This window comes from Perognathus longimembris, chromosome 2 (genome assembly GCF_023159225.1).
Source record: "Perognathus longimembris pacificus isolate PPM17 chromosome 2, ASM2315922v1, whole genome shotgun sequence".
NCBI classification, from domain to species: Eukaryota; Metazoa; Chordata; class Mammalia; order Rodentia; family Heteromyidae; genus Perognathus; species Perognathus longimembris.
In genome coordinates this window covers 10,588,372-10,658,604 of record NC_063162.1, presented here as the reverse complement: position 1 = coordinate 10,658,604, position 70,233 = coordinate 10,588,372, and the positions used below count along the sequence as shown (strand labels likewise).

Sequence of the window (70,233 nt, the reverse complement as noted above, 5' to 3'; positions counted from 1 at the left end):
GAGGAATCCAACCCAAGGCTTCATGTATACAAGGCCACTGGGCCCTATACGCAGCCCACCCCAGGCTTTCTTATTTCTCCTCTTCTTTTTCTTGTCCCTCTTCCCCTTCTTAGAATCTCTCTACTTCTTCACGATAAGAAGGAGAAACTGCTCTGCTGTTTGCTGACAGATTCGGCATTTGTTGTCTGAGAAAGCATGCTTTTATTTTCACTGGAGTGGCTGTTAGGGCAAGTTATACTGCCGCGTTTTATCACCTTTTGCTACTGCCTGGTGGGGACCGGCCCAGGTCCTGGCAGGCATCTCCTGGCACCCAAGGGGCAAGCGCCATCCTTGGCCTTCCGGCTCATCCCGCCTCCCTCCTCCGCACCTTGCCTCATCCATCCAGCTGTGCAGCGCGAGCACCCGGCGGCCCTGCCATCCTCCTTCCCATTTTGGAGAGAATACAGACACATGTCAATGGCAATGCAGTAAAAGCTGATGATGGCCCAGAACTCCTAAGTCTTCCAAATTACTGCTTGCGCTTCCTTTCTACATCTGGACATGCCCAAACCCACTCCCTGGGATCCAGTCTCAGCACAGCAATGGAGTGTCTGCTCTGTCAGCCACTGGGGGATGCGGGGCGGGGGGAGGGGGGTTGCTCGGGGAGGCTCCAACCTGCTGTACCTGCCCAGAGCAGGGCACGGCTAAGATGTAGGGCTAGGGAATGCAGATGGGCCCCCAAGCCGAGCTCTTTCCACAAGGAAAACCAGCCAAGGAATGGAGAAATCCTGAGATAGGAGGCGCGACAGAGGCAAGTCCCACATGGCAGGGTGGAGGCCCGTGGGTGCTCTGTTGTCCTTGAGCATCAGAAATGAGGCCTGTGCCCTTAGGTTCAAGTTGAATACAGTGCTTGGAATTCTAATATTAACTTTTGCCCAAGAAGGGGGGTGTGGAGGTACCTATCACAGAGAATTGGGGAAATACAGAACACAAAGAAGAAAATAAGAAGCAATCGTACTTCCCCTCCCAGTGATCAATCATTTCCATCAGCATTCTCCCGTCTTCCTCCCTCCCTTTAACCTGTACTTTTCTCTTAATGTAGGTCAAATCTTTCAAATATTAATCTTTTTGTTGCTGAGAACACATTGTTGTTTTTATGGGGATATACTATCAAAGGCAGTTATTCTAGGAATAGGAAAACAGAAGGGAAAAAAATCTCCAAACACTTGAGAGTTAAACAGCATGGCATTAAGTAATGGACATGTGAAAGAAGGGAATCTCCAAGGAAATAAATATATAGCACTCTGAGGAACAGATAAAGCAGTGCCATGAGGGAAATTAATAACACTGAAATGCTAACATTAGGAAAGAAAAAACATTTCAAATCCACAATCAAAAATGAATTAAATTAGGGGTGTGTGGTTATTTCACAGAGTGAGCTGAGACTTCTGATTTAGATAAACTTTGTTTCAATGACTAGCTTCCTGTGCGGAAACTAACTCCCTGAACTTCAGCTTACTTACTTATCTTTAATCCAAGAATAACACACGTTTTAGAATTAATATGGGTATTTAATAAATGACATTGTTTGTCAATTGGAAATAACATTTTTGCCTTATGATATCTTTTTTATCTTAAAGAGCAATAACATCTGTGGATACAGCTAATGCCTGAGTGTGTTCTCTGTTTTCCTCTCTCTCTTTCTCTCCAGGGGGCCCCATAGATCCTCCCCAGCCTTGTTTCCCTGGCAGAATGGAGCCGAGGAGCAAGGCTGGAGTCTCCCTCCCCCCTCCCTCCTGCAGTTGTGCAGGAGCGTGGAGAAGGAGGGAGGCAGAAGAGTTAAGGATTGTTAGGTGCTGTATGAAGTGCCCTGTCATTCAGGAAGTGTCTGCCTTACATGTGTAGAATGTTCACAATACACACATATTCATGCTACCATAGATGTGCTCTCTCTTGCCTCTACATACATAACCTTCAGCATACATAAAAATTGACTTAAATTTCACCCTGCATTGTAGTTACATGTTCAGTAATAAATGGAATGACTCAGCCAAAGAGCCGTGTGCATGTGTGTGTGTGTGTGTGTGTGTGTGCATGTGTGTGTGTGTGTGTTTTGCTATTCCCGATGTAGGAACACATTGCTACCCCAGAGTCTTTGAGCTTTTTTCCTCTTCTGCCAGCTATATTCTTCCTGTAGGGCAAATGGAAACCTCACTTCCTTCAAGTCTTTCCTCAGAAGTCACCTTCTCAAGGAAGCTAACCCTGAAAATGATTTAAAATTTCAACTCTGCTACTCAGTACTTACCATTCCCCTCCCATGTTCTACTTTTACATTCTTTCCATGTACTTACTGATCTGCGGTAATGCAATACCAAAGAACAAGGGTATTTGTCTATTCTGCTCAGTGATAAATCCCAAGCGCCTAGGACCATGACTGACGCGCAGTTAATTTTCCTTTTCAATAAATATTTCTTGAGTGACTGGACCTGGATCCCTGGTGACTTAGCCTGCCAGCCTGGAGGCCATGCCATACCAGAACGCTCCAGCAGATGGCACTTAAGGAACACAAGACACAGAAGGCACCGGCACTTTGAACTCAAGGTTCTGCCAGCGAAGCGTGAGATCAAGTGGGAGACAAACTCATGTTCCACTTTCTCCAAAAGCAGACTTTTCCCTGTGACAAGGGGGTTGAGTGTAGGAGGTGAGCCAGGGAAAGGATGGAGCTTTTATCTAGCATAGGAGGCTGTTTACCAAAGTGTAGGCTTAGAAAATGTTGAAGCCCTGTTGAGGAAAAAAAAAAAAAATGAGGTCAGTCTTCCTACCGTGGGAGCCAGGAAGGGGAGAAAGCCTGTGATTCTGGCTTTGCCTCATTTCTTCAAAGCCTGAAAAAAAAATAAAGACATTTTCCCACTACTACTGTGGAAAAGAAGCCAGCCCCTATCCTATCACTGAGGTGTGGAGTTTTCTAGTATTACTCAGAGCACACTAGATGTCCCTGTTCTTCTGGGCTTCTGCCCGGCAGTTCTCTTCCTGGGTGACTTGGTTTACCACTCTGTTAGGAGACTGAGCTGCAGCGGCAGTGAAACCTTTCCAAAGCCAAGTTTAAATGAGTTAAATCAAGTTTAGCACTGAAGTATGTTGAGGTAGGAGAAAACTCTGAGTCTACTGACTCAGAACCATCCAGCCAACTGGTTGACTTCCTTCCTGCTACCCAGTCCAGCGCTGCCTCTTGTTAGGTGTGTGCTCCACATGTTACGTGCACTGCTTCTCAGAGCACATCTCTCAAGTCTGCCCTCTTCATGTCCTATCCTCATAGGTGACATAAGAGGGGCTGTCAGTCACCTAAGGACCCAGCTACGTGTTCTGTGGTGCCCTTTCTGATGCGAGTCCCAGGAGTGCTGACAATGGAGAAGATGAAGCCACAGAGGAAAGGATCTGCCCAAGTTCACGCACAATTTCACTCTGAGACCTGCCTCAGCTTTATACCCCAAGACCTATCCTGTGCCTTAACCTCCCCTGCTAGGGTTGAGAGGGAAAATCACAGGCTTTTATTTTGTCTTCCCTAGACCCAAATCTGCACTAGTCCTGAGTGCCTTAAGCAAAATACTTACAATTTTGAAAGCAACAACTTAGTTCTGTTGACTACAGTAGAGTGTCTAGGCAGAACTCACTGGCCTCCCGTGACATGATTTCTGCCGTCTGAAGCTGTTAGCTGTTCTTGGTCAACATAGCCAAGCTCTAAGTATATGGGGGAAATGGGGAAATGATATTCATAGAGAAGCAACCTATGCAATTGAAAAGTTTCCTTTGGCTATGTTAAAAAGAGGCAAAGGGCACAGGTGAACCAAACAATTGGGCATGCACACATCACTGTAAATCCTCATGGTTTGTTTCATGTAACCCAGTGTCTCCAAAATAGAATCAGGTCAATGTTGGGTGAGTAGGTGTCAATGTGGCCTTCTATATTTTAATGTCATATTAACTCTGTACCACCTGTGTGTATTTCAAACCTATAGCATTTCTCCACTTCCATTAGTATTGTTTCAAATGCTCTGGAGCCACACATGGGCAGTGGCTACTATCTTATATACTATACTGTGTACTATACCATATACGGTCCCATTCTAGTCTTTCCCCCAGACCACTGGGTGGAGTCTAAGAACTTTCCTGGATCAGGTCACTTTTCATTCTCCAGTGTAGCCATGAAGACTATTATGTTCTCTGAGAATATGCCATTAGTCTTTTGTCCTGCTAAAGTGGGATTGTTTCTAACAAGCATGGTAGACTGAGGTACAATGGGGGAGAATGCAGAGGAGGGTAGGATGGTGGGACATCCAGAAGTACTGCATCCTTTCAGGGGAGTGAGGAGGGTCTTGGAGCTGGGGGAATCTGGATCCAGGACTCTGGTCACCTTCCACACTCTAAACAAAGTGCCCTCATTGCCAGAAAGCTCCACGTCGGATAACTATTAGGTGGAAGAACAATGATTGTATATGGGCTGTGCTTGGACAAACAGAAACAGGCTGGAGCTGCCCAGTCCAGGCTGCACAACACAAGATAGGCAGATGGGTCAGACACTGCCTCTCTGGTGGCCCTAGGTCAGCAAAGACCCATTCACTCTCCATTCACTCCCAGCCCCCAACTCTCCCTTCTTTGGGGCTGGAAGGCAGTGGTTGGGGGCCATATCTCTACACTCAGACTGCCTACATTTGAGTTCTGGCTCTGCCATTTACTGTGTACGTTTGGCAAGTACCTCTCCTTGCACTGGTGTCAACTAGGAAGAGGGCACTGACTCCTTCCAGGGGTCTGCAGGGGTTTGCTGAGCACTAAATATGAGGTGTAGCTTCTGTCAGGCCACTGTGAGGATATTTTATTAGGGGGAGGGTTGGCTCTCCAGGACACTGGCTCATCCGTGCAGAGGGGAAGTGTCTTATTATTTTTCGCAATGAACTTATTTAATGGGTTATAAAGAGAAGATGAATGGAAATGAATGCTTATAGAGGAAACACTCTGAGACACGTAAGTGAAGGAGCAATGCAGATGAGTGTATGATATTAAAAAAGCAACATAGAAGGCATGGGTGGCTTGGACTTGGAAGAGCCCTGGAAGTACCAAGCAGGGGTGCTGGGGAGGGGACATGGGGACAGGGCCCTTTGGTGTATTCATTTTTTTTTTTTTGCCAAGAGTATGCATTTAGGCAAAATTGTTTTGAGAATGCATTATGGTTTTCATCCTTCCTGCTACATATTACACATTATCATTGTAGAAAATGTCCACACTCGGAAGGAAACGCATGGAAATCTGGTGCTATCTCCTTCCTGGGGGTACCTGTGAAGATGGGCTGCTCATTTTCCATGGATCACCATTCTAGTTGGGAGGCTCTGATTGTTTTGGCAAGGGTAGGGAAAGAGATAGGGGTGATGGGGATGGAAGTTAGGCTCGTGTGCATGCCAGGCAAGTCCTATACTGTGAGCGACAGCAGTCCCAGCCATCCTGTCTCACCATTAATGTTCCTATTGGGGTGTAATGCTGGCAAGAGGAAATACTAAAGGGACCATTTGTGCACATTATATACAATGGACAAGCAGACTGTCATACAAATGTGCCCTGTGCACACCTGCGTGTGTGTACGTGTACATGCACACACACACAGAGGCAATGCAACCCAAAGGCTACACCCAACACCTCTCAGCAGCAACCACATTACACTCACAGACCAGCAAAGGAGGGTTCCCCACACTTCATCTACATACATGCCAGCCCGCGCCCCCAAACAGACAGCCCTCCAAACACCCAACAGCAAATGTACTCCTCACACACGCTACAAAACAAAGAGGGCTTCGCACACCTGTCCAAAAGTCAGCACCTCTCTAACACACACACACACACACACACACACACACACACCCCACCCCAACCATCTCACAAACATGTACATCCAAACAGCTTTACTCCCCCAACCAAAAGTGCTTCCACCGCAGCCCCCAGTGACCCATATATTTCATTCATCCACACCCTAGCAACCTCAGCTGCCCTTTCCCCAGGCCCCCAAGCACTTGGATTTGCTGGCTGCAGCAGCAGATACTTGAACACCATGACATTAGACTGCAGCTTTCTTTTCAGATTAATGAGCAGAAAAGGATTGGAGGAGGGAGGGGCGAGAATGGCGGGAGAGAGCAATTACACCCAAATCTTTTCTCTGTTGATTAGGGATTCCTTCTCCAGCCTGCTTTGGCTCGGGCTAAATCTTTTTCTAATGAGATGTGGTTTATCCAGATCAGGCCGCTGAGAAAAAAAGTTGCAATTAACTTTAAGAAGAAAAAAGAGTGAGAAAGAAGGAAGTGGGGGTGGGGGGCCAGCCTCTGAGTGGGGGTGTGGAGAGGGCTTGCTCACCACAGGTGGAGGGCAGGGCTGGCCTCCCTAAGTCTCCTTACATTCCAGCTTAGGAGTGACCCCATGGAGCTTCTGCCTGGGAAAGCCTCTGGGCCACTTTTGGCCCTGCCAAAGACAGGAAGTGGTCATCCTCTTTGCCTCTGGGGACTTCCAGCTCCACACAGCACCTGCCCAGTGGCTTCTTCCCCATTTACCTGCCCACCCATGAGAAGACCACCTCCTAGGACCCTCCCTGTCAGGTGGGCACTGACTCTTGTCTGAGAAGCTGCATCCACTGGCAGCCAGGAGATGACGGTGCTCGGGCACGAAGCCATGCTGGCTCTCCTGGTCCTGTTCCTGTCTCGGTGAGGGGTTCTGAGTGTTTCATGGAAGCACCTTCTTAGAAGGCTGGGGCGAGGGAGGCATTTCATAGGGCAGAGAAATGCCTGTGGCTCTTGGAGCCACAGTAGACCGTGGCTTTTCTTCTTCTGTAGTTTTCCTTTTTCATTGCCAGGGCCAAGCACCCTCAGGAATGGCTGGGGATGTACAAGTTGCTTCCTTTCTTGGGCGCTCAATGTCTTCACCTGTTAGAAAAAAAATAAAGAAGGGCGATGGTAGGTTTCAGGGTCTCTTCCAACTGGATGCCATCAGATCTAACAAAAAGCAGACACAGCCTCTTCGTGTCCCCCTCTGAGCACTGTACCTTTGTGTCCTGACCCCGATTTTCTGCTGTACACCTCCACAGGACACTTGTACCTTCCTATGAATATTTATCCATGCAGAGACTGGGTTTTGCTTTTTTCATGATGGTAGATATCCGGCAAGACCTGAGGGGGGATCTTATATAGATGTTGGGGTTTTGAACCCACTGCTTATCTCTGCTGAGCCGGGGACCCTGAGTGTGGTCAGCTGGAATTAGGCGAGGAGAGATTGGCGGAAGGGCAAGAACAAGTGTGCTTCCGGTCTCTGCATGTCCCTGCCACCGGCCATGTACACTCTGCTTATGGGTCCAGGCAGAACAAGCAAGGCTAGATTTGAATGTCCCTCCTTGTGCAAATCACCAGGGGTTTTTATTACTGCGGCTTAAACTTAGTCTGGGCGCTGTCCCTTAGCTTATTTTGTTCACTGCTGACACTCTATCACTTGGGCTCCAGCTCTAGTGTTTTGCTAGTTAATCGAAGATAAGAGTCGCATAGCCTTCCCTGCCGGGGCTGGCTTTGAACCATGATCCTTAGATCTCACTCTCCTGAGCAGCTGGGATTACAGGTGTGGGTACAGGTGCCCAGGCTGGGCTTCTCACTCAGAATGCATCTGACCAGCTTGCTTCGTGTTCCAATAAGAGGGACCTTGAATACTGGTGGCCGCCCCCAGATACATGGCTCCCTAGAGGGATACTTGAATGGCCCCTTATCCAAGAAGCTGGAGTTGGCCGCATGCTGGGGACCTATGAGCTGAGCCCATTTCCCCTATGTCTAAGATCCAGAATGGTTCCTAGATCTTGTGCCTGGGTCCTAGGCTGACCCTCTTCTCTCCTCCTGGCTGCGTTAGCTGCTGGAGACAATCTGGCTTTCTCTTGTCTTTCTTCGGCTAATGCCAATTGGCTAAGTGTATGTGCTAGAAATACTAACTACAGTGCTAAGTTAGGAATTCTTCTTAAACATATAGCAAGCTCAGATGAAGGGGAAAAAAATAGAAAACAAAACACAAAACCCTGAAGCAGAAATTGGACACAGAAGGGCAGATGTAGACTGAACAGGAAGTGCCGGCCCTAGGCTAAATGAAACAGCTGTCACCATTGTTCGGGACCAAGAACTGCCTTTGCAAACTCCTTGCGGGCCAGGCTCAGAAAGCAGATGTTAATAATTATAGCACATGAAACGAAGGGCACAGGATTAGGCAAGTGACGAAAAAGAAATGGTACTGGTAGATTTATAACTTGCTCAGGCAGATCTGCTTGGACTGGGGGCAAAGGGGCCTCTCTGCAAAGGTCCCTCCCCGTCCCAATCCCTTCATAGGTCGGCCTCTTGGCTTCTGGGATCATCTCAGAATTGGAGGATTGTGCAGATTATTTCATGGTGGGCCATGGCCTTTCCTCGATACCTTTCTAGGGAGTCATGACTATAGAGCCACAACTAAATGCTTCTGATCTACAGGAAACCGATATCCCTAAATATTCAGCTCAAGGGCCAAAAGGGGGGTGCCTTCAGGAAAGTACCTGGCTGGCTGGTGGACCCGCCTCATGAGGGCACACAGCTCTAGCTATCCTTGGAACTCTAGACTTGACTAAAGCACACACGTTTGAAATCCAGGAGCTCAGTTCCTTGCAGCTGAACTTGATTCACACTTTTAAGTTGGCCAGATCCTCAAGCCTTGGAGAGGGCCAGGGAGCCAGGAAGGATTCTGGGACTGTTGCAGAAAGTTAGCAGAGCAAGCTTCCTGGGATAATTACATAAGTGGAAAAAGCAGTTTCCACGTGTTGGCTGGACGTTCTTCCATGCTTTTCCACGTGAGCTAGGGTGGTTAAAAAAAAAAGAAAGCAAAACAAAACAACATACATCCACTCTCCAAACCTCCCATCCTACCAACCCACCAGGAAAGGTTAGAAGGAAGGTAAAAGCATGTGTTTGCCATCTTTCTGCCTGATATGGAAACCATATGCTTAAATACACTAGCAAACATACTTAATATAACACTCTCTTTTATTAAATGTGGTTTTATAAATGCTCTCCTCAGCCAGGGCACCTTCCTTGTGCTGGAGGCTGGAACTTGGCAAAATACTCTTCTCGCTCTTACATCTATTGATATACATTGTTTTTGAAAATGAGTCTCGGACCCTCGGAAAATAGACTGGTTCTGATTATTATTGCAAGAGGGAAGGGGCACACGAGGGCATCTTTTTTTTTCCCCCCTCTGATAAATTAAAAGAACTGTAACGGGTGCTTTCTGCAACCTGTAAAAAGGGCAGAGCCATCTGTGATTCATTTAGCAGCTCCTTGCTGAAGATTTATTTGATTAATTCAGTCAGAAGAGAGAGAATATGGATTTTCCCCTACTTGGAAAGGCGCGCGTGCGTGCGCGCGCACACACACACACACACAGACACACACACACGGATAAATATCTCAGGAATGAAAAATGACTAATCGCATTATTGGAACCGGTGAACATGTGGCTTTGGAGAAGAGATACTGTGTTCCTGCCCCACAGTGAGAAGAGCTGGTTTTAGACTATTAATTGTTTTCGTGCTGGTTCTGGGTCTTGAACTCAGGGCCTGGTGCTATTGCTTGGCTTTTTTTTTTTTTTTTTTTTTGCTCAAGTCTGGTGCTCTACTACTTTTACATTCCACTTCCACTTCTGGCTTTTTGCTGGTTAATTGGAAATACAGAGTCTCAGGGACTTGTCTGCCCAGGCTGGTTTGGCACCGTCATCTTTAGATGTTGGTCTTCTGAGTAGCTAGGATGAAAGGATGAGTCACCGGTACCTGGTGTTTCACATTCTGTGGCCCAGTGCTATCTGCAGGGCCCAGAGAACAATACAGATGGCTGGGTCACATTGATGTGACAGGACACTGGGTGTCAAGCATCCTACCGCACTCTTTGTAAGGTTTTGTCACTGTATGGTCACAACAGCCTCAAGAGAAGTTGCTGTTGTTACCTTACAGACAGGGAAACAACCCCATTTTGTACTTGCCTTCCATACGCGTTTCCTTTCTTAAGATGGTTCTTGGCTTGCTCTGTTTCCCATGGCTGAGCCAGGTGGATGGAGGTTACATTTTGTACTTATCTTGTGGAAGATAAGTAGGGAGACATTTCCACATTGGCTGCTTCATGCTCTGAGAATTTCTGTGTAAAGCAGAGAAAGCTTCTCTTTGAGGCTCATTTCTAGTTCAGCTCCTCCAGTCTTAGTTGCCTTTAACTTCATGGCACAACTCCACAAGCAGTTATCTGTCAGTTACTGGGAATGGGAATAATCCTTGAAAAAGGTGTTCGTACAAGGCAAAGAAAACAGCAAAGGCAAGAGGATTCATAAAATCAGACAGGATCCGAGCCCAAGAGAGCTCTGGATATCAGTGCCAGCAAGGACAAATAGGTAGCAAGCACATGTGTGCAAGCTTTTTGGTCCTTCCTCAGGGAAGACATTGCTAATCGATTCCAGATCTCGTATTCCTCTTCAAAATCTTCTCAACATAGCCCTCCAGGCAGGCTCTACCAATGGATCACCATAATGAGATGAAAGATGGTTGCAGTCCCTTCTGGTTGAAGGCTTCATTTTGTAAACAGAAACAAACAGGAGCCCAGAGTGAGAAAGTCGGTGACAGAGCAGTCAGGAACTCAATCTCAAGCCTCAGTTCTCAAGATGTCCTTCCTAGTAGCCTTTACATCCAAGCCAGGCACAGAGGTCATAAGCTTCTGTATTTTGCTAGGTCTCTGTTCCCTTTCCCCAACAGGATGTCATTAAAGCTGCTTGAAGACAGGATAGAACACATCCCTTGGAAGACTAGAAAATTCAAGTGTCTTTCTTAGTTTTTAAAAATTAACTCCCACACCAGGATGGGATAGGCTAGTTACAGTCTATAGCATGTTATGACCCAGATTTGTAGACTCTAAAAAGAAGTAGAAAGTTCCCCTGTGGAGATTGTGATCCTGGGGAGACACCCCCTAGTCTCTCCCTTGCTGGACCACAGGAAATGCCTGCATCAAAGGCAGCCAGGACTTCAACAGGGTGAAGGTATTGAGGGCTTTTGTCCAGCTGCAGCTTCAGACTTTTCTGCTGGGCAGAATTTCTCCTGGGAAAAAAACAACAGGGTTTTGTGAGAGGAAGAAGACATCTGTCTCTCTGTCCAGAATTCTCTCCAGCAGAGCTCCTTTCCTGCTGGCCCTTTCTAGAATTTCAGGGTACCTGTTTCTCAGCTTGGGGTGGTTCAGGAAGAACTGGAGGCTTGCTTCCTAGCTCTGCTGGGTGTCTGCTGGTCAGAAACAGCCTTTCCACAGAAGTGCAACGTGTCCAGGGTGTTGGTCCAGCGGAGCAGAGGGAGAGTCTGAGACTTGGTATACTTTGTAGGGATGCCATTATAGTTCATTCAGAAATTAATGTGTTTTCACTGACCAGCTCAACGAAGCTGCCTACTAGGTCAGAGAGGACCTGCTTAAAGAGTCCTTAAGACTTCCCATGCCTTCTCCTAGCTGTTTCTATGCTTTCTTTTTTATCTTATTTATTTGAGTAAACAGTATCATTATATAGTCCTGACCAGTCTTGAATTTGTGATGCTCTTACCTTTAAGTACTGGGATCACAGGCATGGATTGCCATGCCTAGATCATTCTGTTTTTTTCCGAGAAAGTTTGAGAACACTTTGTGCCTACTCTAGTCCTGTTTCTCCTTGATTTCCACTTTTCTGTGAAGAAAAGTTTGCCAGACAAATCCCACTGTAGCCCACGCATCATAGCTTCTCGAAAAGAAAACAAATACAGAATTAAGTGACATGGATCCTGAGCAATAAGGATTTTATTAGTTTCTGATAACACCTCTTAAAGCGTTTTTTTTTTTTTTTTGGCCAGTCCTGGGCCTTGGACTCAGGGCCTGAGCACTGTCCCTGGCTTCTTCCCGCTCAAGGCTAGCACTCTGCCACTTGAGCCACAGCGCCGCTTCTGGCCGTTTTCTGTATATGTGGTGCTGGGGAATCGAACCTAGGGCCTCGTGTATCTGAGGCAGGCACTCTTGCCACTAGGCTATATCCCCAGCCCCTCTTAAAGCGTTTTGTTCACCAAATATCATTTGAGTAAAGCTGTTGGTTTGCGTTGCAGGAGTGGTTTTCTGAAATGTTCCTGACATGGTATATCCATAAAATGAAGTATTACTCACTTACTGACATACTGATTTGTTCTGCAGTGTTGATTAACTCAGAAGAGTATAGTGTCAGATATTGATGTCATTCAAGTGAAAGAAGCCAGACAATGGCCCAATTCATGGCGCCAGCCACATGAGCCAGACTGGACTGTTCTGAGAGATGTCTCTTATAGCCTGGAACAAGTCTCTTTTAGTCAAAAGCTCTTGGGTTCTAGAATCACAGGAGAAATTTCACAGAACACTGGTTGGAGAAGAACCTTGCTGTCATCTCCATCCAATTTTTCATGTGGCTCCTTCCTTCCTCTGGGGTCTGGAGATACTGTGTTGAGTGGTATCTCCCCCCAAATTCATGGAGAGTATGGTTTGGGAAATAGGGTCTATGGAGATGTAATCTAGTTAAGATGAGCACATCAGGGTGTCCTCTTATCGAGGCTCCTTCTCAGAAGCGGGAATTCGGAAGACACATTGAGACACAGAGAGGAAATAGTCACATGAAAACAAAGGTAGAGATGAGAATAATAGTACCACAAGCCAAGGAGCTCAAGTCTTGCCAGTGACTGTCAGTAGCTAGGAAAAATGGTATGGCGCAGATATTCCTTCAAGGCCTCCATAATGAAGCAAACTTGACCTTGGACTTCTGGCTAAAGATGTACCTGGTCAAGGGCCCCATGACTGTAGGGTAGGCTAAAGTTGTTCTGTGGATTCCTGGCATTTTTGCAGTTTCTGAGTCTGATGGTGATGGTGTAGCCACCCCCAGCGATCTCACTTGGGCTTCCTGACAGGTCACATTCTTTTGTGACGATCGGAAATTATATCAGCCAGACATGGCAATATTAATTCTCTTGCAGTGGCCAGAGCTGCCCAGAAGACAGCTGGAATTGACTTTGTACACCAAGAAAGTGTTACATATTTAGTGCTTTGGCTTAGCAGACAAATAATCTTCAAGGTGTAGAACTTGGGGGGGTGTGAAAAAATTACGAAGTACCGTCTTGGGGAGAGGAAAACCCTTTCTTTGGCTTCTGAAACTAAACATCTGCTAAGCCCTGGGCTCAAGCCTGGGGCCCCAGATCCCATGTAGCTAATGAACAATGTAGGACAATGAACACAATGAGAGACAGACAGTATAGGGGGATGCAAATGGGACCTTGCTAGCACTTAATAAATGGTACCTATTAGTGGGAAACAATAGAAGTGCCCCACTATCTGGACTTGGTTTAGTGTTTTAATACACCCACACTTTGGACTGTCATGTGCCCATCGGACTAGCACTGCTAAAGAATGTGAGCACAGAATATGCTCATAGTTTGTCCATCCATCCGATACTAGTGAAGCATGTACTTCGTGAGAGGCTCTATCCCGGGGCCCTGAGGAGTGGTAGAAGCCAGCAAGGTGGGTAGGAGACTGTTAGGCAGCTAAGAGGGAGCTGCTGAAGTGGGGGGTTAGGGAAGGCTGGGAGACACAGAGCTAAGACCTGACCTAAATAAAGGCAGTCAGCTGGCTAAGGTGAGGAACCCTTGCACTTGACTGTTTTCATTTTAAGGGTCAAGGTAAAGAATAAGGCATCCTGATTTATACCTAGACTTGGCCAGCCCAGAGCTCTGCAGACGGTTAGGACAGGCTAAGTCTTTCTTTAGAGCCACAGATGAGTAACCCGCGGTGAGGTGACATGACCTGTCTCACACTTCTCACCCCAAGGCTGTGACATGCCTCTCCTGAGACACTCCCACTGAGCCCTTCTAGAGACTTCCAGGGAGGTATGTCTCCATCAGGCAGGCCTGGGGAGCTCTGCAAGTCTGGCAGGGTAGACAGCACTCTTCTCAGAGCCACTAAGAGCAACAGATGCCACTCTGCAGGAGCCCCACCCACAAAGGGTACTGGAAGCAGCCATCTCAGAGCCGGCTGGCCTAGGCAGAGCCCCATGGTGGGAGGGAGGGGTTCTAAGAAAGGAGACTGACAGGGGGGCTGGAAGAGGGAAGGCATTGATTCTCAACTCCTATTTCTTTGCCCCCTCCTACATTTTTTTGGATTTCTGGGACTGCAGAAGAAATAGCTGATCCCCTTCCCATGGTTTTGGGCCTGGGCCCAGGATGGCAAAGAGGCCCTGGTAGGGCTGGGGCCTCAAACTTCCACCCTGCTGGGTCAGGGTGTCCTAGATCTTCAAAGAGGCCCCAGGCCTTCAGCCAGCCACAGGAATGATAGGGGAACAGCCTCACCTCCTTGCCTCTTTGCACTTCTGTTCCTCATTGCTCCGCTACCCCCTGCTGGCTTTGATCTTCCTCCCTCTCTGCTTGGCCCAGCTCAGAGGTCTCCCGCTGCGAAGCCCAGGATGGGTCTCCAGTTCACAGAGACTCTTTCCTTCGCTCTATCTCAGCCAGGATCTGGCCTCCTGCTTGCTCTGCTGGGGCAGCCAGAGCCCTCGGGGGCCTTGGGCAGGAAGGAAAAGAGAAAGGTAACTTTGGGCTGGATTTGGGGAGGGTTTCGTAGTGAGGGGCAGCTAGGCAGATTCACTTGGAAAGGTGGTAGGGAGCCAACCCTTGCCGGCCACCCGAGGGGCAGGTGAGACCTCAGGGGTGACGGTAGCTAGTGGTCAGAAATTCAGGCTCCAGCCACATTCCACGTTATACCATAACTCAGTTCATTAGCCACTCAGTGACTCCGTTTGCTCGTCTTTGAAACGGGGCAATAAGATTTCCGTGTCGTGGGGTGGCTGTGCGGACTCGAGGAGGTCTTGTGAACGCAGCGGTGCGTGGCCCCTCTCCGAGCTGTGTCTGTGGCCCGCGTGGCCGTGGCTGCTGGCGTTGCAGGGAGTGGGGTCATTCTCGTGGACACACAGCTGCACAGGGCTTGGAAGCCAACTTCCTTCTTTGTGCCGGACAGGGCTCTACCTCTCTCACTGGCAGCCACATTTGTTTTTCCTCCTCTGGCCCCTGGCCCAGTTTGCTCTCGACCTCAGAGGGACCCTTGTAGCTGCTTCCTGAAGCTTCTACCCCCAGCTTCCCTTGCTCCTGCTCCTGCTCTTGCAGTTCTGCTCTGAGTCCCCTGAGGATCTCGAGTGTGGAAGAAAGAGTTGGTCTCCCTCGGTCTCCATTTAAGCTCCTTGGCAGTCTGACCTTTGTCTGAACTTCCCAGCCTTTGGTGGGCCTGGGAAATCTGAGCCTGAGTGTGAATCTGGGAAACCCAGGTAACTTGGATGCACTCTGGTTTACGGATTTACCAAACAGAAAGGACTGTCCTGCCTGGCGACTTAAAAGAGAGGCTGGCGAATTGGATGCGTGGAAGTGTGTGCTGTTTGTACCCTGGAAAGCAACTCTGGTTTGGAGCCACGCTGGTTTCCTTGAGACTTTGGTTCATGTCATTTGCCGCGCCCCTCCCCCCCCACACCAGTGTCTTGTCACCTGGAGTTACCATTGTCCAGACGGGTGTGTCACTGGGAGTCCAGTAGACACTGTCTTGTGAGAAATAGTGAGTTCTTCCCTTCTCACATGCACCTTCCCGTGTCTGCCCTAAAGCCCTCCTTTCCTGGGGAGCTGCTGGAGGGTAGGACCAATCTAGATCAGCTGTTCATGTCCTACAGCATCCCGCCCCTCACCCGCTGGAGTAGCCTGGCTCAAAGGACAGGGTAGGATGTGGATACGTGGAAGACCTGGGGAAATGTGGGGGTCCCAACGTCAAAGGGGTAGGATGAGCAGTCTCCTCTTCACTGGCCCTCGATGGCACATTTCCAATGTGTGGCCTCAATTTTTACTAACAGGAGTGCCCACGTAAGAGTGTTTTAGGGACAAAAAAAATGATGGAAATTGGGGAGAGGGCTTGTCTAGATACCAAGCACATGCTTTTTAAAATGTGTATGCACATTTTAAAATGGTACCCACGTCTTCCTTGGAGATGTAGGGTGAAGAATGGCTTGTACCCCAGAGCTAGCAGGCAGGGGCGGGGTCAGGATAGTGCCTCCCTTCCACCCAGTGTCTTCTGTGTGTGTGTGTGTGTGTGTGTGTGTGTGTGTGCATGCGTGTGTGTATGTGTGGGGGGGCGGGGTCTTGGGTGCACAGGAGCTGGACAAAGGACCTTGGTGACCTGAATTATGGCCTACGTGGTGGAGTACCTGATGTCTTATCAGTGACTGAAACAGGCCAAAGAACAAGGAGCCCTGGGGACAATGGTGACTCATCAGCTCCTTCTGGGGGTTCAGGCAAGCACAGTATCCCCGGGATCTCGGCATGTAGGGCCCCAGCACTTCCACACCCTCACTCAGATTTTAGGGCCACACATTCTTCAAAGTATTTAAATGCCTGATATCTATCTCCGCATGGAGTTTTGTTTTATCACGAGGTCCCTGGAAAGATTTTTTTTTTAATCTATCTCTTTGAAACAGATGTCAGCAAAGCTCCCTGCACAGATCAAGGGCAGGTTAAGAGCTTTGAGATGGGTCTGAATGTCCCTTTAACATCCTTCCATCTACTACCCAAATATACTTCGAGTCATTACCCTGTTTTCATAAGAAGCTCTGAACCATATGTCTGGGAACTAATTAAGCATACAAATCAAGCCCCAGGATCAGGTGGCGCTCTGTTTAAATATCTTAACCTTTTATGATTATCTTAATTTAGAGAAAATTCAAAACACATTCAGAAGTCTTAGAAAATGAACTAAGTAGGAATTTACTGGCCGGCTGCTTTTCTTGATGTTGGAATCCTTTCTTCACGAGCCCAGCCTGGGGTCCTGGGGAAGGCGTCCGCCTTCTCTCGTGGCCTCCTCTCGTGGCCTCCTCTGCTCACCAAGACACCTGACTCGCCCTTCCTTCCCCAGTGGCTTCTCCCAGCTCCAACCCCACTGTCTCCTGCTTCTAGCCCAGATGTGTTTGTGTACTAGGAGGAAGGGGACCAAAGCAGCAGGCTCAGCACTTGGAAGTTTCATCTTCTTTTGTACTAAAAGAAAGCCTGAAGTCAGGGGAGCAGGAAATAGTCTTGTCCCCCACCCCACGCCCCGTGTGGCAGGAGAGTTGTGGAGGGGCATTCAGTGACTTGAGACGGGAATCACACAAACAAGGCTCCACCTGGCTGCAGGTGGCCGAGGGATGATCGCAGCTGAGAACCTCTGTCTTTCTGGATTCCTGGGTCACTTTGGCAGCTGGCCTAGGGACTGGGGAACTCTCCCCTGCCTTCCTCTGGTGCTTGGCCTAGAAGACATGTCTAAAAGGCATTTATTTCCCAGGTCTGTTGACGTATGACATGGGTATGTTGGGTTTACCTTTTTCTTTCTTGCACGTGGGGTGGGGAATGGGGGCCTCATGCTCTGACGTGGCTTTTTCTGCTCAAGGCTCTACCAGCTCATTAGTTGGAGAGTCTCATGACCTTATGACCTTTTCTGTCTGTCTAGGCTGACTGTGGACCATGATCCTCAGATCTCTGCCTCCTGAATATCTAAGTTTACAGGTATGAGCTACCAGTGCCCTGCTCATGACTGAGCTGATACAAGTGCCTGGCTAGTGTTGTAAGACTGAGCTGGCTCTGAAAAACAGTTTTGTTTGGGGGGTAAAATGAATATTTTTGGATAGAGTTCCCAGACAAACCATAGGATTCCTGGTCAAATTTACATTTTAAAGACTTGATATATACTTTGAAACTAAATGTATCCCAAATATTACATGATACACAATTATACTAAGATAATTGTTATTTATCTAAAGTTCAAATTTAGCCAAGTATCTTTTATTTTTATTGATGAAATTGCAAACACCAACTTTCGCCAAGTACAGAAATGGATAGGGTGATGTGTCTATCTTGGATGTGCAAGACTAATTTTGGAAGAAGACAACCAGCAAGTAACTGTGTACCAGACCCCTCTACCTACGTGGCTCCTCTTAGACCTCTTCAGGGCTCCAGGATCAGCGTCATTGTGGCTGTGAGTGAACTGATGCCCAGAGAAGTTAAGTCACTTGCTCAGGGTTCTCCAGCTAGACTTTCAGCCCAGCCCTACCAGACTTCAAAGCTTCCACCCCTGCCATGGTACCCCCATGCCAAGCTGATGGTTATCTTCCTAGCGTTCTCATTTTCCTAGCTTGCCCTGGCTTCTCTCAACTTCTTCCCTCTTTCCCTACGAATGTTCAAGGAGAGATTCACTCCTGTCAGATCAATGTCATTGCCATAATGAAAACCACCTCCCAGACCCATAGAGGAGGAGATCTGTCGAACCTTAATGAGAATGGTTCCGATTATGCAAAAAGCAACCTCATGGTTATTCTAATGTTACAAGTAAATATAAAACATTTAGAAATACTTGGCTTGGTCTTTTTTTTTTTCAAGTACAGATGTCTGACTCTCTGCCAGTTTGTTATTAAAAATGCTACGGTGGTTTGGGTACAAAGATTGCTGTAAAAATAAAAGCTGATGCACTGTAAAGCACTTGTTTTGACTTTGTAGGAAAAGCGAGTATGACTAAGGCTAGGGCATATGGTGGCTGACAGTGGCTCTCAAGTGGAGACCCCAATATTCATAACCCTTTCACTGCCCTATTGAAATGGAGGTAGGGGACTCTGATTGCCCCTCAAATCCCACCTTGACTCCTGCCACCTCTGTGTCCCCTCATTTGCTGGCCTCTGGGGACACCCACACGTGCACTTGCTGGGCCTTGCTTGGTGAGTTGTTCTTCTGGCTCTGCCTCTACCCGTCTTCATGCTTCCCCTTTCTCTGAGGAGTCCCTCTGTCATACCGCCTGATCATTTCTTTTACTCTTGGAAAATTCTTTGAAATTATCATGCTCACTTCTTGTCCATCAAATAAACAAACCCCCATAAAGGCAGGGCTCCAGTCATTGTTCACAGTTGTCTCCAACACCTAACACTCAATGTTACCTGCATCGTACCTGATCAATACACATGTGCTGAACAAATGAAGGGATTCATGAAAGCACTGCCTTGCCCTCCTCTGGGACAAGCTGGGCAAGTAGGAGCTTCCACAAATCTCAACTAACTTACAGAACACTCCAAAACTTGGGGAGAATCTTAAAGTTTGGTGGGTCACAATTTGTGGTTTCGGAGGGATTTTCAGGAGAGTGCTCCAAACTACAGAAAGAAACCTTCTTAATTGCTTGAAGATTTGGGGGACTCAAATGCATCTACATAACACTGCCCCCCTCACACGCTCCCCCATTTCCGGAAGTTGTGCTGATGCCCTTGGAACAGTTTGGGGACATGGAAGGAGAGTACCCCTTAGATACTTGGCTCCTTAGGTTGGCATTTGCAGGTCTTCCTGTATTCGATCCTCTTGTACCCCCTCCCTGATCCCTCCTCAAGCCTCTTATCATCGCCTGCAGGCCACTGATACTGAGAGTTTGTCTTGTGCCCTTTCCTTTCATGTTTTACATGTCAGCCACTCTGTCTTGCTGTGCAGATGCCCTTTCCTGTCTGTGCACGTCCAAATTCTAGTCACCATCCATCAGGGGCCGATCTCCCCAATTGTCTACCACATCCACCCCTACCTCAGCTGTCTCTCCCTCCTTAGAACCCCCTGGGCAATTGTGTTCCCTTCCCCATCTCTCCTGTTTGACTCAAGCCTGACTTTAAGCTGCCCTAAAGGCAGGAATGTGCCTCCTTTCTGTGTCTCCTGCTACCCTAAGTACTGTCATTTTTGTTGATGAATGAGTTGATGATGTTGCTGGGGACACAAAGCCTAAGAAGTGATGAGCTCTAAGCAAAAGTGGTGTGCTGTCAGCTACTGTGGCTGATCGCCCCAAGCTTTACATTCCCACCCGCCAAACAGAAGCCATGGGGTAGTTCCCAGGTGGGGATTCCAAACCACCGTCCACATGGCCCCGTGGTTCTAGATAAAAGACCCCAGGCCCACCACACAGCCCCCACTTTCTCTGCTCCTTTCCCATTTTTTTTTTCCTACTAGGTGTGCAAAAGTCTGAAACTTTGAGGCATTGGTGGCTCACACTTGTAACCCTAGCTACTCAGAAGGCTGAGAACTGTAGATCACAGTTCAAAGCAAATCAGGGACAAAAAGTCCACAAGACTCTTATCTCCTATTAGCCACCCCAAATCCAGAAGTAGAGGAATGGCTCAAATGATAGAGTGCCGGGCTGCAGTTAGAAAAGCCAAGTAATTTGTGCCAGGCCCTGAGTTCAAGCCCCAGTGTTGGCACCAAAAAAATTTAACAAAACAAAATTTAAACCACAAAACAACAACAGCCCCTTTCCCCGAGTCTCAAGCACCTGAGTAGGAGAACCAGCGAGCCAAGTAAAAACCCATCCCTGGGTTTTGTCAGGTAAGAGTCACATGACCATGGATGAACATGCAAATATATGTATCTCAAATGGGTTCCAAATGGAACATGGCTTTACACAAAGGCTGGAAAGCAGTGTTGGGAGAACTGCACACATGGGAAGCCAAGGACCTGCCCTTCTGCATCATCTAGATTTGGAAGTGTTCTCTGAGCAGCGTGGTTTTAAAACGCAGCACCACAGAAGCTGTTGATCTCCACAGGGTGGTGGTGGTGTGTTTGTGTGCAACTTTACTGAGCCGAGGGTACATGACAACCCTGGCCTTGTGTGCAGCATCTATATTTACAGCTCTGTTAGGGTACACATTTCTTTTTGGTGTCTACATATACAGCACATCGAGGGGTGAGGTAGGGACACCCTCTCCCTTGCTACTCTGTTCGCAATCTAAGACTAACATCCAAGTGTGGCCTTGACAGCACTGGGAGCCCTGATGTCATTTGAATAAGTGAATGCTGTCAGGGAGATAGCTAGTGAAAATGTTTCTCTGAGCTCCTGGAGGACTGCAGCAGAAGGAAGTGCTCCATCACTGGGAAGTGACACTAATGTATTCTATTAGATTTGCTTATCATGTTAAAGAGCATATTAAAAGGAAATGTTTGGAGAACGGATGCCATAATGTGGTATGATGGATGGAGAATTCCTAATTTGGAAAAAATGTGCTAAGACGACATGATTGATGTGAGTGACCTACTTTATTTTATAAGAAAGTATGAGTTGCCTCAGGCCCATTGGTACACATATTTGGAAAAAAAAGTTGTTTTTTTTTTCCACATTAAGTTTTTATTAACATTTTCAAAATAGCAAAAACACCATAGAAGGATATAAGTTTCGACTTGTCAATGCAGATGTGTTTTGTACTCATTTGCTGCTTAGAAAAATGCCTCCCTTTTAGAGGGTGGTTTGTGAATGAGCTGAGTTTCTTGCCAAGTCAACACCTGATGGGAAGAAATCTGACACCATCTTCCCTGATTGAAAAAAAAAATGACAGGGATGTCTTTTATTAAAAGCACAAACCTAACTTCTGCCATTCATAAGTTGCAATCTCAAGATGATTGACATCTCACAGGACCCCCCAATACCCTTTGGGCTGTAGGCAGCAAAGATCAAGGCTGAGTTAACCATTTAAGTTCAGTCTTCAATGATGGTCCCCAAAGCTGAAGATCCCGCCATCAAATGAAACTCCTTGGTCAGGCCAAGAGCTTTCAGGTCTAACCCAGGCAGCAGATGACACTGCCCAGGGGACTTCAGAGGGTTGGTAGCCACCAAAGCATTGTTACCATGGACAGAATATTGCCCTTTAGTGGAATGACCCAAGAGACACCTGTGGTACAATGTCTCCTGAGGAAAGCAAGATGTCTAGAAGAACTACTTAGAGGCGGGGAGTATATGTGGGCACAGGATTTCTGGGAGATCATTTGTCAACGTGTTACTCTTAAAGATTCAGATTGCTGTGGGACATTGCCTTAGACATTTCAACTCTAGAAATTTCTTCTGAAGAAATAATCATCAGTACTCAGAGATTTAGTTAGTAAGATGTTTACTATGGAATTATTTACAATTTTCATACATAAGCTGAAAGGCGGGATTGGAGAATTGCTTACATAAATCCATACATTTGATACAACTGTTATGATGCAGAAGATTAATAGGGGAAAGGCTTATAATGCTGTGTTAAGTAGGGAAAGTTGAATATAAAACACAGTGTGTGTGATTACGTTGCTTCTCAAGAAACCATATATGCCTACTGCAATACATAATTATAAGTTATATAGTTTGATAATATTTTAAACTGTATAAATACTGTATAAACAGTATTCCTGAAACATTGGGAGGGATTGTTTCTGAGGAGTATGTTTCACAGGCCCTCCTTGTTTCTTTACTCTGTATGTCCTTCCTTCCTTCCTTCCTTCCTTCCTTCCTTCCTTCCTTCCTTCCTTCCTTCCTTCCTTCCTTCCTTCCTCCCTCCCTCCCTCCCTTCCCTCCCTTTGTGCCCTCGCCCTTTCCATCCCCTTTCTGCTCTTCCTTATATCTCTCCTCACCTTCCCCTCCCTCTCCTCTTTCTTCTTCCCCCCTCCTTCCTCTCCTCCCCTTTTTCCTCTTCTTCCCTTTCCTCCTCTCCCTTCCTCCCTCTTCTTTTTTCAGTACTTGGGTTTGAACTCAGAGCTGCCAGGCCTGCTTGCCAGTCAGGAGCTGTACCACTTGAGGCACACCTCCTGCCTGTATGTTTTCATTTTCTACACAAGTCACGCTTTCCTTTGGTAATAAATAAAGCAACTATTCAGTGGAAAATCCGAGAGATGTGGCTGATTGTATAATAGAAACAATAAGAGAGTTCCTAAGGATTTGACAGAAACTAGTTTTCTCATCTAAAAGTATTAACAACTTAGAAATGCAAAGTGAAAAATTGTTCCATTTAAGATAGCAAAAAATAAATTACCATTATAACCGAAAATACAATAACTTCTTCATGCAATAAGTAGCTAACACCTATGTAGAATCAAATAATGAAGTTTATCAAAGAAATTCTAGATAAATTATTGTGCTTCTGATTGGGAAAACTGATGGTTGTGAAAGCTGAGTCTTTCATGAAGTGGTTCATACTTTACCCAATTCTGGTAAAACATTTCTCCTAAGAATAATTGACAAACATCACTTCAGAGAATAGACACATGAAAACAGATAACTTTCCTAAAGGAAGTAAAATGAGAGAGACTTGTCTTACTTGATTTAAAAGGTATCACAAAGTGTCATTAATTAAACAGCACATAGTGTTGTTGAAACGAGATATGTTAACGAATCAAATAAAATCTAGAATAGAATAAGATATAGGTTAATGTAATAAAAAGTGAAAGCCTCACATTTGACAGATTGTTTTTTTACTATAAATTTTTTTTTTTTACTATAAATGGTGAAAGGCTAGATGATCCTCAATAATGTTGGAAAAAATTGCTACTCATTAGAAGAGGGGAAAAAAGAGCAGTTGTCAATGCACCATTCATTGAAAAAAATTCCAAATGCATTAAAGATGCACATACTGTTTAAAATTATAAAACGTTTAGAAGAGGCTAAATAACGGTAGTTCTATAATCTTGAGAAGACAAAAAGCTTAGGAGAAAAAAAATTAGATAAACTTCAGAAGTCCATAGAGGAAAACACCAATAATTTTCCCAAGTAACATAATATAGTGCAATATTAAAGATAATATATTTCTGCATGGAATGAAACTTTTATGACAGTAAAGAAGAGCTTTCTGATATAAAGTGCTGTTCTAAGATAAGAAAAAAGTTCACCCCCAACAGTATAAAACAACAATAGACAGAAAACAGAAAAAAGCCACCATCCCAATAGAAAAATTGGAAAATACAGGAAAACTTTTCTTTTTACCAAGCACTCTAGTAAAAATAAACCATTAGAAATGAGGACAACCAAGCATCACTGTCATTCCCAATTGTCAAACTGTAAAAGACGGTGCTCATAGTCAGCATATTGTGGGTAGGTAGAAAAACGTGGATGCAAGGATTTCAGCTCAGGGAGTGAACTCTGTGTGAAGGCTTACTCTGGGCAGAAGCTGTGGAAGTGTAGGTGGCTGAGTGAATGTTCTAGAACTATTCACTGAGGGAAAGAAGAGCAGGCGAATATTGACAACTAAACAGGAAAACAACACATGTCTGCAGTCCAATTCTGTTTAAGAAGTAAACACAGCAAGTTGTAGTTAGGATGATTTTTTTATAGTGATAGATAATGGCAGTAGGATTATAACAAAAAGTCATTTTTTACTTTATCCTCTTATGTCACATTTAACTTTTATATAACCATAAATACCTATAATAATAATAATAATAATAATAATAATAATCATGTTTTTAAAGCAATGCACAGGATTGACACTGGGCACAAGTCTGCCCAGAAAAGTGAGGTGACTTGCTCAAGATGGCCAGCACGTGACAAGCAGAAAGAACTGTCTCCTGATCTCCAGACTCCGAGTGTTCCCCCAGACTCCCTTTTTCCTACCGAGGAGCTCACAGGGTGCTGGGTGGCCTCTCTACCAGGGGAGCCCAGGGACGCCCCAAGAACGCCATGGCAGCCACCATTTGGGGTGCAGATCACCTCAAGGCCCTAGGCCTGGTGGCTGGGAGGAGCCCATACCCAAGGCATTGGTTTAATGGGCTTCAGGGTGGATGTGCACCCTCGGTTATGATGCCCACACTAGTGCCAGCTTGTCTACTCACCTGGGAGGGTGTCTGCCAGCTCTGGATGGACCCTGCCACTCACGAGTGGTCATCAGGCCAGGGCTTCCATCTCCACCTCCCAGCTGCCCCTGTGCTGTCTGCACTAGGAGGCCTTAGGTAGTGATCAGGAAGGGCTGGAGGTGGGTGTATGAGGAGTAGAGAAGAAGGATAAACGTATCTTTGGAGTGGATGATGACCTGCCACCTTACTTTCCTACCAACTGCCACTCAGCTTCACAATCATCCTGGGAAAGAAGGAGAGTATGTGCAATTGTGACTATTCCCATTTTACAGAAAGGTTATATGCCTGGTCACACAGCTAGGAAGTATGAGGAGAGAAAGAGAAGTTGGGTCATCTTCTGCTGGACCTCTTTCTTTCTTCCTTCCTTCCTTCCTTCCTTCCTTCCTTCCTTCCTTCCTTCCTTCCTTCCTTCCTTCTTTCCTTCCTTCCTTCCTTTCTCCTCTCTCTCTCTCTCTCTTTTCTTTTTCTTTTTTGTCAATTGTGGGGCTTGAACTCAGGGCCTGGGCGCTGTGAGCTCTTTTGCACAGGGCTAGCACTCTACTACTTTAAGCCACAGTGCCACTTCTGGTTTTTGAGTGGTTATTGAAGATAAGAATCTCATGGGGACTTTTCTGTCTAGGCTGGCTTTGAACCACAGTCCTCAGATCTCAGCCTCCTGAGTTGCTAGGATTACAGGCATGAACCACCAGTGCCCAGCCCTTTATTTCTTTTCTTGAACACTTCCTTCCCAACCCACAGATACAAGTTTCTCATGCTCAGACTTGACCTTGATTAAGGGCACTGTGGTGTTTCTTGCTCTCATCTAGAATAGCTTTTGACTCCTATCCCCTGATGTAGTGTCCTGTATATCGAATACTTCTCCAGCAGCTTTCTGCTCCTTGAAGGCGAAGACTAGTTGGTTTTATTCTCCAAGTGCCCAGAAGTGGGCACTGGTCTAAAAATTCTCTGTCTGAGGGTACTTATTCTCTGGAAGCTTCTAATGACCATACTTTGCTTGTAAGGCAGGGAAGTGAGAACTCCGTTCTTTTCCATATCCACCTTTCTAGCAGTTTGACCAACAGCTTCAATTATTTGGCTCCACTGTACCCAGTAATATAAGCAAGGATCTTGCTTCTTGCTTCTGTCCTGGCACATGGCAAGACTGTGTGTGTGTGTGTGTGTGTGTGTGTGTGTGTGAATGGATAGATGGATGGATGAGTGGATGGCAATCTCCTGCTATAACTGAACATAAGAGAAATAAAAATAAATGACATTATAGGCCATTAGAATTCAGCTCCTTCACTTGGAACACCAGAAACAGCCATCACTTGCCCATAGTGGCAAAGAAAGATTAGATAAGATTGGGGAAGAAGGTCTGGGAATATGGCCTAGTGGTAAAGTACTCGCCTCGTATACATGAAGCCCTGGGTTTGATTCCTCAGCACCACATATATAGAAAAAGCCAGAAGTGGCTCAAGTGGCAGAGTGCTAGCCAGGGACAGTGCTCAGGCCCTGAGTCCAAGCCCCATGACTGGCAAAAAAAAAAGGAAAGAATAATTTAAAAAGAAAAAAAAGACTGGGGAAGAATGCATGTGGTGGTGTTCAAAGACCATCCAAAGTGGTGTTCAAAGACCAGCCCAAGCAAAAGCCTGCTTGACTTAGTTCATGAACTGGGGTACACTGTTGGGAACCACCCACACACAGTAGAACCCCCACCCTGACTCTCAATTTGTGGGGAGAGGCTTGATACTCTTTCATAATGAAGTCATATCTATCACAAAGATCCTTGAGGCTACTTAACTGAAATAATTACATGTGTTTCAGAACTGGGAAAGCAAGGGTTCTGGCCAACATTTCATGATGCTCTTAAAAAAAATAAAATAAAAAGGTTTCCCTATAAACTGCAGCTGGGGTGGGGAGAGGCAAGCCTTCCAAGCCAGGATACCATGTTTAATTCCACCTTTTATGTCTTGGCACCAACCCATCTATGTGTCTGTATCTCTGTATAGACATATTAAAACAACAGTAAAGGAGATTAAAAGAGTAACAATTGTCAGCCATAATCCCATTGCTAGAACTAAATTCTCCTCATCTGCATGTGTCTCCTTGTTTAATTACACAGGCAATACATGAATGCATTCTCATTGTCAGCAATTAAACAATTAAGTGTACATTGTAGTCAGTAAAAATGCCCAGTCCCTGTCAAATCCTCCATTTCCCTTCTCTTCTCTTGAAGAAACATAGTTGTAGCTTGATATGGTTCTTTCTAGAACTTTTTCTGACTGTCCCTTTTAAGTATCCACATGTAATTTATGTACTGGTGCAAGAACACACAAGTAGTGTTCATTTAAAACCTTAACAGGATCATATTGTTCTAGAACTTTTTTCCTCTCCTTTCGGGGTCTTAGAAATCTTTCTATGCTTCTGTACAGAGCTACTTTATAAATGGCAGCCGTTTCTGTAGTGTGGAAACATTCTAATATTTTTATCACTCATCATTAAAGGACATTTTAGGTTGTTTCCAATTTTTCAGTATTTCAGACAGTGACTAACGGATATTGTTCTGCCTTACGCTCTCTGCCTGTGCCTCTGGATTTATCAGTCCCCCCCTCCTTTTTTTCATGTCAGGAGATTCCTACAAGGGGTTTCCAGCTCCACGAGGGCAGAGCTTATAGTTTTCTTCCTCAGAAGAAACATGTTATGTTTCTTTATGCCCAGAAGTGCACAGGAAGTATTTATTGAATAAATAATTGACCAGCAAGGGGAAGACACAGATGCAAGTTATTTTAACAACTAATGCTTATGCAATGCCTGTACTATATTTGCAAAGGCATTCTTTTTATTTCCTTGTTGCATTTAATGCTAGAAACTACTGTGCAAGGTTGGAGGATTCTGCATTGTTATCACCCCCAACTTCCTGATGAATTCTGGTCTGAAATGAGGGCTTAGTTGTTTAAGGCAAGGGTTTAAGTTTTTTCTATGGGAATTTCTCCATGTGTCTAGAGAATTTACTTAACTTCTATGAATCCCATTTAAAAATCTGTAAAAGGGCTGGGAATATGGCCTACTGGCAAGAGTGCTTGCTTCCCATACACGAAGCCCTGGGTTTGATTCCTCAGCACCACATATATAGAAAAGGGCCAGAAATGATGCTGTGGCTCAAGTAGCAGAGTGCTAGCCTTGAGCAAAAAGAAGCCAGGGACGGTGCTCAGGCCCTGAGTCCAAGGCCCAAGAAAAACCCAAAAACTGTAAAATAGGGCTATCTATACTATAGCTACAACATGTCTCCACCTATCTCTCTGTCAATTTGATAAAGGGAGAGAAGCACATATTCTATCCCCCTTAAAGGGTTTTATGACAATGAAAGATGGTAGTCCACACAAAGTACCTGATGATCATCAAACACCCAAGCGTTTGCCCCTTTTGTCTTCTGCTTTCTATATTCTTCCCACCTTCCCAGGACCATCCATCCCCTCCCCGCTTGCCAGGGCTTATTAGCTACCCATTACAGAACCACCTTACTCCCTAAAGGCTCTTCTGGAAGATTCGTTTTATTTATCCTCTAGGACTTTCTTTGGAAGAATGATAGGAACTACATGCTTTCCTTGTGTCATTGAAATAGAATGTCAGCAGCTTTTCCCTGCGCATTTTGTGTTTGGGCACTTATGAAATAACAGCTAGCTGTCCCGTTTCCCAAGTAGCTCTTGAGGGCAAGAGTCATGATTGACTAAATTTGTTAATTGCAGTCTAACTGGAAACTTCCTTATAAAAGGTAAGTGCTCAGAAGTGGAATGAACACATGAATTCCAAATTTCCTATGTGATTTTAAATGTCCACAGGCTTCCTATGACTGAAGGCATAGCAGCTCCTCAGCTCCTCCGCTCTTAGACAGCACCCAAGCCTTCCTGGGTGAGCGGGCAGCCTCCGCATAAAGGGGATGGCATGAGGAACTGGAACTTCTTTCTTCCCCATGTTGGGTTTTATGCTTTTGCTTCCCTCATATTTCAATCTTATCTTTAAAAAATTTTTTTTCGGGCTGGGGATATAGCCTAGTGGCAAGAGTGCCTGCCTCGGATACACGAGGCCCTAGGTTCGATTCCCCAGCAACACATATACAGAAAACGGCCAGAAGCGGCGCTGTGGCTCAAGTGGCAGAGTGCTAGCCTTGAGCGGGAAGAAGCCAGGGACAGTGCTCAGGCCCTGAGTCCAAGGCCCAGGACTGGCCAAAAAAAAAAAAAAAAAAATTTTTTTTTTCATTTATGTTTTGTTCATGTGGTACCAGGGAATCAATCCCAGGGTCTCATGCATGCTAGGCAAGCAGTCTACCATCTAGCCACATTCCCAGCCCTCAACCCTATCTTTGACAGTCTTTCTGCTAGCTTTTAGTGCTTTTCAAATTTTCTTTCCTTTTGCCTTTGGAATTACAGATCCTTTTCACCTTTACTCCCTTGCAATAGTTTGAAATTAGAAAACAATCAACAGCGCCCAGCAGGGATTAAGAAGTTAAGCTAGAATGCTTTCAAAGTAGTAAGACTAAGCCCACCTCTCCCACAACACTTCCTCTTCTATAGCTTCCTCTTCTAGATCGTATCGTCCTTTTATTTGTTCAGTTTTAAATCCCAAACACCAACATGACACCTGACATAGACAGGTATGTTCTAAGAGAGAGAGGGGAGCTCTTGTTTTGTTCTCATTGATTTCTTTTTTTTTCCCTCATGGCACACAGCCACCATGCAACTCAATACACATACTTATGTTCCTATGAAGCTTAGAATTCTATATTTTTATGAGTTAGGCATTTAATAGGTTTTTTTTTCCAAATTTTTATTATCAAACTGATGTACAGAGAGGTTACAGTTTCATACGTTACGCACTGGATACATTTCTTGTCATTTAATAGGTTTTTAAAGGATGGAATCTCAACCACCTTTTATACAGCATTGTTTTTATGAGGAACCACATTTGGAATGCCAGACAATGACCAGAAGGAAACTTCTGGAATCTGTATGAAAGTTAAGACTTCCTATCTTCCTTCTAAACTCAACACAGACTCTTTGTTGGGCTACAAGGGACCCCATCCCAATAGGGAATTGCAGTGCTTCAGTCAGGAAAGCAGCACAAGAGTGGGGAGCCTGGCCAATGGTGGGTACTGGCAGGATCTTAAGATGGCTGCTCTTTGTACCATGCAGTCCTCTTGATTTAACTGGGTTGAGCCTGTCTCCCTTTGCACAAAGCCCCAGGACCAGTGTAGCTTATCTCTGCTCAGCCTTTTCTGGGTTGAAAATCCTGGTTGCTACTTCTTCTTTTCCTCTTCCTTCTCCTCCTTCTTCTTTCTCTTCCCCCTCTTCCTCCTTTTCCCCTTCCTCCACCTCCTCCCCTTCTTCTTCTTCCTCTTCCTCCCCTACTTCTTCTTCCTCCTCCTCCTCTTCTTCCTCTTCCTCCTTCTCCTCCTCTTTCTCCTTCTTCTTCTTCTGTTTGGTCTTTTGCTGTAATATTGGTTTAAAATGATTCCTTTTTCTCTACAAAGGTATAAGGATTTAAAACAAAATACTTTAAAAGTCTTAAGTTTGATGGGTTTTGGCAACTGCACACATCCATATTATCATCACTAAATCAAGACACAGAGCATTTTTAGCCCCCTGGAAAGTTCCTTGTGGCTCTTTCCAGACAACCCTTTCTGAGAGGCAGCCCCCTTCCTGAATTCCATACCCATAGATGAGTTTTGCCCATATGCACTTCATATAAGCAGAATTGCAGAGCCAGTTCCTTTCTTTTCTTCTTTTGGACAATAATAACAAACTATGTAGACATAATCTAATTTCTTTTCTTTTCCAAGATGTCAAAAGTTAACATCCTGAAATGTTTGGCAGTAGTAACCAGTGGGTAGGGAGGATTTGGGTGTTTGTTACTAACTTCTTTATGTATTCTGGTATATTAAAATGTACAGGTACTTTCATAATAATAAAGAAAAAGCAAGCTTTTTTCTTCTTAAGATGGAGGAACAATGAATAAAGGAGGGACAGGAATAAATAATACTCAGAAGGGGGGCTGGTAAAGGAGTTCCAGCCTTCTGAAGGCTGAGAATATCCATCCTTGGTGAGCTCTTTCTGGTGGTGGGATATTGGGAACATCCTTTCCAGATCAGAGACCACTTAAGCCATTTCCTGCTGGATTCCTAGTTAACTCTTTGGACAAAGAACCATTTGACCCAAAAGATTCGTTCTAAGTCAAACTCTTCTCCTTAGCAACATGGTCTAAAGTGAGGATGAAAGAAAGATATTATGAAAGTAGGCAGGCATTGGTGGCTCACACCTGTAATCCTAGCTACTCAGGAGGTTGAGACCTGAAGATCATAATTGGAAGCCAGACCTTGCAGGAAAGTCCATGACACTCTTATCTCCTATGAACCAGCAAAAAGCTGGAAGTGGAGTTGTGCCTCAAGTGGTAGCTTAAAGCAAAAACGCTAAGTGATGGTGCTAGACCCCAAGTTCAAGCCCCAGAAATATCACACACACACACACACACACACACACACACACACTACTACTACAAAAATCATGAAAAAAACGTATCTTGACATGTTTAAAACCCATGATCACACATTTTAGTGGGATATAAAACAAATGGTACTAGAAAGAAATGTACAGTTGTAGATAAAACCCATGCACCCAAGTCTTAGAATATCATTTGACTACAGATAAGAGGTACTTCCCTGTCTTGTTTCCTAGTTGCCTTACCATATAGTGGGGTGCGCACACAGAGAAGGGATGAGGACAAGAAAAGCTAAAATGCAGAACAGGTTTGGAATCCTGAAATAGTATTTGTAGGAACTCTCAAAACATGAAAAAGAGAAAACCTAGCAATTTCACAACAGAATGCAAGGCCTCAGCCCATTGGCTAAATGGTCCCATATGTGGTGATCTACAAAGCTGGGAAGCCTTGGAGCCACAGGGCAGGACCAAGGCTCTGTGCAAACTGGCTGTGGGGTGGGCAGGTTGTGCAACCTCACTAAGCCCATGTCTTCCTCTCAAAAATGGAATAACAATGATATTGTTCACCTCACAGAGGAGGTGGGAGAGGGGATGGGCTCTTTGTAAACTACAGATGCTACCCATGAGCCAACTGTCTCTTCTGGACCAGGGGAGGAGGTGAGATTCAGGCTCTGAATCCTACCATCAATGGCTTTGGAGAAGGGAAGAGTAAAATGCAAAGGATTATCTCTTCCTTCACCCATGAGCTTTTGCTTCCTTTTAGGAAACAGGTGTTCTGGTGGGGAACTAGTGGTAGGAGAGAAAAGGAAAAATGGTTCCAAGTCATTGATCTGGGTGGGAATCAATACTCTCTCATTTACTAGCTGTGTGTGTGACCTTGGATAGAGCTCTTAATAGCACAAAGCCTCTGTTTTCCACGTGGAAAAAGGGAGCCGCCATCAATGGATTACTCTGATGGATTGCTGGGATCAACCTGGAAAAGGCAGATCCTTGTAACAGACAGACCTGGCACAGGAGTCCCTCACGATAGGAATGAACTCTGTCTCATGAGAGATGTCCTGGCAGCAGGTGAGGAGTAAAAGTCACCTATTTTCATCTAGCACTCCTGGGCAGCAGCCTGTAAACCAGGATGGTGAGGTTTGGAGCAAGGGGCAGGAATACAAAGGCTGGATACTTACACCACTGGAATAAAGTTTTCTGTTCCACTGGGCATTGACAAGATGGATCGCTTGGGTGGAGAAAATGCGATAGCTGGGCCAGAAGTACCCAAGCCCATCTGGGCAAGATCCCACTGCCACGTGCTTGGCCCAGTGATCCCTCCTGTCTGGAAGGCTTGGCATAACCGCCTCCCCATAGAGCAGCCCAGCCCAGAGACTACAGCCATGAGGGAAGTGTTCTTAACAAGATGAAGGCCTTCATCTCAGCAGTTAACCTGGAAACTTGTTTTGAGAACAAAGCAGGAGGTCTCCCCGCCTTCCCTGCTCCCCAATCTGTACCCAGTGCTGTTTTCCCCAAGCCTAGGAAGCTACCACCTCAGAGACAGGGCCCCCCACTGAACCCCAAGTTTGGCTGGAAATGAGAACCCAGAGCTAAACTGGTCTGATTTTAGCCAAGTTTCACTGGTTTCTTGTTGATGATGTTTTTCACCAGGTAAACTCCTGGAGTTGGGGTGCTTTTAAGAGATAAGCAACTCAGTGCACTCTGTGAAGCCTTTTTATGGCAGCTTCAATTCCCTTCCCCCACTTCTCACCCCAACTCCCCTTCTTAACTCCTGGGCCTCTAAGTTAGCAATCTCTTGGTCCTACTATAAAGTGAATGTGTTTTTCTGTCTGCTGCTTGAATTGGCTATCTCTGAATTCATCTTTTTTTTTTTTTAATTCCTTTTTCCTCTTCCTTAACCTGAATACTTTGGGGGCTCTGGCCCTTTAAAGGGGCCACTTGCACACATCTGAAGTCCCTACTTCAATTTTCCTTGCAGCCCACCGTCGGGAGCTCCCACGAGTTTGTCCATTTTAGCTCTTAATGGCGGGGAAAGGCAGGTTGGAGGTGGGATGTGAGGTCTGCCGGCAGCCGAGGCCCAAGCTCAGGCTCCGGCGGGCGGGAGCGGCTGAGGCTGACCTACCTACATTCCCTCCCGGCCGCCCCGGAGATGGGCTATGGCAACCTCGCCAACTGTCCCAGGTCTAGTGCTTAAGACCCAAGACAGCAGGCCACTGCTACTCTCCTGGACATCTCAACTGAGCAGATGCCACCTCCCGAATTAATTTTTAATTCACGACATCAGTTTAGGGAGCGTCAGAACCTCTAAATGGCTGCTCGAAACCAAAAACAATCACCTCCACCCTGGAGCCAGCGAGGGGAGGAGAGAGCTGCTGGGTGCCCACACTGCTCTCTTCTGGTCCTGGGAGAAGGAAGACACTGGGGAAACCTCTTTCCAGAGGAGACTTGGGGTCCTTTACAGCTGCCACCCACCTTTTCCTGAAGGTGAAACCCGACCCCAAGCTGTTTGTTGGTCTCCAAGTGATCGTCCACGAGGACTTTATAAAGTTATACAAAAGCGATCGAGTAAGTGTTTTTAGGAAGAGTAATGGCTCCCCAAAGATCTTCACATGTACACACAAAGCTATACATTATGTCAACGTATATTCAGATCTGAATACAATGCATAAGGTATAATTAAATGGACGAGATAATAGAACTAATGTATTAAAGCAGTTTGATGTGATGCATTACACAATCTATGAGGAAACCATACAAGCACATTAAGTGTTAAATAGGATGGAATACAAACTAAGCACACAGGTTACAGGTCGCACAAATGAAAAGGAAAGCCCTCGCCACTGGGAATCTCAAGGCGAGCTCGGTCCCTTCGGTGCCCCAAAAGGAGGAGAAAAACACCTGGATCTCTACTCTCTCCTGCTTTTCCAAGGCTGTTGCTGACTCCTGAACATTTGTCCTAACACAGGCTCCCACCCACTTGCCCTTATTTTGTACTGGATGAAAAGATTCCCAAAGGCCAGTTCTTTGGGAGAGGGGGGATTACCAGATCCTCTTTTATAATAAGGATCACAGTCCAGTTTGATGAAAATTTCTCAAATTGATAGGTGAGGACAAACTTCCCACCATTACTGCCCGCCTTCTGCATTGGGAGTTTGGCTTCCCAGAGCTTAAGCTAAAGCATTCTGTCCCAGACATCTAAAACAATTTAACGTGCTATTTTCCCATCGACCCCAACGCTGGTATTTAGAGCCAATGTGGGGATTGAAATGGATCTTTATGGGAAAAACCTGAAAGTTCTTTAAAGCTGTGATTGGAAAGGCAGTTTGGAGATGGGTGGATAGACTACAAGAAGCTAGTTCAAAGCGAAGCAAGACGCACAGTTAGAAATCTGATATTAACTGTGCTCTCACATATAGCTCAGCTTAATGATAATTACTGCGCCTGTTTACTCTTCTCAGGCAGCCAGGAAACAGGAGAAGCATTTTGACACTAAGTTACCCTACAAAGTGACGCCATTAAAAGTGGGGGAAATATGTCAGGATCGAAAGGAGTGTGTGGTGAATTCGTTTACCTCGGAGTTATACTCAGAAAGAGAACCTCAAAACAAACTCGATCGGAAGAGGAGCCTGTGTGTTAAAACCAGGGTGGTTTCCCATGGGAAGTCTTTTCTTAAAGGGCCTTGGGTCTCCAAGACTGTCCTGCGCCCCCGCTGGTCTGAGAGGCTCTGGAGCGCCTGGGGCTCTCCGCACCCCGGAGCAGCTTTTATTTGCAGTCTCTTTAACTCTCCAGACTGCTTCTCTTCCCTCCCAGCGCCCTGCCGCGGAGTGTTAGACAAGCCTGTCGCCGTGCGCTCTCACCTCAGAGTCAATATTATCTCAGATGGGCACAATAGACTGGAATGAAAAGCTAATATTGAACCAATGCAGTCCCTGCCCGCGCGCAGCGGCGATGCCACCCTTTGTTGGGTTTCCCTAGGCGAGGGGAGCTGCTGGCGGCCGGCTAAGCGGAGGGTGGAGGCCGGGCACTGGTCTGGCCTCATCCAGCCCTGGCCGGTGGAGATGAGTGGAGGTGCAGAGGCTTTGGAGGCCCAGGCCTCCTGGGCTCCACTCTCGGCCTTTCCTCCGAGTGTCAGACCCGCCGCTATCTGGGGTATCTGAGCGCACAGCACTTCTCAGCTCCCGATGCCTATGCAAAGGAGTGGGGAGGGGGGAACAGGTTCAGTTTGTGGGTGTAAAGGGCCCCTTCATGTGGGTAAATCGGAGGGCTTCTTCCTCACATCTAGCAAGAGGAGCCCCACCAAGAGGCCGAATGGGCGGTGTGGGGCTTACACAGCATGGAGCCGTTTAGGGGGGCTGAGGTCTTTGCCCAGTGTATGTTGTAGGGGGTGGGGGTAGTGTTAGCCCCTCCAGGGGCTGCTTGGGACTCTTCCAGCCCTTGTCCACTCTAATGGATCCACACCCCCTGGGCACACAGCAGGCAGAACTCGGGGAGCCCAGGGTACTCCCTTTTCCTGCCTGTCCCCCCCCCCCCCGTGGCACCCTGTGAGGTTGCAGGGCCAATCCCAGTCATCTACACTAGTGACTTTGGGGAGCTTGGGCACCCCAAGTCTCGGCAGCAGTTACCACCAGGCTGCAGCTTGTCCTGGGGCCTAGGTCCTCCGCTGAGCTCCGCAGGAGGAAAAAGAAAAGTTGAGGGGCAAGGCCTGAAGTCCAGGCAAAGGTAGCTGGTGGACAAGTTGGCTGTGGCCAGCGTTAAAACGCCCAGCGTTATCTGGAGAGACTGCGGGATGGAGGCCCAGCTCGGAGACACGTCCCCAGAAAAGGTGGAGGACCGAGCTGTCTTCCTTCACCGCTTCAGGACAGCCCCTGAGCAAGCATGCCCCCCTTTCCTCCGTTCCTGCCCCCCCCGCCCCGTCTGCCTGGACGGTTGTCTTTTTACCTGGCCTTACGTGGTCTTCGGCTTTCATTTGAAAGCAGTTGGGGGAGAAAGAAAGTGGGGCCCTGGCTTGGTTATTTCAGACAGCAAATGTGGAGAACTGACGCTACACCCGGGAGTCCCGCATGGGCTCCCCAGCCTAGCGCGGGATAGAGGGCTGGAACCATAGGGGCGACCTCCGGAGCCCCTGATGCCCACAGGCTCCGCCAACACCGGGGGCAAAGGCAGACGGAGCGTGTTCCGCAGCGGTCCGGAGGCCAGGATCAAGGCCAGTCCAGCGCCCAAGGTCAGGTAAGGCTCCGGGCGGGCGCTCTTCACACCACCCGGGTTTCCCCGCAAACCCCGAGGACTCCACGGCCCCACCTCGGGGCCGGAGGAACCGGCTCTTGGTCCCTTGGCCCCACCTGGTAGGGGCGAGGCCCCCGGGTCCCGCCGGGGTGTCGCGGGCGCACGGTGCCACCTCCGCGGTGACTCAGGCCGGGGGGGGGGGGGGCGCCTTCCGCGGGCCTCACGGGGGCGCTGACGAGCAGCGCGGAGCCCCACTACCCCAGCTCCTCCCCGCACCCCGCCCGGGCACCCCGCAGATGGACCGACGCACCCGGGGCCACTGGGAGCCACCGTGCCCGGGCGGGCGGGGACCTGGGAGCGGCGGCCGTCCGGACTTCGGGGGCCAGCTTCCCCGAGCCGCGCCGGCCGCCCGGAGCCCCTCTCCAGGGGAGCGCACGCCGGGGGAGCCAGGGCTGGTTCCGCGGCGTCCCCTCTCCCCGGCCGCCCCTCGTGCTGCGCTGCCTCCTCCTCGGGCGGGCGTGGATGGCCGACGCGGGGGTCTGGGCCACGGGGACTCACCCGCCCCGCCTCCGGGCGCGCGGGCTGGGGACTCCGAGGACACAGCGCCCCGGCGTCCCCGCCACTAGGCGCCGCTGCGCGCACACCGATGACAGCCCGGGCCGCCGCGCCCGCGGGGCTCCGGGAGAAAGGGATCTGCCGAGATCGTTTCTTTAAAAACACACATATATTTTTTTAAGGCCAGGAATTCCACTTTTCCGGGTTCCTATCGTAGCTCTACGCATTCGGGGAGTCCAGAGTGCCTGGGGGTCACCGCGAACCCTAGGACTAATGAACCCGCCAGCGGCCTGCACGTCCGGGCCCTGGGACCCCGGCCCTGGGACGGGGAAGGACTCCTCGGTTCCCGGAATGGGAGATCCCAGACCGGTGCTGCCCGGTGGGAGCGCCAACCCGGGTCGGTAGGCCTCAGCACGCCAGGCAGGGCACCGCATCCCATCACTGCGATGGGACTAATGAAGGCGCAGCACCGGGCAGGCTCACAGACTCTCCCACCAAGGTTAAACAAACAAAAAACCAAACAATAACAACGAAAAAGCTTCCGAGGCAACAACCAGGCACAGTCCTGCAGGTAGGAACCTCTCCAGCCCCCACCCACCCGTGTGGTGTTAAGGCCGGGCACCCACCTTAGAGGCACAGCATAGGCCTAAAGCCAAAGCCAGCAACCCACCGAATGCCTGGAGCCGCCTTTTGCTCCTCTGGGCTGGGGCAGGGGCCTTAGAGGAAATACAGAGCAGATGGTTATCAGAGATCAGCAGAAATCTCTGCCCTTTTGGTGCCTCCAGAGAGGAATCCAGGCCTCTCTCACCCCAACACCTCCTGAAGGAAGTTCATGGCCTTTGAGCAAAGATGGGGAGTACTGCCAGAGAGATCAATACTAGTTCCTTCGCACAACTTTATCCTTCACGGAACATGAAGCACGGCCAGTAGCCCTGGCCTTGGGGAGATAATATTAACGGCCACAGTGACAGAAGCCGACTTTTATGAACGTTCTTTATGTGCCAGACACTGTCTGAACACTTTGCTTATCTCTTTCAACAATCCCAAGGGCCAAGATACTATTATTCATTTCCATCTGAAGGAAAACAGAAGCACAGAGAGGTTCAGTAACTAACCTAAAGCCACATAGTTAACCTGTGAATACAAGTCTCTTGGGGGGGGGTTGCAGGAATATTAAGGTATAATTTCATAAAGCAAAATTCACACTTTGTACTGTACATTTCTGTGGGTCTTGAAAAGCACAGTTGTGTAAGTGCTATCACAATCAGAGAGCGGAACAGCTCTAGTGTAGTCCTTCCTCCACCAAATAAACAGCAGCAACAACAACAAAATCTCAGCATCCTTGTCACCATTACCCTGCACTGCTTCCCAGACAGCACTTGCTGGATTTTTACACACAACAAGATGAGGTCGGGAGAGGCTGAGGTGTTGCTTAAGGCCAATCAGTGACAGATGTGGGATTAGAACTTCCCAAGTGTATGCTAGGCTGGCTGCTGGTTCATTGTAGACTCGTAAGTGCACAGAGCCAGGTCTGCCAGCTCCGAAGTGATTTGGAGGGATACACCCAGCCTAAGGAAGAAGCCCACCACTTGGATACCTAACCAAACACCCACTCCTCTAGAGCCGCTAAGAAACAAAGGAGGTCCACAAAGGCTAGAAGCCACAGATGCAGTGAGAGGCAGCCCAGATGACTAAGAGCTCGAGGTCCAGATCAGAGCTCCTAGTGCCCCGCACCTCTGCCGGCCAGAGTGGTTAATGAATTACTCTGCTAGTTAATTCTACTATGTGTCAGGGCCAGTGGCTCAGACCTTCCTGGGAGCCTCAGGTTGGGGTTCATGGATTAGCATAGATTACCCAGCTTTGCAGGGTTTCCTCATTCCCCACCCCCACCCCTTGCTTGAGGGGGGGGGCAGTGGGCTTGGAAAACTGTGGGATTCGGAGTGAAGGAGATGCACACCCCGCTTCCTTCCAAAAGATGGGGTACTAGAAGCTGCTCCTCCATGCTCACCCACCTGCTAGCCAGCAGTGCTAGGCGGCACTCTTGGTCCACAGAGGATGCCAGCACCCAACAAATGTCCCCGCCTGGAGCAAGAAGCTGAGGCACCCCGTCTACAGCATGTGTCCCACTCCCTTAGGGCCCTTTCAAGGCATGGGGGATTGAACACAGCTGAAGCACTCAAGGCCGAGCGTTTCAAAAGAGGGGACAAGCGCACACCATTGAGATCTCCCTCAAGCTCCCCATCCAGACTAGATTTCTCCTGCCTTCAAAGACAGTGATTTTTATCCCCAGCCAAGATCATGAATGCTACCAGTGGGGTGCATTCTCTGTCTCGAGATCTGGAAGCTTTTAGTGGTCCTGGTTTGGGGCCCTGGACACTCCCTGCCCGGTGTAGATGCCCAGGTCTCACCCTCCAGCCCTCATGGTGGAGCGCTCAGAGTCAGGAATCCCACTTGGGTGTTACCAGCTTCAGGCCCCCAGGGTTGATCCCTCCCTTCTGCCGGAACTTGCTGGCGAGGTGTAGCTTGAGACCTCCCCCCCCCCCCCCTGCACAGTGGTGTCCAGCTCTGCACACCCCAGAGGGCACGGCGAGGCCTCTGTCCCCACAGCTTGGTCCGGGGAGGGATTTCTGAGCAGACACCCTATTTTGGAAGAGGGCAGGGGCCTGAAGCCAGTGGGGAAGCAAGCCAGAGGGCGAACGGGAGGTTCGCATGCCCTATGTAAACGATATGCGTGCCTATGTATTCAGGTTTGTTGCAAAGGCATAGGGGAGCAACCAGATGATTTCTGTAGCCTCTTAGTTAATCTGACTGGAGCCTCAACCCTATCAGAAAACACCTCTTCCAACTCTTCTGCCCAGGCTCATCCATAAAACCTGGACATCCCTGGATCACCAACTCAACACTAGACCTGAAATAAAGTCAACTAATTGACACAACCAAAGATACAGCAGTAGAGGAAATGAGGCCAGCAGAGGAGACAGGAGGGCAGGGGACCCCAAACCCAGGCGTGTGTCCTCAAAACCAACCCCTTGGCTGACTCAGGGAGCCTTTCAGGCTCCCTCTGGGAGGACTTGGTTTTCTCTGTTCCAGATCGAGTTTTTTCAGGGTCTCATGCTACCTAGTCACCAAATACAGATATTTCTGCTCTGGAAGGTAAATGACACGGGCCTAGGGAGTAATAAAGGACGCCAGGAAAAAAAATTAAAAACCACTCATTGTAAACGTGTAAAATACCTGCTGGTACTTCACTTTAGAAGAATGTAATTGGCAAAAAGAAAAAAAAAAGGAGAAAAGAGGCGGCTGATGGATAGATAATAGATCTTTAACCACCAATAAACAGAGAGCAGCGCCAGCAGCCCGGGGGATGTGATCATAATTATGCCGCCGTGTGAGCCAATGGGGACGAGAGAACTCGGCCCTAAAATCATCCCAAAACCGAAGGCGAGCTCGAAAATGCGGACATAGGACCGCAGACTCCATCCGCAGTTCCTGGGTTTGCAAAGCAAACTAATTCTGGGACAACAGATGTCAGAATAAGAATAGAAATAATAATAATAGCAGCACCAATAATAACCATGCCGACACCAATTATAAAGACAACAAAAAAACCGATCACAGTGGCAGTCTCGGCCCCTCCCTTCGCCTTGGACCCCCGCCCCACCCAGGTATCTCAGAATGACCTCTTTGGGAAAAGGTGAGCACTTTTCAGACAGAAATAATCCGAGGCTTGTTGGGCGAGCGCGGATGCAAACTGAAGCCCCACCGCCCGCGCAGGGTTTGCCCCAACTTGCAAACGAACCGGTCCAGGCTAGGGCGCAGGAGACAGGCGCGGGGCCTGGGACCTCGGTTCCACTCGTGGTTGAAGGAGGAGGACACCCCCTCCCTCCCTTCACCCCCGCGCGCCTAGGAAACCCCCCGGGGTTTCGCTGGGGGGTGGGGACTGGGCTAAGCACGCGGTGCCTTTAGCCCACGCCCGCTTACCCGCTGGCCCTCGCGGTGCTCCGCCAGCAACCTCAGCGCCCCCCAACGCGGGGCTGCGGGGAGCCACAGCGGTGGGGATCTGGGTGCTAGAATCGGCACGTCCGTCCGCCCGTCGGGTCTTACCACCTCCAGCGGTGTAGCAGGCGTGGGGTCCAGGGGCCCCGCCACGAAGGCGGCGCGGGCCGGCCGGGAACTCTGCCGGGACAGGGGCGCCCCGCAGGGAGTGGTGGAAAGGAAGGTGGTGGCTGGGGTGGTGGGGGGGGGGGAGAGGGGAGGAGGTGGGGAAAAAGGAGGAGGAGGGGGGGGAGGAAGAAGAAGGGAAGGAGGAGGAGGAAAGGAAACGGGAGGATCGAGGAGGAGGCGAAAGAGGAGGAGAGCAGCCGCCGCGGGCGCCGGGGGAGCGAGTGAGCGCGCGGAGCCGAGCGCGGGGCGTGGGCGCGGCGAGGCCCGGCGGCGGGGCGGGCGGCGGGAGAGGCACGGCCGGGGCCGCGGCGCCGACTCCGTTCCACTCTCGGCCCGGATCCAGGCCTCCGGGTTCCCAGGCGCTCGCCTCCCTCTGACGCACTTTAAAGAGTCTCCCCCCCTTCCACCTCAGGGCGAGTAATAGCGACCAATCATCAAGCCATTTACCAGGCTTCGGAGGAAGCTGTTTATGTGATCCCCGCACTAATTAGGCTCATGAACTAACAAATCGTTTGCACAACTTGTGAAGAAGCGAACACTTCCATGGATTGTCCTTGGACTTAGGGCGCCCTGCCCGCCTTTTGCAGAGGAGAGAAAACTTTTTTTTTTTGCCTCCCCCGAGAAACTTTCCCCCCCTCCTCCCTACCTCTAACTCCAACCCCCCCTCCCTCCAACACTCCACGCCATCTCGCCAAAAAAAAAAAAATATTCCCTCAATCCACGCCTGCAAATTCTTCTGGAAGGATTTTTTTTCTCCCCTCTCTCCAGATTGGGCGAGTTTGGTGCAAGATTCTCGGGATCTTCGGCTTTGCCTTTCTTCCCCCTCCCCCCTCCTTTCCTCTTTCCTTTCCTTTCTTTCTTCCTGTCCTCCCCCCACCCCGCCCCCCCAACAAACGAGCCCCCCATTCTCGTCGGTCCTCGCCGCGGGCAGCGGGCGGCGAAGGCAGCGCGCCGCGGTCGCCGGGAGCCGGGAGCCCAGGGCGCCCGCTCCGGGGCGCAGCATGTTCCAGCCGGCGCCCAAGCGCTGCTTCACCATCGAATCGCTGGTGGCCAAGGACAGTCCCCTGCCCGCCTCGCGCTCCGAGGACCCCATCCGTCCCGCGGCGCTCAGCTACGCCAACTCCAGCCCCATAAATCCGTTCCTCAACGGCTTCCACTCGGCCGCCGCCGCCGCCGCCGCCGCGGGCAGGGGCGTCTACTCCAACCCGGACTTGGTGTTCGCCGAGGCGGTCTCGCACCCGCCCAACCCCGCCGTGCCCGTGCACCCGGTGCCGCCGCCGCACGCCCTGGCCGCCCACCCCTTGCCCTCCTCGCACTCGCCACACCCCCTCTTCGCCTCGCAGCAGCGCGACCCGTCCACCTTCTACCCCTGGCTCATCCACCGCTACCGGTATCTGGGTCATCGCTTCCAAGGTACGTGCCACGTCGCGGGGCCGCAGCGCGCCGCTCCCCGCCGCGTCCTGCTCGGCGCGCCCCGGCCTGCTCGGGTGGGGAGCGGGGCAAGGCCTGGGCGGCGGATCCTCCAGCTCCGGGGCCCGCGTGCCCCGCAGGGGCCCCGGGAGGTGTTGGTCTCCAATCTCGGAAGCTACTGGCTCCGCTGGGGGCGCCGGGCTGCCGGCCTCCGGACCCTGGCCGCCAGGGCGCGGACGAGCGGTCCCCGAGGGCGTTGCGGTCCGGGCTGAGCCGCGTGCCCGCCCCTAGGGAAGCCAGCCCGGAGCCCGATGGGACCCCGGACTCCCTCTCTCCTCGGGCGACGTCCCGGGCCGGCGGGCCGCGCTGGCTCCGGGGGGCGCCGGCGGGACCCCGCGGCGGGGCTCACCTTCCACTCCGCTCCGCTCGGTCCGCCGCCCCCTGCGCGCCCCTGCAGCCCAGACCCGCTGGGTACCGGCCTCCAACTGTTTCTCCGAGGCGAGGGGACTTTCGCGACCCCGAAATAAAGTATTTCCAGCTCCCAGATATTTGCGGGCCTGGAGAAGGGCCAGGACGGGGGAGGAGGGAAAACAAAAACAAAAATCAACAAAGAAAAACCCAACCCAAACTCCCCCCCACCCCCCAGAACTCGGCTCTGATCGGAGCACCGGGCGCTAGGGCAGGAAGGAGGGCAGGTTCGGTCTGGTTTTTGTTTTTCTTTCTTTTAAAATAAATGAGCCAGGTAGAGAAATGGACCGGAAAGGCGGAAAGATCTGTTTGGATATCTTCTTGCTCTTTTTCTTTTTTTAAATTATTTGTGTTTCTTTTGGGTTAGGGTGGGGAGGAAAGTTAAAACTTCAGAAAATAATTAGTTTACCGAACGGTACCGCTCGCCACTCGGGAGCCAGGGTCCATTCATTAACCCTTGACATCCCTGCGGCAGAGGAGAATCGGGTAGACGTCGCCCCCCATTCCATTGTTAAAAGATAAACAAAACAACCCCCCCCCCCCCACCACACACCTTTGGACCTAATTACAGCACTGAGTTTGCCTCCATTCCCCCTGGGCTGTGGGTTTAGTTTTCTTTGTGTTTTTTTTTTCCCTCCCTCCACCCCCCCCCCAATCGGTTTTCTACTGTAATAAGTGGATCTGGCTGTGCTCATAAAGTTGAGGGGTCCCCGTCTCAGGCTGCACCAGCCGCGCTCTGGCACACCCCCACCGGGGCAGAGGGCATCTGCCGGGGCGCGGACAGCTCTAGCGGGCACCCGCAACTCGGTGCCCCCTTGGATTTTGATCCCATCGTGTCTCTCGCCCTCTCTCCCTCTCTCCTAGTTCTCTGTAACCGGGGAGCCCCAGAGCCGGGTCCTCCGAAGGCAGCGGCGGTAGGAGCCGGACACACTCGCCGTATTTCGGTCCCAGTCCGGCTGCCACGATTGGCCCTGCCTCTGCACTTTGCCAGAGCTGTCAAGATCCATTAACAAAAAAGAAAAAGTCCTTGAGAAAACGCTGCTCCTCCACCTGTGTGTGTGTGTGTGGGGGGGGGGGTGTTTCAAAGTTGCCAGAGAAGTTAGAAAGCAGGGAAGGGTGTTTTTGTTGGGGGTGGGGGTGTGGGCGCCGGTTCCAATCTCGCAGCCGAGCTGGGTCACCCCTTCGCTGGCCCGAGCGCCGGGCTCGACGCAGCGAAGCCCGCGGTGGTCCGAAGCCCGCGGGCCGGCCGCCTCCGGAGGAGGGAAGGCGGCGACCTGGTGGTGGGTGCCACACCGGTGGTCCGGCCTGCCCGCTGGGCTTCGCACACCCCGAGAAGGGCCCCCGGCCCGGCCCGCCCGGCGGCGCGAGCTAGGCGACGCCCGGAGCGCTCCGCGGACCCAGTCCGGCTCCGGAGAAGCGCGCTGGCCCGGCCCGGCCCGGCCCGGGCGGCCTCCTAACGGCCCTTGTGCTGCCCCCGCCCCCCGCAGGGAACGACACGAGTCCCGAGAGTTTCCTTTTGCACAACGCGCTGGCCCGAAAACCGAAGCGGATCCGCACCGCCTTCTCGCCGTCCCAGCTTCTCCGGCTGGAACACGCCTTCGAGAAGAACCACTACGTGGTGGGCGCCGAAAGGAAGCAGCTGGCGCACAGCCTCAGCCTTACGGAAACTCAGGTGAGTGCGGCCCCGGAGCCCAAGGCGGGCTGCAGCCCTCCCTCCAGAACTGGGGACCCCGGCGGCTGGCGCCCCGCACACCCACTGCCGCGGAGCTCGACCTTGGGGTGTGTGTGTGTGTGTGTTTGGGGGTGGGGGGCTTTAGCAAAAGACCCAATACACCCAGCTCCACGGCAGGGCTCCGGATGCGTGACTTCCCAGGTGCGGAGCTTGTTGGGCCACCAGAAGAGGCTGTCTCAGCCCCAGTGGGTAGGCTGCTCCTTCTGCTCGGTTGAGCAGGCCTGATCACTCCTAGGAAGACTCCTGCACTTTTGGTGAGACCCCCACGGGGGTCCTGCAGGAGGCTAATTGCAGCCCCGGTGGTTGGGGAAAGAGGGAGTAGGTTAAAAGCAAGTTCTGAGCGACGTCGGGGGGCCCTTGGCTTCGGTCCTCAACTCCTCGTTACTCCCTTTCAGGGGGATGAGAAAGGCCTGAAAGCTGCGGGCCCAGGCACTGTGGGCGCGCCCAGAACCCGAGCAATAAAGCGGGCCAGCGGTGCGGAGGGCTCTCCTCGGGGGACCGGCCCCTCTGCGCCGCGAGGTCCCTGAATGGGCCGGGTTTGGGCTGGCCCCAGCCTGGGGAGGGGGCGCCGGGCTACAGTAGCAACTACTGTAGGGGAGCCAAAGGGCGGGGTCAAAGTTCTCCGCGAACAGTAACATTTTTCTGGCAGATTAAGTTGTAACACTTTTTTCTGGGAAGCGCAAAAAAAAAAAAAAAAAGTCGTGGCTTGTGTCTTTAAAATGCTCCCTCCCTCCCTCCCCCCTCCCCGACAAAACCGAAGTGGGCCTCGCGGGCTGGTGCGGGGCGGGCACCCGGCAAGGCCGGGCTGATTTCTCCCGGACAGCCGAGGCAGCGGTGGTCTTTGTCCGCCTCGCTGCCCACTCTGCCTGGAGTCTTTGTGTGCGTGTCAAGCCCCGAGCGCACCGACGCGCGCCTTGGGCGAGCGCCGGGGGGAGAATTGAATCGTCCTCCTCCTCAATTAGCAAACTCAAAGCAAATTAAACTCAGCCCTGTTCCCGCTCTGCTTGTTCGTGGGGCACTTTGGGGGACGGAACATTGGGGAGAGCAAGCCGGACCCTGTGGCGATCTGAAAGGAGGAAGTAGAGAGGGATCTCAGGGGGCCCGGCCGCTATGGATTTAGCAAGGCTGGGGACCTGACCCTTCCCACCACCCACCCCCCACCTTCCTCAGTTGTACCCCACTGATGGCAAGCTTGGATAGTGTTTCTGTGTAGTCTACTTGCTGAATGCGGACCCACCACTCAACTTCCCAGTTGGGCCATCTGGTTGCAACAGACTTAAACCTCCTTGCTGCCTGGACCTCTCTCTAGCAGTGGTTGTGGAGAGTCCAGGCTGCCATTCCTGACTTAGGGTTAACTTAAACCCTTGACCTGTTGTGGGGCTGGGGGAAATAGGGAGTTTCTCTCTGTGCCCCCTTCCTTTTCAGTTTCTCTGGTATTTCCGCGCTATCCCACTCTTGTGGGAAGCTTTCACTTTGGAAGTCCCCTTTCCTAGCTTGGAAAGGGACAGCAAGGCTGAGCCTGAGGATCTGGGTACCTGGATGCCGACTGGCTTCCTCTAGCTCCACCGACTCCGGCACACCTGTGAGAGTCCCCACGGCCACAAGGCCGTGGCTCCTGCGGACTAAGATTCTCTCTCAGGGCCTCAACCTAGCAGAGGAGGCGCTATATTTAGGCACTGTCAGACCAGCACAAAATAGAAAACACACTGTGCTTTTCCGTGAGGCCGCTCGCATGACAGAGGTCTTTCCTGTACTTTGCTTGCTGCGGGGTTGAGGGGGTTAGGAGCGGTTCGTATTACGTCTTGTTTTATTGGAGTTCTCACACTCTTCAAGGCCTTTGCTCTCAGGGGAATGTGCGTGTTCTGGGCAGGGCCAGGCCAGCCAGGGGCTCAGGGTGCTGTGGGACCTCAAGGCCTTGGGGAAAGGCTCTCTGCTAGGGCTTGCAAGCGCAGGGAGCTGGGTAATGGGCTTGAGTTTCCTACCTTCGGTTTCGGGCCTAAATCTGCTGGGGAGCCCATGGGCGGCTGGTCCTCAGGATAGGCATCTGGAGACCTGGGCTTTCTCTCTCCTGCACTGGGGTGGGAGGGCAGCAGGAAGCATCTAATGTGGCCCCCACCTGCCTCTCCTGCAGGTAAAAGTATGGTTTCAGAACCGGAGGACGAAGTTCAAAAGGCAGAAGCTGGAGGAAGAAGGCTCAGATTCACAACAAAAGAAAAAAGGGACGCACCACATTAATCGGTGGAGAATTGCCACCAAGCAGGCGAGTCCGGAGGAAATAGACGTGACCTCAGATGATTAAAAACACAAACCTAACCCCACAGAAATGGACAACAACATGGAAAAAAAAGAAAACAGACTGGGAGAGAAGGGGAAGAAGGAAAAAAAATCCTACAAAACAAAACCCGCACACACATTGAGAAAGGGAGAGAGGATCTGAGGAGCAACTGTGGGCTTCGCAGACTTTGGACAGCGAGGGCGCTGGTCCCAAATGGAGACCGGGCCGGGATGGCCGAAGATGGAGACTCGTTCATCAACAACGTACAACCCTCGTCAAAAGAGGCAGCTGCGTGAGTGATTGAGTGAGTGAGATAGAGAGATGGAGGGAGGAGAGAGAGAGAGAGAGAGAGAGAGAGAGAGAGAGAGAGAGAGAGAGTCAGTCCAATGTGGCAAAGCTGACCTCGCACTCTGACAAGGGGAGCTGTCAGTCAAACGCCAAACCAGGGAGACAAGATGATTGGCAGGTATTCCGTTTATCACAGTCCACTTAAAATATGATAATAATAATAATGTTTTTATATAAAAAATCCAACCCAACCAGGCACAGGACTTTTAATTTTGCACTTCCAAGTGTTTTTCCCCAATCTTAAAAAAATTAGTAATAACAAGTGAAATTCCATATCTAGCCCCATCCCACACCTGTTTCAAAAACTTGAATTGCATGTAGCAGTTGTTGGGTGAATGGTGTCTAAAAACAAATGAATTGTAATTTTATTTTCCTTTTTTTTTTTAAAAAAAAAAGACAGGTTCTGTGTGTTTTTTATTTTTATTTCAGAGAAACGTGCAGTCTGTAAACACTTTTTGATACCTTCTCATGTCAAAGTGATTGTGAAAGCTAAATGAAGTAGGCTTGGAGATAGTGGTCCTCTTACAGAGAAACGGGGAACAGGACGGGGATGGGGGTGGCGGGGGGGGGGTGTCCACAAGAAAAATCAGGACTTGGGCTGGGGGAGGACAAAAAAAACCTTCAAATTAATTCTAATTCTTGGACAATCCCTTTCCTAGCATTCTGAGGCTTTAAAAATCACGAAATAAGCTTCTCCTTTTAGTGGTTGAAGGAATTGGCTGAGTTCAACCACTCACCGTAATGCTCTATTAAAAACTTCCAATCTACCTATTGCAGAAGCGGAAGGACTGTAGTTAGCAAGGATGACGCCAGTGTGCCAAGGTCACCGGCAAATTTTCAGAGTTTCTCTTCCAAGACCATAGACTTACTAAAGAGAGTGACAAATGCTTCCTTAATGTCTTCTATACCAGAATGTAAATATTTTTGTGTTTTGTGTTAATTTGTTAGAATTCTAACACACTATATACTTCCAAGAAGTATGTCAATGTCAATATTTTGTCAATAAAGATTTATCAATATGCCCTCAGAATAGTTGTCTTGGGAAATTGAAGTCAATCTTCACCAAAAAAAAAAACAACAAAAAAAAAAACTCTTAATTTGAGTGTGGTCTTTTGCCAATGAGGCTCAAGAACCCCCTGATTTCCCACCCACAAAGGAACCCCAAACTGATGGCTTGGGGGGGGGGGGTGTTTTAAAGAGAGTTGAGAATGGAGTAGATAGAAGATTAGGACAACTAAAGTCTTTTAGAAAAGGCAAGAGAAACGTTTTCCAAGCAGACCTTTGTCTGTTGGTGACATGCCCTCTGAGAGAATTTGGTTTTAGGTTAAAAATGCTTACATCTCCCTAATTCTGCCTTTTTTTTTTTTCCTCTTAAAGAATATTCCTCAGGATTGGGGAAAAGCACTTAGCAGAATCAGCATCCTGGGACTTCTAAACTTTCTTTCTGACTTCAAACCCTTTTAGTGCAAGTTTCCCCTGCCCCCATCTCTTCCTTCTCTCCCTTCTTTCTTTCCTTCCTTTCTCCCTGGCCCTGTATGGCCAGAGGTTGTGGGGATGGGTGCAACAGCCCAGCCCGCAGGATCCTTATAAGGCAAGAATTTGGGGGAAACCTTCAATTCTTAATTTTAACATTAAAGAAAAAGTTGTAACTATTCTTGGAGGAAACTTAGCTTTCCCCCCCTCCCTCCTTTCCCCTTTTGGGGGTATGAGGTTGTTTTTGCATGCTTCATTTGCCTCTTATCCTGATAGGCTGCATTAATCAGTTTTATTTCCATTGATAGAGAAACCTCGTCTGTTCTGTTCGGGCTACAAAGCATCCTGCGAGCTTTTGTGAAAGTGCAAATCAGTTTAAGCAATTATCATACCAGGAATATGAAGGAAAGAGGAGGCCTTGCCCAGTGGTTTCCTTTAATCTCTTAATCCACAGATCCAGGGGGGCTGCCTGGACATAATTTAGGACAATCTCCCCACCCTTTACACTGTGATAAGGCCAAGTTACAATGCAGGGCAAAAATACAAGCTTTGTTAACATCCTGCCTTGAAAAGTTAAGATTAGACATTCTACGCACGTGTGGGGACTATAGGGCACTATGGAATTTTTTTTCTTTCTGGTTTTTCCTCTCCTGCTTTAAAGCAGAATTCTCATCTCTCTCTCTCTCTCTCTCTCTCTCTCTCTCTCTCTCTCTCTCTCTCTCTCTCTCCATCTCTGCCTGTCTCTCTCTCTCTCTCTCCATCTCTGCCTGTCTCCCTCTTTCCCCTCCATTTTTGTCCCTCTGTAGATCTGGTTGCTCACACTTTGTTTTCCCATTAGGTTCCTCTTTGGCAAGTGTGTGTTATGGTTCTGTCAGGGTGAGTGGAGTAGCTTCAGGGAGCCGTGCTTGCCTCTCTTAGGGACAGGTGCAGCGGGCTATCTGGGAAACCTGCCTGAGGTTTTCAGCTGCTGGCATAGTGGGCACTCAGGAACTGTTTTCTGTCCAGAGTGCTTCCTGGTTAATGCTCAGAATCCATAGTGATTTCGCTCAAAACAGTGAGTGCAAAGTTACCTTTTCTTTCTACCTACATTCCCCAAACTTCAAACACCTCAATGCACAGCACAAAAATTCAGGGTGACCTTTCCCGAATTTTCCCTCCCCATCTTGATCAAAAGACTACTTTGTGCAGGAACCATATACTTAATTTCTTTAAGTACAAGAAAGAGGGGGTGTGGTGTAGAATTTTTTTTTTTTGTAAATGTCCTATGTAGTGTGGAACAGCAATAAAATCATCAGAGAATACTATTAGCTTTGAGAGAAGAAAAAAAAAAACTAAAAGCTTTATTACAAACCAAGCTTTGAAAATAGGGGGGATTAGGCGGCTGAAAGGGTCCCACAATGGTAAGAAGAAAAGGTTTCATGCTAATGAGGTTAATGCCCTTTGTATCTCAGGCCTCCACATCTTCATTACGCGCTATCTCCGGCTGCACGGAGCGGCTCAGAGAGCCGCAATCCACTCCAACGCCCCCCTTCCCGGCCCAAAGAAGGATTTGATAGCAGCTCTGTTCAAACTAGATAATTATATCTTTTCAAGTCGGAATTAAGATAAAGAAAGTGAAGCAGAGGCGGCTCGCCTTGATCCACTGCAAACAAATTTGGCGCACTTTCGAGTCCTTCCCTCTCCTCCCCCCCCCCCCCGCCCGCCTCAAAAAGGCAGGACAGTCAGCTTATTAGCCGCTCGTTTGCTTTATTAATTCATCTATTTAAAGTGGCAGGATTAGAGCGTCTAATGTGGACGCGGGCTGCTGTGGTGCTGAGGAATATAAATATTTGCGGGATGCCATCCCACGATGACTATCTGGGCGTGGGGCTCTGGGCAGGGCGCGCGAGGCGCGCGTGTGCTCCGCGCCGCTCTCCCTTCTCCTCTGAGCTGGGCTGTCTTGGAGCCCAGGGCTCCCTCGCGTGACGTGGGTGCCAGGCCTCGAGGCCCCTGGGTAGGGCGCTTTGACCATCGTGGGCCGGGCCCTGCGCTCTGCTCAGTCCAAGGCCAATTGTGTGCAGATCGCCTTGTGTCCTGCCCGTGACCCCCAATGGGGATGTAGGTTCCAATTTGATCTTTTGTTGGCTACTTTCGGCTCTTCCTAGAGGGTCCCCCCGCCAGTGCCAAAAGGATGTCGAGGCGACGTGGGTTCTCGGTTTGCTTTCCCCGGAGGAGAAAGTCAAGGGAATACACCACGCAAGTGGGCCGTGGCTGCATTTGCCCACGACGTGCGCGTGGGGTCTGCGTGCAGTTCTTGTTCCTCTGGAAAGGCACGTGGAACGTCTGCAGGAGCAGTGGCCCGGGAGGGACCTCCACGGGTGACCGCTTCTCAGCCCTCATTCTGGGTGGCTGAGGCTCGGGCTCCCTGGGCCTCTGCTCCTGGAAGCCGAGCCGAGCCGGAGCGGGCGCGTTGGCCGAGGCCCGGAACCTGCCGGGCCACTTTTGTGCGAGGGGCGGATTGTGGCGGCCGGGGAGGCGCGCCAGGCGGGCCGGGCAGAATGGGCGACTCCGGCCTGCGCGCGGCTCTGGAAACTTCGGCTCCTCCCTGTCCCCGCCTTGAGTCTCCGGAAACAAAGTCCTGGGCGCACTGGCCGGTTGGGGAGGGGTGCTGGCCGTTGGGAGGCCTGGCGGGGAGCCCGCTTCATGGGGGGAGGGGATGCGGGGTGGGCAGGAGGGGAATCTGGGTGGGGCTGCCCACCTGTGGGCGATCGCAAAGGGGCGAGTTAGGACGAGGTGGTGCGATTGTGTTTCCATAGGGTGCGTGAACGAGGCGGGCACAGGGGTGAGGAGCTGCAATTGTGGGTTTCACACAGCACTTGAGCCCACTTATATCGGTGCTGATTGTTTGGGTCAAGGTCTGCGCCTAGATGGTACGAGGGTGCCAAGGTGGCTGTCTGTCTGGGTGCACCGAGATCGTTCTGATTGGAGCTGGGGTGGAGTTGCAGAGGGCCGCTAAGGGTGTAGCACGCGGTCCGGCCGCCCCGCGTGTGTGGGTTCGATGAAGTTGTGCGTCCCGGAGGTGTGATCGGCGGGACACTTACTGCCCTCTGTTCGGGTGGGGGGGGGGGCTCCCTAAGGACCAGGCACAGCCAAGCCCGGCGCTAAAGCAGCGATTGTGTGTTTGGAGGCGGGCGTGTGAGTTTAGCGAGGAGGCTTGACTTGGGATGCTGGTCCGGAAGCGCGCTACCGACTCCGGAGTTGGACAAACAGCAACCATTTCTTTTTGTAATTGCCCATTTTCTTCGAGGCCAGCCTTTATTATTTCAAATAAATTAGCGCTTGATTTATTTGGATGCCCCCTTGGAGCAGCCGCGGGCGGGACAGAGGATGCGGGGCCTCGAGCGCTGAGCCACCCGCGCCCGGATGCGGAGCTCGCAGGCAAGAATCCGCGGCTCGACCCCCTGATTTATTTCCCCTCACTAGTCCCGAAGCGAGGGAAGGGGCGGGGGGGGGAGTGGGAGTTTTGAGAACCCTCTGACCCCAGCCCTGACCCCGCACCAGGAGACTGCTTCTCCAGGCCGGGCCCCTGTGCGCGCCAGCAAACCCGAGGCGGTGCCACGCTTGAAAGCGAAAGGTCCATTCATCAGCCGCGCCCCGGCGTCTAATTGGCCTTTTGTTCATTAGTGCCTGTTGCCCAGCGGGAGACCTTGGGAGGGCCCTGGGGCTTCAAGTCGGGGTGCGGGGTGTGGGCGGGAGGGGGGGGAAGGGGGGGAGGGGCCCCGGGCCCCGGGTGCCGAGCTCCGCCGGGCCGAGGCGCGTCGCGCTCCTCCAAGGGGGCGCCAGAGCGCGCTGCAGAGCGGAGCACGTGCGGGAGGCATTCCAGGAGGTCGCTCCCCCCCCCCCTCCCCGACCGTCCCCGCGGGGGTCCGGGGCGGCGGGGGCGGCTGGCGTCCTCCCGGCCTCGCCCGCCATCGGAGCCCGTCCTCGCCTCCCTCCGCACCCTCGAGGCTTCAGAGCCGCCTTCCGACCTCTCCTGAGGTCCCAGCTCGGCAGCTGGGCTCGGGGCTGGGCTGGGCTCGCGTCCTGCCGCGCTCCGTGTTTGGAGTTAATTAGCTCGGGCTCCTCACTTCCCCCAGAGAGACCGCGCTCGCCTTCCCGGGCACCAACTCCCTACCTGCCGGGCGCCCGCACCCCGCTTTACCGAGTGGGGGGGAGGGGGAACTGAGAGAATGTTTGGCACGTAGGGGCCCGGGGGGTTCCCCACCCTTCAGAGATACGATGGAGAGGAAGGCTGGGGCTCCAGGTGCTGCCTTTCCCCCCATCCCGGGCTCACGTCCTCGGGTCTCTCCCCCACGCCCCACCCCACTTCCCGCACCCTCGTCCCGCTGCACCACTCACTAGAGCTGGAGGAGCCCTGGAGAACGCACAGGTGCCCTGCCCGAGCCCAAAGGCCCCGGCGCACCTGAGGGCTCTCCCAGGGGGGCCAGGGACCAGGGAGGGGTCGCTTTTCGCTTTGGAAAAGAATCGGGAAAGCAGCGCCTGGCCGAGCCTTAACCCGGCGGCTGTCTGCAGCCTCCCAGATTCCGGTGCCTCAGCCTTGGCCCCCCGGCTGCCTGCGCCCTCAAGCCAGCTTCGGGTCCTATATATAGCCCTGGTCTCCATAGCTCAGGCTGGACCCTGACGTCAGGAAGAACTTGATCTTGCCTGCTTCACTCCTGCTTCTGAAACTGATCCTTGAAATGAGAGAACAGACTCTACACAATTCCCATGGCCTTGACATAAGGTACAGCGATAAATATACACCACTAATGAGCAATTACCATATAATCACCTTCCAATTAGCTCGCATAATGATGAATTAAACATTCTAGCAGGCGGGATTAGGTTTCTTACTTTGTATATTATTTACGAAGGCTATAGCTTCTGCAAAGAACCAAATATCAAATTAGATGGGGAATTTTCACGTGGGGGTAATTATGCATTCAGGCCAGCGGCTGCGCTCTGGTCACTTGTCAAATGGGGCCTCCTGCAAGGTACTGACCAGTTCATCCGGGCATTTATTTTTCCCTTTTCTTCTCTTCCTTTAGATTGCAATTGTTTTTCTTTTTTTCCCCTTTACCACCTTGGCTCTCAGGGTGGGTGGGAAATAAGTGGGCCAGGTGTGTGTGTGGGGGGGGGGGACTAAAAGCTGTCAGGTAGGCTATGTGGAGGCCCTCCCAGAGTGGGGGGGGGCACCCTCGGGCTCCATCAGCTTTAGCCCCCCACTTCCGATTTTGTTTTGCAGCTCAGGATAGACCCCCCAGGGGAATCAGGGTTGGGGGAGCGATCCTAGAACAAGCACCTGGTTGGGCGTGGCTTTAGGGCAACCCTCCCACCCCCCATCCGGGCTTTCTAATGCACCCCCAAACCCTGGATGACGGATCTCCCTTAGGACTTTTACCTAGATTTCCACCTGGTAACCAGGGAAGAAAGGGAGATGCCTCAAGGACAGGAACAAGGAACTCCTCTGCCATGCCCACGGCCACCTCTCCCGTTCTGAAATGAATTTTGGCAAGAGATTAGTTCCTAATCTGATCTAGCGCGGCTGACATTTGGGAAGAAGATGAAAATGGAAGCTCAATTTCATTGTGAGACGGGGTCACTTTGCGGGGCTCTGCTCCCCAGAGAACATGGATGGCCCTTCCCCTCCCTCCCTAAAATGGAGTTGCTGGAATGTGGGGGGGGGGAGGGGGGAGCAGCAAGCTCTGGGAATGCCTGCCCTGAGGGCAGCAGAGATCCTGGGGCTGGACCTCCACCTGCCCTGGATTAAGCAGCCAGGGCCATGTTGAAGAAGGCAGTCTGGCCTGGGCTGGCTTCCTCAGTACCTGCCTGCAAGGCCACTTCCTGCTGGGGCAGAGCTGGACCTTCAACAGAACTAGAAGCTAGATAGTGTCTTCCTCTCTTCTCTCTCTCTCTCTCTCTCTCTCTCTCTCTCTCTCTCTCTCTCTCTCTCTTTCTCTCCCTCCTCCTCCTCCTTCTTGTCTCTGTCTCTCTCTGTCTCTGTCTCTCTCTCTCCTCCTTTCTTTTCATCTCTCCCTCTTCTTTCCCTCCCTCTCTCCCTTTCTCTCTACTTGTCTCTGTCTCTCATCCTCACTCTCACTCTCCCTGTCCTGTGTTTTTTTGGGGGGGGCCTCATGAAAGGCAAGGAAGTTTCAGGACTCCCCAGTGTGGTAATTAACATGCAGGGTCCCCAAGGCCTCACAGGTGCTTGCTTCCTCAGAGCTCCCAGGCAAGGACAAGTGAAGCACACCAGGGACTAGACGCTGACCTTGCAGAGCGTCTGGCTTACTTGGAAGCCAGTGATTTGCTCCCTATTTTGGCTTCCTGGATGGACAGGGTCCTAGGATGTCGGAGCCGAGACTCCCCTGGGACAGAGCTTTTCCCTTTCTCTAAGGCAAGTGACATGACTGCAGAGCCAAGAGCTAGATCTTCCTGGGGTCACCCTGGCAGGGCCCACTCCGCCCTGAGCTGGGGACAGCCCCAGGAGTGGCCTCACCCTGGCTTGGGGGAGAAAGGACAGGTACGTTCGGCCAGGCACCTTGCAAGAGTGTGGCTGTATATCCTTCCGTGACTGCATGTGAATGTGTTTGCACAGTGTGTCAGGTTGGAGCATATGGACCCCATGCTGTATGTGTGTGCGCGCCCATAGCCCTGGGTGACAGGCCTACACCCTGGGCCATATCATGTCTTTATGCAGCTTAGAGACAGATATCCCTAGTTGGATATGGTGGTGCACACCTGTAGTTTCAGCTAGGAGGCAAGAGGATGATGGTTTGAGGCCAGCTTGGACACAACTTACAGAGACATTGTTATTAAAATAAAAACGAAAAGCCAGGATGACACGAATCACGAAGCACTGCCTTCATAAACTGCTTTGCTGAAGGACAACTTCTTTGTCCAAATACTTAAAGGTACTAAACATATAGTGCAGAAAAGGTCAGAAGGGTTAGGGCTCAAGTGCTAGAGCATGTGCCTCACACGCAGGAAAAAAGATAGATTTCATCCTCAGTCCTGGAGAAAAAAAGAAAGGAAAAGAAAGTGTGATTCCTTCTTCTGTGGGGCTGGGTGCCCTGTGCCCTGGCATGTGGCCTGGTGTGGATTTCAGCAAAGCCCTCTCACCCCTGGCCACAAGTTCAGCTTCTCACACCGGGCACACCCTGAGTTGCAAGCTGGGAAAGGGGTATTGGTGAGGGTGGGGATGGCATTACTTGAGGGGCAGCTTTTTTGTGAGCAATGTCACACACTCACTGGGCCCAGGCCTGTCCCCTGCTCCTCTCACGTGTGGAGGAGCTGAATAGAAAGGGCCACTGCCACCTGTGACCCTCAGAGGTCTTGAACGCCATCCAAGGGTTACTGTTACCGCAAATAAGGTAGCAATTGGGTTGTGGTAGAGTCACAGACACGCGTATACACACAGGAATATCTGAGACTCGGCACACGCGCCTGCAAGCGCATGTGTAATGGCGGTGTAAAGCATGTGAGCACTTAGGGGGCCCTTTAGTGCACAGGAGCCAGTGGTAGGGTGCAGCTGGCTTCCCAGGCCACACAGAGCCTCCTTCAGCTGAGCTCCTCAGGGACTCACCTCATCCTCTTCCTGCTTCCCCCTGCTGCACTCTGAATGGCTGCGATTATGCTCTTCGGCACCAACCAGAAGTGCTCTGTGATAGGGCAGATCGCTTCAAGTGGAAGCCGCCGCTTTGTTAAGTAAGTGGGGCCCTGTTGACTCAGATGTCTGCCACCTCTTGTACAGGAGCAGCACAGAGGGCCTTAGCATCCTGAGGGGACACTTTAAAGTCAGCACACTTTTAAAAGACCCCTCATCGGTGTCCACTCCCCTGCCATTCCACCACGTGCTCACCCTGAATCTTGATTTGCACTGCAGAAAAAAGGTTTTATTTAGCATAGATTATGAGCATATTTCAAATATGTGGCCTGCCTCAGCAGGGAGGAGGAAGAGGGTGTGAGTTGACCTGTGCACACACGTGTGATGTGTGTCTGGGCCCATGCCATCTGGCCTCTGAAAGAGCCATCTAGAGGTGTCACTCTGGAGTAGCATCCAGGCTGATAGCTCAGAAACTCCCTCCCCTGTCCTGGTCCTTGGCCTTTGCAAACTTTGCATTAGTTCTGTACCTTCCACCCCATTGGTTGGCTCCTTGGAATCTGCCCACCCTCCCCACTGCCCTAATGGCTCTCTCTTCCTAGTGCCCATCAGTGGAGTGATGGGATGAACAGGGCCTTGTGCCTCTCCTCCCACTCTCCTTGTTTGTTCATATCTACCAATGAAATGGACCAAGTAGATAGGATCCCACCTGAACCCATGAACAATTCAGCCCTGTCCTGAACCCATGCTATTTCTGTTGCTCGACTGAGGTTTTTACTCTCAAGTCTGTCTTCACTTAGTTCACTTATGGCAAGGACATATATGTGCTCAGGAAGGCACAATTCCTTCTCTGGGCAACCAATCTTTCTTTTCTTCCATAATTATCTATCTATCTATCTATCTATCTATCTATCTATCTATCTATCTATCTGTCATATCTCTCTATAATTTATTCTGCAGATAATTTTATTCCTATGTGAAGTGACATGTGCTACATAAATCATTCAACATTGCTTATCATAGGAAACTATCCGAAGGAATCTAAGGGAAGGGAATTGGTCAAATAGTGACCCTACGATGGGATGTTAGACAGCAGTTAAAAAGAATGAGGCAGAATTTGTGTTCTAACATAGGAGGTTCTCTGTGAGATGCCAATGTTAATTGGTAAAGGCAAAAGTGTATGCATGATCACCAGTGTAATGGAAACACTTAGAAGGAGTATTGGGGGGAGCTTGCTTACAATCTTTGCAGGAAGATGCAAAAACACCTTGTGTAAGAGTGGATCGCCCAGGCTGCTTTGGATGCCAAGGCATGATTTCCAGCTCCCTCAGCAGCTGCTGCTCCCCTCCAGGTGCGGCTCTGCATCTCTTGAATGCTAATGCTCCCTTTGCAAGCAGGGTTCCCAGAGTGAAGCTAGAGGTTCCTGATGGTCCCCTTAAGTGGTGAGCAGAGCAGGACTTTCTCACCTCTTGTTCCAGTGACTGTACTTGAGGTCCAGCTTGCTCTCCATGAAAGCATTTGCCAGCAAGCTCCCTAGGGATCATTCTGCCTGAGCTAAGATGTTGCCAGTGCTGAGAAGCTCCCTTCTTCCCAAAGATGCTTTCCTTGTCTCTTCTGAGACAGCCTGGGGTCACGGGATTTTTCTCTGAATTTTCAGCTAGTGCCCTGTCAGTTGCTGGGAGCACTGTCTCCTTTGCCTGTTCCTTCCTGGTATTATGCAAACCAAACAACCTACCATCACGTGCAATAGTGGAAATAGTGGAATGCACACGGATCCTACCCTTGTTGTGAATTGAATTGTGTCTACCTCTAATAGCTTGGAATGGACCTATTTGGATATAGGGTCTTCATAAAAGTAAGAGTTCAATGGAGTCATCAGAATGCTGTTTACGTTGTTATGGCTAGTGGCTTTAGAAAAGAATGCAGTTTGGGACTGGGGCTATAGTTCAGCCATAGAGTGCTTGCCTAATGCGTGCAAGGCCTTGGGTTCATGGTCCAGCACTGAAAAAGAGAAAAAAGCTAAAGGAAACAGGAGAGGAGGAAATTTGGACACACATAGGTCTAAGTAGATATAGCCAAGGACTGGAAGACAGTCCTTCCTTCATAAGGACCAGCTCACTGGCACCTTGACCTCAGATTTCCAGTCTCCAGAACTATGGCCCCTACAGAGGCCATTTCCCTGGGCATCTAGGAGATGCTCAGACCCCAGAGCCACCTCCTCAGGGAAGGGTGGATGGGTCCCCCATGAGGCTCAGGGGCAATGCTTGCTAATCACTGAACACCTCCGATGGGCCTTTTTCATGTGCTGGCATATGGCTTCTTCCCTATCTTCCCCTCAGGGCTGCTTAGATCCTCGGCCCTACAGTGCTCAGTGGTGGGGCTGCAGCCTCTCTGAGCAGAGCCAAGTGAGGCTCACCATTTCCTCCTGAAGTCACTGCATTGTTAAGTAGTGTCCCTGGCAAGTAATTACACCCTCGGCAGCTCGATTGCACCCTAAGCAAATTAGGTGCTGATCTGAAGGTGTAATTAAGCAATAGTGAATACAATTTAGCAATTGCAAGCGCCTTTCCTCACTGGGCTGGCCATCCCAGGCAATGGGCCCATTCAAAGACCTGATGGAGTTCTGTTGTGCCTCTCCACCTTTCCTGTTCTAAGCTTTGGCAAAGATATACCTTGGTGACAACTTCTGTTTGATTTCTAAATATTGGGGAGAACCTTTGGATGTGTCAGGGTGCTAAACATAATTAGCATTCTTTAGGAACAAAACACACAACAAGCCTGCTTATTGTTTCCTTAATTATATGTCTTCAGATATAAAACAATCCCTTAGTGTTGGTGATGTGTTGATTAATTATCCAAACAGCTTCTTTTGAAAGTTAGGAAATGTGTCTCTGACCTGCTTCTCCATTTCAAGGAAGCCTCCCTATCAACTTTCCTTCTCACTTTGCTAAAAAGGCAGAGGGTCAGTGGATACCTGGGCCCGGGTAGGCCCAAGCTGGCCTACAGGATAAGAAGCCCGTCTGGGTAGACCCCTGTCTAGCAGCCTGGCCTAGGAGGGAGAGGGTGGAGCCGTGTGGCAAGTCCTCCTGGCTCCCTGTGTAGGCTCTTTTTGCCCTCTCGAGCCTCTCAGAGCATGCCAGGGCACAAGGCCTGGACGGAGAGAGCCCACAGTCTGCAGCCAGGCACAGGGCCTGGGAGCATGGGGGGGGGGTTGACACTGGTGCTCAGAGGACACCCCTGCAATGACTCTGGAGGTGTGTGTGTGTGTCTATAAATATGGGCATGAGTGTGTGTAGGTATGTGCATGCACACATACGTGTTTATGCATATATGGGAATATTGCATAAGTGTGTACAATATGTATATGAGTATATATGTGTGTATGAGTGCATATATACACATACTCATATATACATACATACATATACATATATATATATATACACAGACACATATAAGCAGGTAAATGTGCCTCTGCCACAGGCTGTAGACCTGCAAGTGGAGCTGGGCTGACCACGTTCATCTCATTGTCTGTTGCTGCCCCGTTCCAGCTGGAACCACACAGCCTCCCGGCTGCCCTCTCCTCCTGCTTGGTGCTCGGTCTTCCCCTTCTGCCCCTCTCCTGATCACTTCTGCCTGTCTCTGTGCAGTGTGCAGTGTCTCTGCCTTTCCTGCCTCGTTACAAAAAACATTCGGGGTGGCCCTCGGGGGACATACTTAAACTTAATTAAGGGCACATAAGAGGCCAAAGTACATTCGAAGGTAAAAATAAAGCAGCAGAAAATCAATATGGCAGAGAGCATAAGTTAAAAATGGTCAAGACCAGGAGGAGAGCTGAGGGGTGGGGGGATGGCTTCTAAGATCGGAGCAGGGAGGGCCTGCATTGTAGCAACCATGCTGGTGGGCCTGGCTCGTGGTTAGAAGAGTTGGGATTTGAGCTCCAGGTGCATTTACTTACTTCATCCTCTTGTTGAGGGACACTCATTAGCCCCATCTGGAACAGGAGCACACTAGATTCTGAGTGGCTCAGTGGTCCAAAGTGATACAGTCAGTGAACGGCAGAGCAGGGATTTGAACGCAGGAGCTGTCTGGCCACAGAACAAACTCCTCTGTGTGTTCTGAGGGGTTGACAGGCCGAGCCTCTGGGAGGAGGGAGAGCTCACAGGGAGCCTGTGAGCAGCAGGATGCTATGGTGGGACATCCTGCTGACCCAGGATGCTATGGTGAGAGGAGAGGGAGGGACATCCTGCTGACCCAGGATGCTATGGTGAGAGGAGAGGGAGGGACATCCTGCTAACCCAGGAATGTCTATAGGCCACAAAGGTGGCAAGGAAGGCGAGGGTCATATGCATATATACACAAATGTAGACACTAAGTATGTACATACATACATGCACACTAAAGTATGGTCTATGCAGGGGAGGGTTCCAATGGTGTGACCTTTGAACAACCGACTTACAATTTAACAAAATGAATACCAGGAAGCTAGAACTCGTGGTGTGTGTGTGAGTGTGTGTGTGTGTGTGTGTGTGTGTGTGTCTGATATCAAGGGGAGGGGAATAGATGAATGGGGAGACAAAGGTGTGCAAATGATATGATGTTCATTGTACACATGTGAAAATGGAACTAGCAGAATTGAGGGGATGGGTGGGGTTGGGAGAGATGGGGGAGAAGGATGAAAGGGCTGACACTGATCAAGATGCACTGTGCTCACAAGCTGACATGTCACATTGAAACCCCTTTGTACAATCATTTAAAGATAATAATATTTTGTCTTTGCCTGGTGCCAGTGGCTCATACCTGGAATCCTAGCTCAGGAGATCTGAGGATCATGGTTTGAATCTGCCCAGGAAGGAAAGGAGGTGAGACTCTTACCTCCAATGAATCACTAGAAAATTGGAACTGGTAGGGCACGAGTGTTGAGCAAAATGAGCTCAGGGACAGCGCCCAGGCCTTGAGTTCAAGCCCCACAACTGGCAAAAAAAAAAAAAAATAGTTTTTTAAGAAGATAAAGGTGAGCTCAGGGCAGTCAGATCAAGGAGCTCAGAAACCAGGAACAGGGAGTAAAAAGATCCAGAGAGGGAGTTTACAGGTGAGGCCCCACAGGGTTCTTACCACAGCGGAAACCAGAGCCCCCCCCCTCACCTCCCCCATGGGGGGGCAGACAGCATCATGTTGGGCACACCTGGCTGCCCCACTGCCAGGCTTGGATTTCAGGAGTGCCAGATAACATGCCAGGGCTCCCCAGGGATGGTCCTGTGTGTGAGGCCCTCCGCCCACATCTCGTCTTTTCTAACTGGCCACCAACCAAAAAACTACTTACTTGCTGGAAAGCGAGGGAGGGAACAGTATACCTGCGAGGGGTCAGGCCATTGAGACAGGCAGCAGCTGAATTCAGTGGAGAGCCAGGCTCGGGGGAGGGGGGCATGGGGTTTGGGGTATGGGGTGGCGCAGGAAGAGCCTTTCAGGAGGAAAGGAGAGAAAGTGTCTGGTCTCTAGGGGAGAGTTGAAAGGCAGGGCTTACAAGGTGGAAACACGGGTTACTTCCTGCCCCCCCTGTGCAGGGCAAATCTCCCAGGGAGGAGAGTAACGGATCAGAGCTAGAGTTCCTGACTCGCACAGCTTCAGTTTCTCCATCCATAGAGGAAGACGATAATAAAACTTCCAAAGGGGAGAGCTGTGCCCTTGCGCTGAGCTCGCAGCACAAGCTACAGTAAGTGCTACACATGGCTGTAGCTAACACTATGACTCGGGGAGCAAAGGTCTGCCATGGTATCCCCTAGAGTTCAGCTTCCTCTGGACCACGTGCTGCTCTTGAGGTCCCTGCTATGGGACAGCATCGATTTATTCAGTGCCACGAGTCCTAGGTCCAGCTTTTTTCCCCCTTTCCCTGTCGGAGTTTGTTTTCTCTCTTGGGGATAAGAATATCATAAGCCTGTGGTGTCCCTTAAATGCCTCACCAAGCCTCAGAGATGGGCCTGGCAGGGCGGATCCTAAGCCAGAAGGAAGATCCTAATAGGAAGTGATGGAAAAATCTGCCTTTTAGCATAACTCAGCCCAAACTCTTGGTCAGCTTCTGCCGTATGCTTTGATCTAGTTGGAGGGAGATAAATCATCCTCATGTCCTAAACAGATTTATGCCAATGTCTGTCACACACACACACACACACACACACACACACACACACACACACACACACACAAACACAGAGCTGCTACTTCCATGACATCTTCATAGAAGTTCTCGCCCTGTTTAGGGCTGGGTGTGGTTGATGGCCTCAGAACACCATAGCCCTGAGTAACAGTGCCAGATTTAACAAATAGAAATGTTTGTATTACAAAAATAGCTGCACGTGGCTGGCTTTTTGTAATTTGTGGACCAAAGCTGAATAGAGGCCATTTTATTATGGACCATGGGAGTGTCCATCCAGTATGGAGGACACAGGTAGCAAGTACAAGGCGCATCTTAGATCCCTGGAGGTGCTGCTTTGGATTAAGAATGGGGGAGAGCTTTCTAGTTTGGAACATGAGCAGTTCAGGTGAGATACTCTTGGGCTGGAGGCTTGGGTACAAAGAAAGAAAGTACAGAAAAAGTCCCAGGATGGGGCTGGGGATATGGCCTAGTGGCAAGAGAGCTTGCCTCATATACATGAGGCCCTGGGTTCGATTCCCCAGCACCACATATACAGAAAACGGCCAGAAGGGGCGCTGTGGCTCAAGTGGCAGAGTGCTAGCCTTGAGCAAAAGGAAGCCAGGGACAGTGCTCAGGCCCTGAATCCAAGCCCCAGGACTGGCAAAAAAAAAAAAAAAAAAAAAAAAAAAAAGTCCCTGGGCAAGGTGTAGGGCTTTGCTGGGGTTGAGGAACATTGTCTTACTGGGCATGGGTGCCTCTTCTCCCCTGACTGTGTTTGCTCCATATACTACTGACCTGTGAACTGGAGATGTTTCTGCCATTCCAGTATGGTAGGGAAGGGAGGATGGGGACACCCAGCTCAGACTCCACCTCCCCTCCCCCCCCCAAAGTCTCCCAGGTAGCTCAGCTGTGATCAGAACTTCTGCTAGTCCTCTGGTCATCAGGTCTCCCAGTGGGTAGTGGCTCTCATGCTTTGCAGATGAGCAAACTGAGGCCGAGGGAGAGCCTGCTCTAAGATGTTGCCTCTAAACTCCTAATCAAGCCCTGGCCAAGAGGCTAGTGCCAGCTGGGATTTGAGAATGCCATAGTTGGTGGGCACCTGAGGGGCGATAGGATAGTCAAGATGCCTTGCCTAGGGCAGGCATAGCAGTGAACAGGTAGGTGAGTATCTCTGCTGTTTGTGCTCATCAAACGATCCTCTGACCATGTTTGTCCTGCATGCACTTTCAGGGCCACATTGATAAAGCAGGAGCTGTGTTAGGAGACAAACGTGAAGTGTCCTCATCCCCAAGGAGCTGTTAACAGGCTGGGTGATGATGGCGGCAAGCCACACATGACATATTGAGTGGACAGGCAAGTTGGTGTTGAAGGCATGTGGCTTGGCCTTAGGGGAGCAGGACTTGGAAGGGGAGGGTTGTGGAGGTGAGGGAAGGCTTCCTCCTGGAGGAGCAGTTGATCTGTCAGCTGCAGGTATGCCACACAGAGCTGTTCATGAAGAGTGGCCCTGAGGTGTGCCCAAGGCCCGAGGGAAGACAGCAGTGAGCGTCCAGACTCTTCTTTTGTGCCTTTCTGAGGCCTAGAAGAGAAAAGACAGGAAGGTCCCGACTGACCATCTTGTGGTCCTGGCTGGGAAGTTCCTCTGTTAGGAAGCGGATGCTCCTCAACCCTTAGCGGGCTCCTTAGTGGCACCTGGGTGCCCACGGTGGCCTTTGTCCTGCTGCCTGCGGAAGGAGAGCCCTTCGCTGTGTCTTGGGGGATTCCATCTGGTTCTTATTTCCGTGTGGAGCATGACAAATGTGACAGGAAAGCCCGGAGAAGGGCAAGCGGACCACACCTCCTCCCGCACGCATGTTTCATCGCACCCTGTCCCTGTGCCTGACTGATGGAGTTTGACATTCCGAACTCATTAGCTCAGGAGCCGAGGCCAGGGAGCGGGCTGCGTGTGGACATGCTAAGAGCTTTACCCTGGCGTCAGCAAGCAATTTGGCTTCCAGGGGGAAACTGTCTGGTGAGGCTGGCCCCCATCCCCATGCCTCCCCCCACCCTCGGCTCAGGCTCAGCCTCCACTGGGCTCTACACCCAGAGCCTACCTCTCCCCTTCGGTCTCTAGTCTCTGTGATCAGGGGATACCAAATGTACTCATCTCGGGGCCCGAGAGAGGGCCGAGAATGCACATCTGAGGTACCCAGCCTGTTGCCCACCCCAGTTGTGCTGGGACCACCTGTAAGTCCAGATGTCCTGCTTTTCAGTGTGGCACTCTAGTCCGGGGGGAGGCCTTCTCTGTGCCTTGATGGGATGTCCCGTGAGGGACGAGGAGAGGACAGTGGGGTGGGAGCCCAGGGTGGCTGTGAATCAGTGCTGCCTTTGGCAGAGGCTTCCCCAGACAAGACCACAGGGAGACGGCGCATCAGGAGGGTGGCGATGGCCCCCGTGGGCAGCAGTGTGGGTCACTGTCTCTCATCCCGTAGCACCCAGCCAGGGGGCTCCAGAATGTCCTTAGTAGAGGAAGGAATGGATGACGGAATGTTTGCCCTCACGGGCTCCTTCTCCAAGAATGTGTTTCGGAGCCTGCTGGGTACCATGGACCCCTTGGGACTTGGCAAGAGGGAGTGTGTAGAGCACTTGGTACCCACCGGGTGGTCAGGAGAGATGCTCCAGGGAGCAGTTAAGTGAGCCTGGGCCTCAAGGCGCACCTGGCTCTCAGGCCGGCACTCACTGGACTTCCTGTTTGGCTGACATGAATATGGCTGACATTAAACATCTCAGCAGCTTCTCATCTCCTCTTCATCTGCCCCTCTTCCAAGGCATGAGCTGTTCCCTCAAGTTGAGGCCGTAAGCTCCCACCCCAGGGGTCTTGGTCAGGCTCCAGGGAGAAGGGAAGGGGGGGGATATGGACAGAGGCTAAGACTCTAGGTCAGGGTTCTTCTTAGGCCAGTGTCGGGGCAGAGACTGTGAACAACCTCTCTGTTTCTCACAAGCCCTCTCCACCTGGATGCATGTCAGGGTCTCTAGCCCCCCCACGCTCTCGCCCTGACCGGGTGAGCCAAGAAGAGGAAAGGGTCGACAGACCGCCTGCACCCAGCCCTCCCTCACCGGAGGACAAGCAGATGGCCCGGGAGCTAAGTCAGTGCAAAGTCTCGTTTATTGAGGTAGATCCTTCTATTAAATAAGTCACAGGAGCCAATCAGGTCAAAGATCGGCAGGAAGGGGAAGGGTGTACGTGCATCGATCTAGGGACTGTGAGGGGCGGCCTGGGCTGTCCGTCAAGGGTGGAGGGCCGAGGGACCAATCTGAAGAGTCGGCCTTATTTTATGTCACAGCCCACAGGACCGCCTCCGGGTTCACCATCAGGCGCCATCTTGGCCATACGTGGTCCCAAGGCTGGGAGGCGGTGCCGGCTAGAACCGCCTTTCTGGCGTAATAGCCACATGTGACCCCAGGGCTGAGAAACAGGAGGGGCCAGTTAGGACCGCCTATCCGGTGATGTAATAGTCACATGGCCCCAGGGCTGGGAAACAGGCAGGGCCCGGTGGGACTTCCTCTTCTGGTGCAAGGCATGCCCCACAGATGCAGAGAGCTAGGGGATCCTGGTCAGCCTCACAGCCTGTGGAGTGCCCCTCTACTGTGCTGGGGGTTTGGATTTTATGTTTGGGGCCAACGCCATCCTTGCCTATCCACTTGGAAGGAAGTCCCCACCCAAAGGACATGTTTTTAGGAGGAGTTTAACAGCGCACAGTTGAGACACGGGACGCTTGGAGGAGACACTGAGGTTGGCCAGGGAGCATATGCAGGGGAGAAGGGGAACCCCAGGCCTCTTCCAAGCCAGGACATCTCTCCTGGTTTACAGAACATCCCCTACATCATCCTGCTTAAACCATGCTGTGACCCCAGGGCTAGAGAGGATCTGTTTGCCTTGCCATCTTGATTTCACAGATAGGGAAGCTGAGGCTCAGAGAGGTGCTGGAGCTTGTTCATGAGTACACAGCAACCACCAGGCTGGGTTTGGGATTCCAGCTGAAACCTGGTGTTCTCTTTCTGGTTTCTACATTCTCATTCTGCTTCTGTGGGGGGGGGGGGGGGCGCTGTGCCGGGTGCTAGTGGATCTCTGCCAGAGCCCTGTGGGCCTCTTCCTCTTGTTGGAGAACCCATTCCCCAGGCTCTCTCTCTCTCACAACCTCCCACCCATCAGAAGTTGCCTTATCGCTGCTGAAGCCACTTGGTCCCGACAGGGCTGCAGGTATGCGGGAGGTGGTAAGACCAACTCTGAGGTGGGACTGACGCCCGGAAGAGCTGGGACCTCCAGCTAGAATTTGGAAATCAACTGGAAATGCCACCTGGCAGAGGTCTGACCCAGTGAAGGCGTAGGTGCCGCTCAGGGGCACTGCACGTCTATCTACATCCTGAGATGTGTTATGTCTGTCACTCGTTTTAATGGTGCAGGTGACCCAAGTATGACAGCTTGAAGACACTCAAGAGATGACCACAGGGCTGCCACCCACCCATGCTCAGAACTCACTGCAACTCCACTCCATTTGTCCCAGGGGATGTCCTGAGAATGGGGGGAGGGGGAAGGGAGGGATGGCAGGGTGGCAAGCCAGGGACTGTCCTGTGGAGCTGTTGTAACCCAGGCGCCAGCTGGCTGTTCTGAGTTGAGGCCTGGGACAGGTCTCTGTGATCTTGTGTGGGTCACCCCCTTGCTGGGCTAGATTCACCTCCCCTGGTTTGGGGATGCTAAGCTTACTCCCTTATCAGTGCTCCCCTTTTCACCCTCTCCCCTGGGCGCCCGACCCGCGGGCGGCCAGGGTGGAGCTAAGGGACATGGGCAAGCCTAAAGTGCACGCGGCCGAACGAGATCCCCTTTTCCTCCCTCCTTACCCACCAAGGAAGCCAGGCGCCAACGGATCTCGGAGATGCTTTGGAGATAGGTGTGGCTCACTTCCACACTGCCCCAGGGCTGGGGGAAGGGCGGCGTCTCAGGAGCCCGCTCATCGCCCTTCCCCCCTTAAGGCCAAGATGAATCCCCAACACCCCCTGAGCACTAGCTTCCCCAGGCAGGTGTGTGACCTTGGACTGGTCATCTTCCTGCAGCCCAGGGCACACTGCAGGGAAGGCCCCAGCCGGAGGGATCTGCTCCAGGCAGCATAGGGGTTCTGCTGACTGCCATGTGATCCGTGTGCACCTGGCATGTTCTTGTCCCTGCTGCATCCCATCTCTGGGTACACAGTTTGTCTGAAGGGATGGAAAGGGTTGATTTCATCTCTGAGGGCCTGCTGATGCGGAGCTCCTTTAGGCATTTCAAATGCAAGCATTGTGAACTCCGAGTCCTGAGCTCTAGGAAATCATTGGTGATTGGAGAAACATCTGAGAAGATGCTGGAGTTCTTTGGTGAGTAAGGAGAGGAGAATCAGGGGAGACTGCCTGGAAGTGGTGGTGCTCTGTCTGACATTGCAGAATGTCTGCTGGGCATGGGTTTGAATGGAAGCTATTTACAGATAAGGCATTTTTTTTTAAATTGTAATTTTTTTATTCTTTTATGAAATGCTATTGTTATATGTGTGTGAATTATCTGAGAATCCACATATTGAAGGATCGAATCTTGGAGTTTTTATTAGAGCATTAGCAGTCTGCAGGCAGCCAGTTGTTACAAAGGCCTGCGGCCCACACATACCCTTAACACTATCAGGAAACAGACAAGAGAAGGAAGAAAGAACAAAAACAATACCAACAAACCAATCTAGCTCCAATGGATACCCGACTTGGGATGCTATGGTGACCGGAGATGAGACAGGAGACAGGACACAGGACACAAACATGGACACATGTGGCATGGCATCATGGTGCCTTAACTGGCCTGACCCTAAATAGGGTCAGGTCAGGGGGTGGGTCACCAGAAGCTCCCAGTCCCAAGCATTTGACTGACAGGTTCAGTAACCTAGAGGCCATGTGCCCACCTCTGTCTCTTGGGATTCAGGAACACCCATCACCTGGGGGTGGGACTTCCCTTCCTCTAGGAATCCAGGCACACCCATCAAGACAAGATGCCAGGTAGTACAACTCGCTGTGTGGCCAATGATGGCACTGGCCAGATCTGGCCTCCATATCACACTACTTCTTTTGAGAAGTCTGCTTAGATTCATCAGGAGTCCTTCAGTGATTTCATTGCCATCCTGTCTCCCAGTAGAAGGGTAGCTCTGCTGTCTTCCCCTTTGGACGTTTCCAGCAGCCCACACCTTTGAATAGTGCCAGCTGGTCTCTGAGCTGCAGTGACATGTGTCCAGCTCTTAGCTCTGAGTTACAGCAACTGCCCATTGCTGGAGTGTAAACACTTCCACCCTGCAGACTCAAGCTACTCACACGATGTCACTGGAGGTGAGTTGGGGACCAATGCACACAATTGGCCATCATGAGCTGGCTCTGGTGACTAGCTGCTCTCACATTTCCATTTCTGGAGTTGGATTCTGAGGGTCAGATCTTGATGTTTATCATGCCCAGGGAAGAGGAACGACTTCCTGGGTCCTTTTGGCTTTGGCTTGGTGGGTGATATCTCAGATCCTCACACTGACAAGTTGAAGACGTGGATTCCAGTGTAGAAGCCAGGTTCCCACAGGGTAGACCTCTCTCGTCATCCATCCTGGGACATGGCTCTCTCCACCTTCCCCTTTCCTCAGTGTCAGCTGTCACCAACATTCCTCACATGTGGGAACACTTCAGGTGACGTCCCAACAGCCCTTGCAGTCAGCTGAGCAGCTATGATGACCATCACTCTACAGGAAAATAACCCAAGGCTGGGGAGAATCAAAGACTTCAGACCATACCGACGGGTAAACGGTAGCCAAGCAGGGCCGGAGCCAGCTTCCGGGGCTCAGAGTTGAGCATTTTTTTTCTTTCTCAGGTGCGTGTGCAGACAGAACATCATGCATGTTTTAGAGTATATGATCAATTCAAAGCAGAATGAAAAGTCACACATGTAGCTGTAACCCTTTTGTTTTAGAAATCCTAATTTTTGTCTCCATATTCTCTTACTGATTTCTGCTCATAGGTAGAAAGCAGGTGTGATTGGTAGAAGCAGCGCTGTCCATAGATGACTCTGCCCCTCCTTGGCTTGGTCTTCTCCTCAAGGGTCCCCCCTGCACCCAGCTTCTGCCACTGTGGCTAGAGAGGAGAGGAACTATTCCTGCCTAAGGTGTTTTAGATCAATACCTTCTTCAGTCAAGATGACAAAAGTATTTATTACAGGAAGTCTCTGGCAAGGAGAGTTAATGGTTCTCAGAGACCACAATAAAGGAGCTTTTGCCTGGAGCGGAGGACTTCTGAGGCTGAGCTGCCAGGATCTGAGTGAGGCACCCCCACATTCCTGCGGGAGGCGGGCCCTGCAGTTCTGATTCGGAAGTCGTGAACAAGGGCCTCGCATCGCTGTCAGGCTGTGGCATGGAGATTTATGCCTTGCAGTCGGCTGTCCTTTCCCCTCTGGGTGGGATGGGACAGCTGCTCTAGTCCACTGGACTTTCAGAAAGGACAAACCTGCCACCCGCCAGACACACCCACTCACCTGCTCACCGGCCGCTCTGGGTTGGAATGTGGAAAATCCTGGATGGATGTTTCTAGAACTTGTCTCATAGGGAAGTTAAAAATGCATC

At 50.4% G+C, this 70,233-nt stretch overlaps 1 protein-coding gene and 2 long non-coding RNA genes across 4 annotated transcripts; 1 reads left to right on the top strand and 2 right to left on the bottom strand.

Annotated features, from left to right (window-relative positions):
- Positions 1–5,899: 5,899 nt before the first annotated feature.
- Positions 5,900–25,145, bottom strand: LOC125346010. Its single transcript, XR_007209837.1, has 3 exons — positions 24,707–25,145; positions 8,648–8,862; positions 5,900–6,935 (listed from the first exon to the last, which is right to left on the bottom strand). It is a non-coding gene; the product is annotated as an uncharacterized LOC125346010 (long non-coding RNA).
- LOC125346011 lies at positions 19,718–22,387 on the bottom strand. The gene is made up of 2 exons (XR_007209838.1): positions 21,557–22,387; positions 19,718–21,442 (listed from the first exon to the last, which is right to left on the bottom strand). It is a non-coding gene; the product is annotated as an uncharacterized LOC125346011 (long non-coding RNA).
- A 16,209-nt stretch (positions 25,146–41,354) lies between the features above and the next one.
- Positions 41,355–48,402, top strand: Emx2 (empty spiracles homeobox 2). 2 transcript variants are annotated; one of them, XM_048338158.1, is made up of 3 exons: positions 41,376–42,552; positions 44,505–44,689; positions 46,881–48,402. In XM_048338158.1, the coding sequence occupies exons 1-3, from the start codon at positions 42,141–42,143 to the stop codon at positions 47,046–47,048; spliced, it is 765 nt and encodes a 254-aa protein (XP_048194115.1). In that variant the 5' UTR covers positions 41,376–42,140; the 3' UTR covers positions 47,049–48,402. The 2 variants fall into 2 exon arrangements, with proteins under 2 accessions (XP_048194116.1, XP_048194115.1); XM_048338159.1 differs by lacking the exon at positions 44,505–44,689 and having other exon boundaries at positions 41,355–42,552; positions 46,881–46,984.
- Positions 48,403–70,233: the final 21,831 nt, after the last annotated feature.

What these genes read in the sequence shown, in the direction of transcription:
- Emx2 (XM_048338158.1), top strand. Translation starts at nt 42,141, where the DNA reads ATGTTCCAGCCGGCGCCCAAGCGCTGCTTCACCATCGAATCGCTGGTG. An exon ending in TCTGGGTCATCGCTTCCAAG is followed by an intron (nt 42,553 to 44,504) that starts GTACGTGCCACG and finishes CGCCCCCCGCAG; the next exon opens with GGAACGACACGAGTCCCGAG. An exon ending in TCAGCCTTACGGAAACTCAG is followed by an intron (nt 44,690 to 46,880) that starts GTGAGTGCGGCC and finishes CCTCTCCTGCAG; the next exon opens with GTAAAAGTATGGTTTCAGAA.